Source organism: Rhinolophus ferrumequinum, chromosome 2 (genome assembly GCF_004115265.2).
Source record: "Rhinolophus ferrumequinum isolate MPI-CBG mRhiFer1 chromosome 2, mRhiFer1_v1.p, whole genome shotgun sequence".
NCBI classification, from domain to species: Eukaryota; Metazoa; Chordata; class Mammalia; order Chiroptera; family Rhinolophidae; genus Rhinolophus; species Rhinolophus ferrumequinum.
In genome coordinates, this window is record NC_046285.1 from 97,402,701 (window position 1) to 97,474,789 (window position 72,089).

The 72,089-nt window shown below is 38.4% G+C and overlaps 1 protein-coding gene across 1 annotated transcript; it reads right to left on the reverse strand.

Moving 5' to 3' along the window:
• Positions 1-25,918: 25,918 nt before the first annotated feature.
• Positions 25,919-26,443, reverse strand: LOC117031231 (keratin-associated protein 11-1). The gene has a single exon (XM_033121687.1). It carries the CDS (start codon positions 26,441-26,443, stop codon positions 25,919-25,921), a length of 525 nt encoding a protein of 174 aa, XP_032977578.1.
• Between the last annotated feature and the right edge of the window lie 45,646 nt (positions 26,444-72,089).

A 72,089-nucleotide genomic window follows, 5' to 3' on the forward strand; every position in this document is an offset into this window, starting at 1 on the left:
TGGTAGGGTCTAGAAAGGATGTGGCATGTCCAGTGGACATGTCTTCCCTGTCCTGTGTAGCACTCAGTGGACAATGGTATGTGCCCTGCGACTTTGATTTAAAAGAAATAAAAATGGGATTTCTAGTCAAGATGGTGGGGTAGGTAAATGCTGTGCTTACCACCTCTCATGACCACATAGAAATTACAACTAAATGACAGAACAACCATCATTGAGAATCACCTGAAGTCTAGCTGAACAGATGTCCTACCACTAAGGACCTACAGAAAAAGCCACCTCAAGACTGGAGAAGGGGTGAAGATGCAGAATGGGGTGGTCCCACATCTGCATGTGACCATAAAAACCAGGAGGGATATCTCAGTTGTGGAGGTCCTCCCAGAGGAACAAGGAGTCCCAGCCACATCAAGCTCCCCAGCCCAGGCTTTCAGCAATGAGAAGTCCCCATAACTTCTGGCTATGAAAACCAGTGGAGAATTTGGCTGAGTGAGACAGAGGGCAGCTGCAATCTCAGGCACTCCTCTTAAAGGGCTCCACTTACTCGCTGAAGGATTGACTCACTCTGAGTTCCAGTGCTGGGGCAGCAGCTGGAAAGGTGCCAGGGACATATGCGAAGGAACTGAGTTGTCTGACTTCTGGAGAAGGGTGGAGGTACAGCTTTCTCCCCATCAGAGGAGCTGGCAGAAGCCATTTTATTTGTTGAGCCCTCCCCACTCCTCGCATGCAGATGCAGGCAGCCCCCATATCTGAGTCTCCATCAACCTGGCTAACACAATTCATTCACCCTGCCCTGGTGATTCTGAGACCACACACTGCTCAACCTTCAGGCATACCCAAGCAACGTCTAGTAGCTTTTCCATACAAACTGCCTGCCTTGGCGTATGCTGCAGACTTTTCTAAAGTCTCTCAAAGGTTCACAACACCCAATTTAGCAGCATCTGGCTTCCAAGTGTCCCATACCTCTGGCTGAGCAGCCCTAAGCCCGCACTAGAGACAGCCAGCCTTGGTTCCCAGCTTGGCCTTTCAAAGCACCTCCAAACAAAGCTATGGAAACATGCGGGTGGAATACATGTGCAGATTGCTTTGTGGATCATGCCAAGTGGCTCCAGGTAGAGCACAGGCTATGGCTGAACTTGGCCTGCAGCAAGTCCCCTGTCAGGAGGCCTTGAGGCTGATACACCCAGTGGCCAGCTTTAGACTGAGCCAGAGCATCACTCATCTGCCTCCAAGGACTACAAACCCAAAGGGCAGACTGGCCAGGCACGAGAACCCTGCTAAAGCAAATCCTGCTCCATAGGGTCAGCCGCTGCACCACAGCTCCTCTACTATAGTCATAGCCAGGCCTCATAACCAATTATCCTGAGGGTCAGTCCCTCCCACTGACATGCAAACAACAACCAAGGCTCAACTACAATAGGAGGGCACACACAACCCACACGGAGGACACAGCTGGAGCACCTAATTCTGGTGATCAGGGAGCGTGAGGCACTGGGCCCCACAGAATGCCTACTAGATAAGGCCACATTACTAAGACCAAGAGACATAGCAGCCCTAACTAATACATAGAAACAAATGCAGGGAGGAAGCCAAAATGGAGAAACAAAGAAACATGCCCTAAATAAAAGAACAGATCAAAGCACCAGAAAAAGAACTAAACAAAATGGAGACAAGCAATGTATCAGATGCAGCGTTCCAAACACTGGTTATAAGGATGCTCAAGGAGGTCAGGGAGAACTTCAACAAAGAGAAAGGAAACATAAAAATGGAGATAGAACAACAAAAGAATCAGTCAGAAATGAAGAATACAATAGCTGAAATAAAGAATATATTAGAGAGAATCAATAGTAGATTAGGTGAAGCAGAGGACTGAATCAGTAATTTAAAAAATAAGGTAGCAAAAAACATCCAATCAGAGCAGCAAACTGAAAAAAGAATCCAAAAAAATGAGGACAGTTTAAAGGGCTTCTGGGACAACAGCAAGCATACCAACATTCATAACATAGGGGTACCAGAGAAGAGAGAGAGCCAGGAATTGAAAACCTATTTGAAGAAATAAGGATGGAAAACTTCCCTAACCTAGTGAAGGAAATGGATAGTCAAACCCAGGAAGTGCAGAGAGAGTCCCAAACAAGATGAACCCAAAGAGGCCCACAACAAGACACATCATAATTAAAATACCAAAAGTTAAAGACAAAGAAAGAATCTTAAAAGCACAAAGAAAAAAGCAGTTAGTTACCTACAAGTGAATTCCCTAAGACTATCAGCTGATTTCTCAACAGAAATTTTACAGGCCAGAAGGGACTGGCACAAAATATTCAAAGTGATAAAAAAATAAGTACCTACAACCAAGATAACTCTGCCCAGCAAAGCAAATGACAGATAAAAAAACTTCCCAGACAAGAAAAAGCTAAAGGAATTCATTACTACCCAACCAGTATTACAAGAAATGTCAGAGGGACTTCTTTGAGACGAAAAAAAAAAAAAGATTAAAAAATATGAATAATAAAATAGCAATAGCTACACATCAACAATGTAAATGGATTAAATGCTACAATCAAAAGACATAGGGTGGCTGAATGGATAAGGAAAAAAAAGACCCTTACATATGCTATGTTGCCTACAAGAGACTCACTTCAGATCGAAAGACACACACAGACTGAAAGTAAAGAAATGAAAAGATATTTCAGGAAAGTGGAAATAAAAAATAAAAAAGGCTGGGGGTAGGAATTTTTATAGCAGACAAAATAGACTTTAAAACAAAGGCTATAACAAGAGACAAAGAAGGACCCAGTGATCCCACTTCTGGGTATTTATCTGAAGAAACCTAAAACAATACTTGAAGGGGACATGTGCATCCATATGTTCATTGCAGCATTATTTACAATAGCCATGATATGAAGGCAACCAGGGTGTCCCTGAATGGATAAATGGATAAAGAATAGGTGGTACACGTATAGAATTGAATATTACTCAGTCATAAAAAGAATGAAACCTTGCCATCTGCAAAATATGGATGGGCCTAAAGGATATTATACTAAGTGTATAAGTCAGAGAAAGACAAATGTTACATGATTTGACTTATAAGTGGAATCTGAAGAACAAAAGAAAGAAAACAGAAAAATACTAATAAATACAGAGCACATTTTGATGGTTGCCAGATACAAATTGGTAGTTATAAAATAGTCACAGGGATGTAAAGTAAAGCACAGTGAATATAGTCAATGATATGGTAATAACTATCTATAGTGCCAGGTAAATAATAGACTAGTCAGGGGGTTCACTTCTTAATTTATATAAATATCTAACCACTATGCTGTGTATCTGAAACTAATATAGAATAATATTGAATATCAATTGTAATTTAAAATTTTTAAAGGGGGGGAAGGTGAAGGGGAATAAAAGATCCAAATTTGCAGGTATAAAAGAAATAAGTCATGGGGATGTGAAGTACAGCACAGGGAATACAGTCAATAATAATGTGAGAGCGTGGTACAGTGTCAGATGGTTGTTGGACTTAGCAGGGTGGTTGGTCATTTCTTTAGGTATATAAATGTTGAATAACTATAGTGTACCTTTGAAGCTAATATAATATTGTATGTTAGCTATATTTTAATAAAAATCTTTCTTAAAGCATCAAAATAAATAAATAACATTAAAATGTTATTTTTATTTTATAAAATGAAATTCATAACATATAAAGGCAGATAGACTTATTTTTCTTTTTCTCTTCCAAGATCTTATACTTTTAGGAAGAGAAAATTTAACAGAAAGAGCTTACAACAGCATTTGGTCCAGGTTGACCAGCCCGTTGGTGAAAATGTTCAGACGACAACACTAAGAAACATGAAGGAGAATGTGTACTTCATCCTCACAATATCTTTATTTTGAAAGATGAAAGGTATTGTTTTTATTTTCAGCTTGTTTTTTTTCTTTGTGCCAATAGATTCCACGATGGCTTTATTAAAAAATTTCTCTTATGAGTCTTAATATGCTTTTCTAACTAAATCATACTTTTTAATATATTAAATGCCTACCCATATTTCTAGTATCTGAGGAATCCATGGAAAAACTGAGATAGTTTTCTGGCCTTTCTTCTTTCAGTGTTTGCTGGTATCTTTCACTAATCTTCATCTTTCCAGGGAAAAGACCCACAATGCTGTTTTCTGCCCTTCCTCAGAAGCTATTTTTTTCCAATCCGTTGGCTAATTTAGTTGCACTTTATTTTACCTCTTAAAACACAATGATATATGTCAGTAAATATCGAAAAATTAAAAATCCCAAGTTAAATGATCGCCATGTCTTATTATTGAGGTGTGTGATAAGAACTGTACACAGTAGTCCAGTTAGGAATTCAGCATGGTTTTATTATTGCTACCACAGAAGATACACCTAGTTCAAGTTCACTGAATTCTCTTCTCTAGTCACCAACTTCTCATGAGGAACAAGATAAAACATGAAATATCATTATGAGGGCCATCCACACAAATGGCCAGAAGCCATTCTTCACCTCTGCACCTCTAGTGACATCTCACTATGTTTCAGCAAAAGAAAAAGAAGTCAAAAACAGCTGTTAGTATTGGCAGAGGGAAATTCAATTACAGTAAGTAAAGCAATTAGAGTTTAGTTTTTAAAGTTGAAAGTCATATGTTCATGTACACTAGTAGAAATCTATTAGGTGAGTGAATCTGGAAGATTCTCCATCATTTTGCAAGACATAGGGAGAGAGACAGGATGAAGAAGCTGCTATGCGTTTTCATTCTGGTGAGTGAAAAATAATGTTAACTTTTGATGAAGTATAATAAAGGCAATATCCCATATTAAAGTTATCATAATAAGAAAAAAAACACATGGTTCTCTTGAGATACGTTGCCTAGCCAGCTCTACCTTAGGAAAGAGACTGAAAAAAAGTTGGGGACAGGTCTGTGAAGCAGCCAACATTGAAATCATGACTCTGGATTGTAAATATAAAGGATTGCATTCAACCACCACGTTCTAAAATTTTGGGGTACTCCATGTAAATAATCACCAATACACATTCCCCCACTTTCCACCTGGTATCATATTGCATGGAAAAACCCTGGTGAGCTTTGTAAATTGGCTTACATTATGAACAATTTAGTGGCTTGTTGCCATAATTGTACTATGTGGCATTCAATGCCACCAAAGAGGAACAAACCCAAAAGACAATGGGAACAGATGAAGGGAGAGGTTCTAGCCAACACTGCATTGTGTTTAAGCTCACAGTGGGTACAACATGACTCCCTAGTGTGCTGAGCTAATGCGGTCTTGTGTTATCCCAGCAGTTCAATGTCAAGTTGGTTTTTTATCTGCACCCAATTCAGAGATAATTTTGTGAGTGTCAGAGCATTATTTTTTTCTAATAATTAAGTTGCTAAACCATAATGCTCTAAATGGTTTTAGTCTACAATTAAATATAGCTTCCTTTCTACCAATTAATGTGTTTTAAAACAATGAGAAAACTTTTTCCTCTATATCTCTGAGACTGTTTCTGATTATTTTGCTCATTTATTCAATACACCTGAAAACTAATAAATAAATACATAAATAAATATTAATTTAATTTTTTAAAAATGAGAAAAGTCTCTTCCCAGTTTCTGAAGTTGTAAAAAAATGGTCAAATAATTCAACTTTTTGGATGGAAACTTAACAGTGGTACTCCTTTATGTGGGATGTAATTAATGTTGGCAAACAATTAAATTATAAAACCAAATGCTAAACTCTTCACAGGTGGTCCTTTCAATTTGCCCATTTAATTGGTTCATTGTCAGTGCTATTCTGTTAGCTATATTTGAGATTGCATATGCAATATAACTGTAGATGTTATGGTAGACAAACAAGTCAGATTGGAATGGCCTAGGAAGGTATAGCAGCTTAAATAGTAGCCCCAAAACATATGTCCAGGTATTAACTAACCAGTACCCACAATGTGCCTTATTTGGAAACAGGGTCTTTGTAGGGGTAATTGAGATAAGATCACACCCTTGATGTAGGGTGGACTCTAAATTCAATTACAAATATCCTTATAGAGACAGAAAAGGAGAAGATGCCGAGATGGGAGAAAGCGATGTGACGATTGAGGCAGAGACTGGAGTGATGCTGCACAAGCTAAGGACGCCTGGGGCCCCTAGAAGCTGGAAAAGGCAGGAAAGATTCTTCCCTAGAGATTTCAAGGGAGTGTGGCCCTGCTAACACCTTGATTCAGACTTCTGGCCCCAAAACTGTGAGAGAATAATTTCTGTTGTTTTAAGCACTTCCAGTATATAGTAATATGTTACACAGCAGTTCTAGGAAACTATACAGAAGGCATCATGGAATATAAGGTCTCAATGGCCACTTTGAAGGATGGAAGGATATTCAGCAGGAGAAGGACAATAAATTAGCACAGATGTTAAGTACGACAACCCAATGCATTCATAGATAACTTTCTATTTTGAATGAGTTATCCCACTCATACAAGAGAGTGGTCAATATAGACTTGGAAAGGTATTTGGGCCTGGTAAGGCATTGATTGCCAGCTAAGACAGTACTTTACATGAACATTTTGTTTCAAGGTTTACAAAAACCCTTCATATATTATTTAAATCCTATGGCAAACTTATAAATTAACCAGCAAGTGTATTATTATAGGATATATAGATGGAAATTGTTTCACCTCTAGGTGTTCACTATCTGCTCAAGGTTGAATAGCTCATGAGTCGCTCTCAAAAATGTAAACTTTCACTCCAAATCCTTGATGATTTTAATAAATGATTAGGAAGTAATGAAGTTTGATGATGGAATCATAATAGTCCAGTACATATATTCATTTGGATCAGAGGTTATAATTCAGGAACTCTATTAGCCAACTGTTATAATGGTCAGGTATGAGATAATAAGGGCCTCAGCCAAGGTAGCATCAATGCAGGTACACAAGAGCACAAAGGGAAATATTGAGAAAATCCCAGCATATTTTCTACAGTATGTGCCATGGCTGCCCAAATTTTGTCATATTTTCTTAAATCTTTTCCATTTTGGATTTTATTTAAACATTAATTACCTTTGTGTCTACTTGAACTATAGTGTGGCTTCTTCCTTCTGATTCCATTTAATATAATTTTGTAGTCAATTTAATATACCTTTTTTCCCCAAAAGGACTGGCAACAATTCCTCATCAGATAGTATTTAGCTTACGTGAAATCTAACAAAAAGATCCTAGGATTTAAATTGGTTACACACACACACACACACACACACACACACACACACACACACACACATATGCCAGTCACCTAAATCTATTATACTTATATGAGCTCAGATAAAATACCATGATGACACATACCTTGATGAAAGAGACTATAAGAAACTGTTATTGATCTGGCAGAATGAGGGAGAGGGTATTGAACCCAGAAATTTGAAAAACCTACTTTCTTATATGATAAATATTTAAAATACTGGATACACCTTTAAAACTCAAAAAATTAGATAGCTAAGATAGAAAGCCACATTTTAATGAGAATGATGTTTGTCTAATTGGATATACGCGTATATGTCCTAACGCATGGCTTTAGAGAATGTGCTCAATGGGACACTGGTCCTTCAAGATATTTAAGGGAGACAAAGATTTGGGATACACCCCAACTTATATTCCATACTTAAAGAGCAACAGTGTATATTAGCATATTAAAAGCTTAGATAAAATCTACAGTAAAGAAACCAGCTTAACTTTCATTCACCCAGTATTTTTCAAATTTATTTCACTTGGATGTTTTAGCTGTTTGTTTGTTCTGTTTTGCTCTGTTCTGTTTTTAAGGGAGAAGAAGAAAGGAGATTTATTACTTTTTGGTGATCCTTAGAACAAGAGCTCCATATAATACTGTTCTAACATGTTGAGTCAATATGCCCTATGTGAAATAATTATTTTGAGCTAGCTTTAAAAAAATAATAATAAGAGTTTTGTTTTTTTTTTAAAGCAAGTGGCAGTGATTAGGTACATTATATGAAACAATTCAGGTACATGACAAGATGTGCCAGCCATGTCAACTGACCTGGAGTCAATACTTTTATCACAAAATAAAAATATGCGGAGAAACTATGACAGCAAAAAAGATAAAAATGCTGATTTTTTTTTTTTAATATTTGGGAAATCGTTTTATCTTTCAATATTATACAGACTATGTTCTGGGTAAATATCATCTAGTTCTTGGCACTGAAGCACAAAGATACATGAAACAATATTATAGAAATCTACACTTCAAGGTATAAGCAAAAAAGATTGTGAAGATTCAGGATCTATTTGCAAACTGTTCAGTAGCCATTGATTTTAGAAGTAAGTGCCACAGCCAGTAGATAAAATCATTGTCATGGTTTCTGATCCATAATTTCCAGAACCAAAGCCACAGACCTCAGAAGTTGAGATTCCAACCTCAAACCCAATGAAAAACACTAACCCCACATTTTCTCCTACAGTAGAACTCCAAGGCCCAGGTTCCTTATAGGTTGGTTATAGGTCCCTTAAGACTCCGAGAACAAGTTCCCAGAGAAGGAGTTGTAGCTCTCTGTGTCAAGAGAGAAAAATAAGAGGTGAAGGGAAGAACAAGTTCCTGGGGTTTGATGCCACCTTCTGCGTAGGAACATCAACATCCTGTCCCTTATTAAAAAGTGTGACCTCACCTAAGGACCTTCCTTCTCAACATGCATACTAAGTGTTTGGAAAATCCTCTTTCCTAATCTTAATATTTTCTGGCTTATTAAGAAACTTACTTGCTTTGCAGAGAAATTCAACAAATAACATAAAATATATACTATATTTTCCAAGTCAGCAGTAGCTATTAAACCCATACACCTTTAATATTTCTCAAGGAACTACTCTTTGTTTATATGACTTAATTAGTTTGTTCCTTGTGTGTGCATCACTGCCAAGCCATTGTCAACCTAATACTTTATATTATCCAGAGTACTCAAAGCATACCAATGATTTGTGAGAAAAATCATGTAAATTTCTTTCTAGATACAGCAAGTGATCAATAAATATATATATATAACTTGGTCATGAGACAGTCTCCACATTAATCTCAATTGTCACATTGCAGCCTAGCTGACTGTCCCCCCGTGTCTTTCCTTGAGGAAAGAAGGGTCTGGGAGACTGCCTTTCTGGGACTTTGTTTTATCTTGATGTTTTACACCTCATGTCTCTCTATCTGGTCCCCAAAAGATGGTTTGCAGCCAATGATGAGTAAGATTCCCCATGGGGGTGGGGGGGAACAACTCAAGCCAGGCCGAACCGTGAGGGGATCCCCAATAAGCTGCCTTGGATGATCTGGGAAGGGGCCTTGCCTCCCCTTCCCCCTGCCTGGGAAAAGCCACTGCTGACTCCGGCTTTCCCCTCTCACCTGATTGTGAGAGAAGTTATGAGAGCAATAATATCAGCTCTCCCCTCTAACCCTACAATTAAGTTTCAGCATGAGAGACCTGCCCTAAGGAGGCACATACCACCATTGTTAAGACATCATGGGACTTTCTGTTTCGGCTGTTTACAGGCAAGGGTGCTTGGTTTGAATCATTTTTCTGGTACGATGTATGAGATTCACAGACCATGGAAAAGACAATGCTACTTCCTTGTATGATAATCAATAAAAGCCACCGGTCGGCTCAATTCTGGGCTCCAGTCTCTTGTCAGGCTGTGAGACCCCCTGGCCTTCTGAGATTTAACTACATTAAGTCTCCGTTTCTTTCGTTCTTAAAAACTTAACCTAACGCCACCCCTTCTCGCTCCCTTACTGCCCGTGTTGCGCTGGACACTACACTCAATGAGTTTAATTAAACCTATCCCTCACCCACAAAAAAATCCGTGTTGGAATAGCACAGCCTATACCTGAAGACCTAATTGTACATGATCTTACCCACCTGGATGTTTTGCACATATCTCAAATGCAATATTCTCTAAATGAAAAACTGTTATCTATAGGCCACCTCATTTATCCTTTACTATACTCCCTTTCCTGGGTAAGGACATCACTATCCACCCAATCTTCCAGAATAGAAACTTCAAAGTCATCTTTGAGTACCAATTATTTTGGAGCTCACCTCAAACAGCCATCATCAATGGTTCCCTCTGGTTATCAGGTAAAGAGAATTCTTACAATTCTTGCATGATTCTGAATTACTTATACTAAAAGCCTAAACTCATCACATGACATTGAAGATACTCAAAACAAAAGATTCTTGATTTATACATTCACCTATCATAAGCATTTATACTTTCACCTATAATAAGTTCCACACTGGAACTCTCTGTTTCCTGAACTCATTGTAAACTTTCATGCCTCCACCATTTGGGCTTTACTATTTAATCCATGGGAAGCTACCCTCCTCTTTTTCCCTTCATTCTACCCTACTGAACCCCACCACTTCTCCTTTAATTGGGCCTTTTGAACTCATCAATTCTTTAAGACCCACTTGAAATTATTTTCCTCTGAAAATCCTCTCCTTTGTCTCCACCCCACAGCAAAATTGATCCTACTAACCCTATAGATCACAGCACTTTATATGTTTCCCTATAATGGAACTTATTTCATGTTATGTGGGTTTTTCTATATCTGCTTCCCTACCACAGTAGAATGATCATGAGAGATAAAGAGACTGTCCAATTACTATCAGGTGTTCAATAAGTACTAGCAGGATGAATGAATGATTAACTGAATAATTGGTTTTAACTATGAAATCATTCCAGTGTCCCCTGATTTTAAACGTGTAAATGACACTTCAGAGTTACTGGAAATTCCCATTTCAATGTTTCCTGAGACCAACTTATATCTCAGGGATGATGTATTCAAAGTTAGGAGATAAAATGAGAAAATAAAACCATCAAGTAAGAAATAGAAAAAGGAAAGGCCTAGGAAGATAATCTAATCATAATTCCAAACCACCAATTTTTCCCCCATGACTTGGAAGAGACCAGTCAGCAGCTTTGAAAAATCACTCACTTGATAGGTCTGCACATAAATAACTTCTCTGGAAAAAAGAATCAGAAAAACTATGCTAAATGCCACAGGTTTTTTGTTGCTTTGCATGGGTTTATATGGCTTTTGAACATCATATCTCCTTTGAAAGGCCCCAACTATTGATCAAAATATTACACAGCTCAGGAGATCCAGGATGGTGTAGTAGATGAACACTGTGCTAGCTTCTTCAATGAACACATTAAAATTACAAAACTACCAACCCAGAAACCATCTGAAGTTTGGCAGAACAGAAGTTTTATAGCCAAAGATATAAAGAAGACACCACAGAGAGACTCATAGGAGGGGCAAAGGTGTGAAACAAACTGTGGTGCTATGTGGCAGCTGAGAATGAGGAGGGATATCTCAGCCATGGAGGTTCCTGCTGGAGAAGTGAGAGACCCCAGCCCCACACCAGCTTCCCCAGCCCAGAGTGCTGGTACCAGGCAGTAGAACCCTCACAAAATCTGGCTGTGAAAAACAGGGGGATTTCAACTGTGTGGTTGGAACAGAAGGCTGGCAGAAACCCAGACATCCTCTTAAAGGGCCCAAGCACAGACTCACTCACCCACAAGCACTCACCCTGGTCTCCAGCAAATGGATGGTGACTCGGGAGTCATTCGAGGCATACAGGGGGCAGACTGAGGCACGTTACTTTGGAGCAAAGCCTGGAAGACAGCTGCCATTTTCCCTGCAAGGAGGCCTCCTCCCGTGTAGCCAGCAGACAGACGCCATCTTGCCTGTGTTGAGCCCGCCCCTTATGCTTAAGGCCAAATCTGAATCTGATTGGTCTGGTGAGCTCTGAAGCTCCACCCTGCTGACTCACTGGGACCCTGCCCCACCCAACTCCCCTAACACTAGAGGTACTTTCTCAAAAGCAGCCAGCCCCATCCACATTACACTCTTTCTTGGAAAACTGTCAGAGTCTGCCAGCCCCGGGAAGGTGGTGACTAATATGGGTGTTCTCTGAGACTTTTGCTGAGTAAGCTCCAGGCTCAGCACTGGCACCAAACTGAAATCTACATTAAGCTGATGAACACAACTCTTCCCATTCTAGTGACTCCCTGAGACTCTGTCTTACCCAATTTGTGTACTGCATGAGGTTCTATCAGGGTCTGTACCTTAAGGGAGCCAACAGGTGGCAGCAGGCCTTAGGGTATCCTGGATTTTTGCAGAACTACCCCAGGCCGGGTACCGGTGGTAGACATCCTCAGTTCACAGAGTGGCCTCTCCCATGTATCTCCACAGTTAGCATGGGCAGCAAAACAAACTCAGATTGCTTTGTAGCTCTTACCAGGTAGTCCCTGGTAGGTCACAGGCAGTGGGTGACATGGGCCTGCCTGTGACCCACCATGATACAGCCCCTCCCAAGAGACCCCCAAACCAACACACTTGGAGGTTGGCTTCAGACCACAGCAGAGCACCACCCAGTTATCCCCACAAGTGATGAACCCTAAGAGCAGTCTCAACAGACACCAGATCCCACTGTGGCAAATCCCACTCAGTGCGGTAAGCCCTGCACAGCAGCCTGTAAACTGTGGACATGGCCCAACCACAAAGCCAATCAGGCTGAGGGTCAGTCCCACCCACTGATATGCCAATAGCAATCAAGGCTCAACTATAAGAGGAGGGCACACACAACCCACACAAGGGACACTCCTGGAGCACCCAGAGCAGGTGACCAAGGAGACTGTGCCAGGGCTCCACAGGGCACCTACTACATAAGGCTACCTGGCCAAGACACAAATCTACCTAATACATAGAAACAAACAGAGAGGCAGCCAAAAGGAGGAAACAAAGAAATACGTCCAAATAAAAGAACAGGAAAAAACTCCACAAACAGAGTAAAACAAAATGAAGGCAAGCAACCTACTAAATGCAGAGTTCAAACCACTGGTTATAAAGATGCTCAAAGAACTTAAGAGATAAGAAGCATTAAAAGGGACATAGAAATCATTAAAAAGAACAAGTCAGAAGTGAAGAATACAATAACTGAAATGGAGAATGCAGTAGAAGGGATCACCAGTAGACTAGATGAAACAGAAAATCGAATCAAGGATTTGGAAGACAAGGTATTAAAAAAACATCCAATCAGAAACAGCAAAAAGAACAAAGAATCCAAAAAAAAAAACCCAAAAACCAAAAAAAACAGGATAGTTTAAGAGATGTCTGGGACAACATTAAGTGTACCAACATTGGCATCACAGGAGTACAAGAAGCAGAAAAGAGAAATCAAGGGATTGAGAATCTATTTGAAGAAATAATGACTTTCTTACCTGGTGAAGGAATTAGACATACACTTCTAGAAAGTGCAGAGTCCCAGCAAGATGAACCAAAACAGGCCCACACCAACACACGTTATAATTAGAATGGCATAGGTTAAAGACAAAGAGAGAATTGTAAAGGCAGCAAGAGAAAGGCAATTAGTAACTTACAAGGGAGTTCTCATAAGACTGATTTCTCAACCGAAACTGCAGGCCAGAGGCGTTTGGCACAAAATATCAACGTGATGAAAAGCAAGGACCTATAACCAAGATTACTCTACCCAGCAAAGCTATCATTTAGAATCAAAGGACAGATAAAAAGTTTCCCAGACAAGAAAAAGCTAAAAGAATTCATCACCACCAAACCAGTATTACAAGGAACGTTAGAGGGACTTCTTTAAGATGGGGGAAAAAAATATATCAACATTCTGAATAATAAAATGGCAATAGCTACATATCTATTAACAATTACTTTCAATGTAAATGGATTAAATGCTCCATGCAAAAGACATAGGGTGGCTGAATAGATAAGAAAACAAAACTCTTACATATGCTGCCTGCAAGAGATTTACTTCAGATTGAAAGACACACACAGATGGAAAGTAAAGGGATGGAAAAAGATATTTCATGAAAATGGAAACAAACTAACGAACGAACCAAAAAAAAGTTGGGGTAGCAATATTTATACCAGACAAAATAAACTTTAAAACAAAGGCTATAGCAAGAGACAAAGAAGGACCCAGAAATCCCACTTCCTGGTGTTTATCTGAAGAAACCCAAAATGCTACTTCAAGGGAACATGTGCATCTACATGTTCATTGCAATATTGTTTAGAATGGCCAAGATGTGGAGAGAGCCTGAGTGTCTGTTGATGGAACACTGGATAAAGAGGAGGTGGTACATATATACAATGGAATGTTGCTCAACCATGGAAGGGAGTGTGTTCTTGCCATCTGTGGTGGCATGGATGGACCTGGAGGGTACAGTACTGAATGGAATGTGAGACACAGAAAGACTGATGCAATGTGATTTTGCTTCTATATGGAATCTAAAGAATAAAATAAAGAAACAAAACAGAAACAAACTCATAGATACAGAGCACACATTGATTATTGCCAGATGGCAGGGGGCTTGGGGATAAGTGAAAAAGGGCAAGGGATTGAGAAGTACAAATTGGCTGTTACACAGTAATCATGGGGATGTAGGGTACAGCATAAGGAATATAGTCAATAGTATTGTGATAAGTATGTATAGTGTCAGATGGGTACTAGATTTGTTGGGGTGATTGATGGGAGGGCCTTGGGGGGCAAAGTGAAAAAGGGAAGGATTAAGAAGTACAAACTGGTAGTTACAAAACAGTCATGAGGATGTAAAGTAAAGCATGGGGAATACGGTCAATGATATGGTAATAACTATGTATAGTGCCAGGTGGGTACTAGACTAGTCAGGGGATCATTTCTTTGTTGTTGTTACAAAAATTTCTTCTTTTTTTTAATTTAAAGTTTATTGGGGTAACAATTGTTAAAGTTACATTGGTTCCACGTGCACAATTCTGTAATACATCATCTATATATCAAATTGTGTGTTCGCCACCCAGAGTCAGTTCTCCTTCCATCACCATATATTTGATCCCCTTTACCCTCGTCTACAACCCTCCTCCCCCCCCGCTCCACCCTCTGGTAACCACTAAACTATTGTCTGGGTCTGAGTTTTTGTTTCTTTCATTTGTCTGTCCTGTTCCTGTGTTGTTCAGTTTATATACCACGTATTAGTGAAATCATGTGGTTCTAGACTTTTTCTGTCTGACTTATTTTGGTTAGCATTATAATCTCAAGATCCATTCAAGACATGGAAACAACCAAAGCATCCTTTGATAGATGATTGGATAAAGAATTTGTGGTATATATACACAATGGAATATTATTCTGCCATAAGAAAAGATCATTTCTTAAATTATAAAAATGTCTAAGCACTATGCTGTACACCTAAAATTAATATAAAATAATATTGAATATCAACTGTAATTTAAAAATTTTTAAAGGTAGGGGAAAGATGAAGGGGAATAGACATCCAAATTGCCAGGTATAAAACAGATAAGTCATGGGGATGTAATATACAGCATAGGGAATATTTTCAATAATACTGTGATAGTGTGGTGTGGTGTCAGATGGTTGCTGGACTTATAATGGCGATCACTTTTTTAGGTATATAAATGTTGAATAACTATGGTATATACCTGAAACTAATATAATATTGTGTGTTGGCTGTATTTTAATTAAAATAAATTGGGGGGAAAGCATCACACAGCTCAATCAGCACTATTTGCTCATAAATGTAGTCTGCTTTTTCAATTACCTTTGCACCAGAGATATGTGAAGTTTTGAATAATTTTATTGTAAGCCACTCATATAAAACATGGCTTAGCCATATTAATTTAACAATACACATGGAACATTGGAGGTTGGCAGCCTTATCTTTGAATCAGAGAAGAATTTGATCAGCCAGCCTGCCTGACCCTCATGTTACAGAATGTAGAAGATGGAACAATTTAATGATTCATCAAACTTATGTTGCACTTGCTCCTGTGTAAGTCATATGGATATTTCTACTTTTCTTCTTAAGATTGATGTTACTGTCTTGGTCTTCTTACCCTGTTCTTACATTAGAGAAAGAGTGGAGTTCATCTTGCAGGCTTGTTTCTCTGAGTCACTCAGCACTGCTTTCTATCAGTGTTTCCTAAAATACTTTTCATAAAATGATAGCCCGACTAGAGGCTTTGAGATAAAAAATGTTTCATGGTTAAAAAAAAATAGATAGATATACATAGATAGATAGATAGATAGATAGATAGATAGATAGATAGATAGATAGATAGATAGATTGATTGATAGATAGATAGATAGATAGATAGATAGATAGATAGATAGATAGATAGATAGATAGACAGACAGACAGATGAACATCTGGATTGTATGACTCTCTAGCAGAAATTCACAATACATACTAGAAATATTAAATACCTGAGAAGAGTGAGGAAACAAATCATATTAAATTGATTGGATATGAACTTCTCAAACATTTGCCCTACAGAAATCTTTTTTTCATTCCAAAATTGATATCACCTCAAATAAGACCTGCATAATTTTAAAGATAAAATACAGGACACCAGTTACATTTGAATTACAGATGAACAACAAAATTTTAGTATAATTATATCCCAAATACTTGTCCCCAATGGTACATATTTATACGAAAACAAATTATTTAAAGAGACCAAAGCTAGCAGTAGTAAGAATTAGAGACACAGCAGACAGCCACTCCCCTTTATCCGCAGTTTTGCTTTCCATGGTTTCAGTTACCAAAAATATTAAGTGGAAAATTCCAGAAATAAACAATTCATAAGTTTTAAATTGTGCGCTGTTCTAAGTAGTGTAATGAAACCTCACGCCATCTCACTCCATCCTGCCTAAAATGTGAATCACCTGTGTCCAGTGTATCACACTGCAGACACTTCCCACCTGTGAGTCACTTAGTAGCTGCCTCAGTTTTATCAGATCTATTGTCTCAGTATTGCAGTGCTTGTGTTCAAATAACCCTTATTTTATTGTTATAATTGTTCTATTTTAATATTAGCTATTGTTGTTAATCTCTCACTGGGCCTAATTAAACTTTACCGTAAGTATGTGTGGATAGGAACAAGAATAGTTTATATAAGGCTCGGTACTATCCACAGTTTCAGACACCCACTGGAGAGTCTTGGAATGAATGTATTCCCCAAGGATAAGGGGGAATGACTGTAGTGAAGATGTCCTGAGGTGATAAAGACAAGAGACTGATTGTGAAAGAGAAGGTGGTAGAATCTTCACCTAGAACAGCCCACGAGCTTGCAGGTAGTCAGTAACATGCCAGCTTTGCCTCACTGTACCATTGTATGCTCCTGAGGACTGCTGGGGATCATGTCAAACAGGACCGGACAGACATCAGGAGGAGCTGGTCAAGCCTCTGTGATTAGATAGCCAGTGAAGTCTTCTAGAGTAAAGAGACATTTCCTAAGTGTATCCTTCATAACGTTGCCAGACTTAGCAAATAAAAATATATGACTCTCAGTTAGATTTGAATTTAATAAAAATTACAAATCATTTTTTTGTTAAACAAAAAGTGTATGAGGCCCCTTTGTCAAAGAATGTAGAATCTAACAGTGGCAATATAACATATGATACCCTACAACCATCTACTGGCAAAATAATTCAAGAAATGAGAATGAATAAGGGATTACAAAATCTGAATGATGTTGCCTGCATGGTTATATAAAAATCATTCAATTAGAAGCCATTAGTGGGTCCATCAGTAACTACATTTATTGGAAAAGTGGCTTCCTTTCTATTTATTCATCTGTTAAATAAGGGAGTTGTATAATTAATCCCTAAAGTCTCTTCCAGAACCACTATCTTACAAAAGATATAGTCACACAAACAAAATAGGGGCCAGAATGGAGGACTAGATTATTTAAAATGATATTATGTGACTTATGCTTACTAGAGGGAAACGCAACAATTGTGTGCCTCCATTCTATTTATGGAGCTGTTGCCTGGTCAATTTCTGTTTAATTTCAAATTAGAGATATCTGAAGTGTTCCTATTCATGTTATCCATTACCAGAATTAGCTCCTTTTAAATGAGTACTAATTATTTACATCTCAATTTTTAAGAATTATTTTCCTTGAGTTTAAAAAAAACATACACCTCCTAGAAAGATATATCGTTAAATGTTGTCAGCAACCTCTGAATACATTAGATTAGTGCCCAAATGGATCCCTTCCCATATGTTCTGTTTCCTAAAACAGGGCTCCTTTGATGGACAGATGGAAATGGAAATCGAATTCAGATTCATCCATCCATAGAGTGTCTACTATGAGTCAGACTTTTACATTATGCTCTTCCATTCTTACAACATTTTCTCCAAATCCATTTGCTCTTCCTCCTTCACCCACATTATCAGAGCAGAAGTGGGGTGGCCACTTCCAAGCCCGGCTCATAATAATTTCCCACATGTGATCTCCCACACTCTTCACCTCTCTGCGGCCATATTGGAAGCCATGTGTTGAAGCTAGAATCACAGCAAGACAGAAGGTGACTGTGTCCCCAAATCACCTCATGCAAAAGACCTCCCCACCCTTGAGAACGCCCATTCAAGATTGGATATGAGCAAGAAATAAACTCCTATTGTGTTTTAAACTGCTGAGACTCCGTGGCTTATCTTTCATAGCTAAATGATCATCACTTTAGTTAACACTTGAAGTCAGCATGATCTTACCCATTTTACACATAAGAGAAGAGGGTCTGAGAGATCAGGTAACTTCACTTCCTGTCAATGTGGTAAAACCGAATTCAATACCAGACCCAACTCCATGACCTGTGACCTTTCCAGAACAAGGCTGCCTCTCCTCCAAAACTTCTGATTTCCAGAAAAACAATATATATGCTTTTCAGGCCATTTTCAAGCTTTTCTTTACAAAGAAACATTTTCCAAATTCCAGAATTACATGCCAAGATAAGGGAATAGTCAATGAATTAATATCTTGGTAAGAGCTTCCAGAGACATGGAGTTCTTTTGCATTTTAATCAAATCAATTTGAAAATGAGCACAGCCTTAAATCCAGGATTTGTAACTAGCTTTTGGGTAAGGGATAAGTTTTAAGGTAAAGTCCCTATACTTTCTAGTGAGCTTTATTTCCATATTTCATCATTTAACCTAGGAGAGAAAGGATGCACATATATTTTTTTCAAATTAGTGTTTTCAGATTCCTCAGGGTCAAATATATGGTAACAGAAGGAAACTAGACTTTCGGTGGTGAGCATGAAATAGAATATACAGATATCAAATTATAATATTGTATACCTGAAATTTATATAATGTTATTAACCAATATTATCTCAATACAGTTTTTAAAAAGGATGCACAGACATTGAACATGTGACTTCTGTTCTCTCAGAAATTTTTTACCTTTTTTTTTTAATTAAAGTTTATTGGGGTGACAATTGTTAGTAAAGTTATATAGTGTAGTTGCCTGAATTTGATCAGTAAAAAAATACAGAAACATCGAACATGACAACGCCTGAGTTCACCAAGACTGCTTTCTTAAACAGAGGAATTATGGGAACACACAGGAATAAACAGCTGTTCTTGCAATTAACCAAGTTAAGCTCCCCCAAATCCATAAAAGATAATATGTTTCAATACCTACCTCAACAGAAAGCTCAAAACAGTTTGGTTACATTTTTTCTATGAGAAAATCACTACAACATTTTCTTTAAAAATTATTTTTTTCTTTCGGATTTATACGCACTTTTTTTTTCCCCAATAGATTTTAAGGTGTATGTGATGGTTAATTTTATGTGTCAACTTGGCTAGGGCATGGTTCCCAGATATTTGATTAAACATTATTTTGGATGCTTCTGTGAAGGTGTTTTGGATGACATTAACATTTAAATTAGTGGACTTTAAATAAAGCAAATTGCTCTCCATAATATAAATGGGCCTCATCCAATTACTTGAAGGCCTGAATAGAATAAAAAATTGATCTCACCCAAGCAAGAGGAAATTCTATAAGCAGATTTTGGACTTGCCAGCCTCCATAACCACGAGTCAACTCTTTAAAATCAATCTCTCTCTCTCTCTCTCTCTCTCTCTCTCTCTCTCTCTCTCTCTCTCTCGCTCTCTCTCTCTATCTATCTATCTCTATCTCTCACTCTCTTTTTACATACACACACACACACACACACACACACACACATGTACACACACAATCTATTGGTTCTGTTTTCTGGAGAATGCTGACTAATACCGTACATCAATTATTAATTGGACTTTCAATTATAGAAATAAATAAGAACCTAAAAACTCAAAAATTATACTCTTCTTATATTTATTGAACATTCATTAAGTACTCTGCTGAGAATTATGGTTGCCAGGCTAGTAAATCTAAACAGAATTCATCAGGCAATAATCATGTTTTGACATTTTTGAGTAGAAGAGTGACATTATAAGATTTGTGCTTTAAGATCGTGATATGTGTTGGGTTGTGCCTCCCCAAAATTCATATGTTGAAGTTCTAATCTCAGTACATCAGAATGTGACCTTGTTTGGAAATAAGGTCATTGCAGATGTAATTAGTTTAACATGAGGTAATACTTGAATAGGGTAGGCCCCTAGTTCAGTATGACTGGTGTTTTTATAAAAAGTGTAAATTTGGATACACACACACACACACACACACACACACACACGGGCAAAATGTCTCGTAAACATGAAAGCAGATATCAGGGTGATGCTTCTACAAGCCAAGGAATGCCAAAGATTGCCAGCTGACCACCAGAAGCTTTGGGTGGGGCATGGGAGAGATTCTTCCTCACATTCCTCAGAAGGAATGAAACTTGCTGACCCCTTGATTTCAGACTGCCGGCCGGCCGTTAGAACCATGAGACTTTAAAGTTCTGTTGGTTAAGCCAACCAGTTTGTGATGCTTTGGTATGGCAGCCCTGGCAGACTAATTCAAATAGATGAGATAATGTTGTGCAGAAAGGAAAGAAAAATACTAAGATAGTTTAGGAGCTCAGTGCAATACTCTATAAGGCAACAATTCCCCATATTATGTAGGGATAGAGGAAGTGCTAAGAAAAAGACAGAAAGAATTGTTACATTACAAAGGAATTGTATGTGTGAAGTTAGGGGAAAGAGGAGTCCAAAATGAGGACCAAATTTCAATCCTAGGTGACTTGGAAGATGGCAGCAGCATGAACCAAGAGATAAAAAATCAGTATGATGAGACGTTTTAGCAAAAGAATATTTCATTTTAGTGAAAGTCTTCTCTGCCATTATGCAATTGATGTTCCTAAGAAAACTTGCATTTAAATATTTAGTGGAGGGGAAAAGTGGTTCAGGGAACTCAACTTTCAGGCCCAAAATGATAAAGTCACTTTTATGAAGGAATTTCACTATTTTACTACTATTTTATGGTAGTAAGTTTATGGCTATGAAACCTGCACAGTTCTCAGCAAGCCCTGCCCTTAACCACACCCAGTTCTTGCTCAACAGTAATTACCTGTCTACTCTCATTACACTATATTGTCACTTTTATCGTTCATTTTCATAATAAATCACAGAACAACTTAACAAAGCAATTGCATTTGCTTATAATAGCTTTTTGCCTGTGCTAATAGGAGCTGGTTTCCTGTCATAATTGGTTTATAATCTGAAGTGTACCATACAAATTATTCCCTCTTTAACAAATGCCATTATCACCAATTTGAGTTTTGAATTTTTTTTGAATTTTATTATAAGACGTCTTTCTAAAAATGCCCATCAGGCAGTTAAATATAGGAAAGTGGGGTATATGAAAGTTGGAGCTAGAGATGCTAATTAATAAAGACCTTAGATTCATAAAACCTAACGCAAAGCCCTTCAGACATGGAGGCATTTATAAATTTCTAAGTGCAAGTTGTAGTTTCCTAAAAATCTAAAGAGACTAAGGAGATATATGCCAAGGCTAAGGTCAAGTTACAAAGGCCACTGTCTCTGAAGGCACAGTACAGTTTCAGGCATCACTGGTCTGGGTCTGTACACCACTATGTCAACCATTCATTCTTCCAACTGATTATCAGTACACTCCCTTGAGTCTTACAAATGTTATGTCTCCTGGACTCCCAGAGGTTGGTTACAATCTCAGCTTTTTTCATAGTTGTATTATATATAAGCACCATATAAGAAAATGGGTAGAAAAATCTACCATTTTCAGAGAACTTATGTGACAGAGCACCTTGGTAAGCACTTACATGGATTTGTAGGGGAAAGGCAAGCATGTGGAATCCATAAGGGGAAAACAGAGAAGAAAACATAAAAGGAGAAATTGCTCCACATAACTGAGTTATGAGCTTCATGAGGAAAGAAATCATAATGACTTTGTTTATCACCACATAACCAGCACCTAGGTAAAAGCTGGAACATTAGAAATACTCTAGCATTTGAGGAATGAATGATGGAAGGAAGGAAGGAAGGAAAAGGAAGGAGGGAGGGAGGCAGAGAGAAAAGGAAGAAATTAAAATTCAATTTTAAGTTATTTTCATCACTAGAGTATAAAGGCCATCTATGTCCTCAAAGTTTCTACAGAGTCTGTTAGACACATAAATGCCTTGTGCAAGTGGATTTTGTGCAAATCAAGGGAAGGAAGTGGTGCTAAAATGTCTGAGTCATTACAATCTGAAAAAAAAAAATAGACTATAGAATAGGAAGACGATCCATGAAATGACCTAATTCTTCTAAAGTAGAAGTTCAGAGCCAAAAAAGATTAGGAAAGAAAACCGTAAGTCATCTTCCTTCAACCTCTCCACTCTCAAATTCCTCAGAGATGCTGGGAATAGCCAGGACTCCCACCAAACAGGGAAAGGAACTAGAGAAAGCCAATTCCACTTTGCTATCAAATGACAGGATGCCTTAGCTCATACCTGAGATACACACATATTATCTCAGTTTATTTCTGAAAACAGAGGCATAAGATGCTCTCATGACCTCCATTGTAGAGATGAGCTACGATTTAGGGAGCTTAACACACCTGCAGTCAAGTGGCAGAACCAGGATTTAAACCAAAGGTCCTCATACTGCATCTCCACGGATATAGGATATTACACACAAGATGCATTTCTAGGCCCTAGACGAAGAAGAGGAAGAAATCATCATTGCCCTATGTTTTAAAGGACCATCCTCAAGACACACTTTGAAACCTTATTATTTATTATGATATCAAATAAAGAATGAAGAAAACTTGCATAGTTCAAGTACAAATAGAAGAACTCTGAAAAAGGAACCCTCACACACTATTGGTGATAATGTAAATTGGTACAGCCACTATATAAAACAGCATGGAGGTTCCACTAAAAAGTAAGAATAGAATTACCATATGACGCAGCAATCCTTTTCCCAGATATCAACCAAAAAAATCTGAAAACATTTACCCGTAAATATATATGTACTCCGATGTTCATTGCAGCATTATTCATAGTGGACAAGACATGGAAACAACTACAGTGCTCTTCCATAGATGATTGGATAAAGAAGATGGTATATAAACACAATGGAATATTACTCGGCCATAAGAAAAGATGACGTACTGCTATTTACAACAGCATAGATGGATATTGAGATTATTATGCTAAGCAAAATAAGTCACGCAGAAAAAGTCAAAAAACCATATGACTTCACTCATATGTGGAATATAAAACTGAAAGCAACTAAGGAACAAGACAAACAAACAAAGAAATAAAAACTCATAGACACAGATAACAGTTTAGTGGTTACCAGAGGGCAAGGAGGGGAGGGGAATGATAAAAGAGAGAAAAGGGGACCAAATATATGGTGATGAAAGGAGAACTGACTCTGGGTGGTGAACACACAATGAGATATATAGACGACTATTACAGAAATGTACACTTGAAACCTATATAATTTTACTAACCAATGTCACCCAATAAATTTAATTTAAAAAAGAAAAGAGCTCTAATAGCAAAATAGATGTTTCCCCAAACAGAAATCAAGGCAAGGAAATACCTTGGCAGTGGAGCCACGACAGCATCAGAAGCAGAAGTTTATTCATACCCGCCCATGAAACCTATGTTACTATATTGCTAATATAAAATATTATGTATGAGTATTAGATGATTAGCTACCTACATTAAAAGAGAGAAGAAATCTCTGTCCTTATGATTTTTTATTGAAACCCAGAAAGCTAAAGAATAAAAGAAAAACAAAATAAAATTTTTAAATAAGTTGGCAACCTCTGAAAAACTTTGAATTTTCCAAATCCTATGTGAAATGACTAAAATAAAGAACAAGCGAGAGTCATATAAACAACAGCTTTGGAGGGGCCATCTAGGGCTCCTCTAGTGATCTGCATTTTAGAATAAACCAGAGCAGTTCTGAAAGCCAGTGTATTACTCCTAAAAAAAGGGGGCATGGAACAAATGTATATTAAAATCCATGTCTTGCTTTAATGAGACATTAATGTGAGTTATACATTTCTTTGATTAGAGAGATCCTTTATTCTAAGAGTAGACTCAGCAATAGGAAAACTTGAAATTATTCCATCTGTCCGAAATTCATCGATACATTCTGCCTCTCTGAAAAGCCATTAGTGAAATAAGAAAACTTTTTTGTGCTGACTGAACAGACACAGGTGATCAGATTCTCCACAAGGCTCTAAGCGCCTCTATTATGAGAACAGGCACCATTGCCCATGACATACACACCTCCTATGTCTCCATTTCCTGTAAAAATATTCCTCTTCTGTTTCTCCTTGAACAACTCTGAAAACGAAATATAGAGATGTGTTTCTGGATACGAGAGAAGGATAAGGACAAAAGCAAACCAATTGGTGGCCAGTTCTCACTTTCTAAAAAGGGCAAAAGGAGTTAGCATGACAACTACCAGTTGAGATGGCTTCTTTTATCAGTATGTGGGGTCCAGTGGGGAACAAACACAAAATAAGACTCTAAGCATTAAAATAAAGCAACATGTTTTGCTGACTTGTTTTTTGTTGTCATTTTATTAGTTTCAGGTGTACAAAACAATGTAATAGTTAGATATTTATACCCCGCACAAAGTGATAACCCCCCTCCCCCAATCTACTACCCCTCTGACATCTGGAGACTTGTTTTTAAGTCTCTCCTGTCCAGATTGACAAAAACACAGAGCTCTAATTTACTCAGAGCATGCTGTAGCAAGAAGAACATAAAGCTGGAGCCATCCTTTTGATGCCATGAGTCTCAGGGCATGGAAACTGACTTACCTGTCCTTCCTCTTCTCCCTTCATTCTATCTGATCATGGAGGGATCTCCTGAAAAACTTTCTACTGCATTCCTCTAAGGAAGTAAGTCTCTGAACCTCTAAATGACTCCACGGCTCCCTTCACTGTGCAATTCCCCAAACTGCCTGGTTTCCCAGGTAACTTTTCTTTTTCCTACATGGAAATGGTTCTGTGAGCCCATGTGAATTGGAAAAATATAAGGATGAGTCACTCTACCTCACTACATGCCCAAAGACTCTCTATCAAAGACGAATATAAGATCCTCCCTTGCTTCTCCTGATACATAATGACTGAACCCAGATACTATTCTCGGAAAAGAAAACCAGGCCTTGATCAGCAAAGGATGATTGATAGACAATAAAAACCCTCACAAATAAAGAACTCTATTGAGACACGTGTTTGCCATGCCAAGTAATGCAGGTTTATTGAAAAGTACAGAGTGAGACAAGTTCCCTTTTCCAGAGGTCCCCCCCACCAAAAAAAAAATCAGAAGCCAGGAGACACAGCAGCAAGGTCAAAACAGGTCAAAACCACCAGAGACTATGGCGTGGGTGGTAAAGTTTCTGGAAATATCCAGAGGCATATATGCCACCAGTGATCAACACTTAAAATAAGCTTGGTGTTGGCCAGAAAAATCACAGATTGCCAAAGGCAGCTTATTCAGGGCTAGTAGCCAGCAATCAGGCAGTTGGAATAGGGGTCAGCGATAAAGAGTTATTCAAGGACAGGCAGCGCACTGGAAGATCCTGGAAACACAGCTGGCAGGTCATGAAGTCTTGATTCGCTCACTGGCTCCTACACACTTAGCAAGTTCTTCGGCAGCTGGATATGCCAGGCCGCTGGTAGGTCCTGGAGACACCACAGGTGGGCTGGCAGATGGTGGAGACACCTCCCACTGGTTGGCACACAGTGGAGACTCCTCCCACTGGTTGGCACACAGTGGAGACTCCTCCCACTGGTTGGCACACAGTAGAGATGCCGCCCAGGGGCTGAGAGCCACTGGAGACAAAGGTGAGTGGCCGGCTGCAGGGAGTTGAGCAGGGATTGGAGACACAGGTGGTCTGTCGCGAGTAAGTCATCGGTCCAGGACCAGAGATACAAGAAGTTTGCGGGTAGCAGGTTGGCTGGCACACAGAAGGCTCATAGCAGGTCTCCTGACCACAGTGTTCCAGGAGCCAGGAGCCAGTTTGGAAGGAACTAGGCAAACAGATGCCACTCAAGCAGTCGACTTCCTGAGTAGAAGCTGTGGCAGCTGGAGCCACGGGAATGGTGCAGGGTCCTCCAATAGGCCTGGCCGAGAAGTTCCTTGTGGAGCAGTTGTAGGGCATGATGCCAGGCAGAGAGCTGCAGGGAGTTTGCTAAAGCTGGCTCCTGAACTGTGACTGTCACTTCAGGCTCCTGAGATTTTATATATCCTTGCTGGTGGGTGGGGCTCCCACTCCGGTGTGTTTGGCTTCTTTGGCTCAGGCCAGCCTGCCTCAGAACACCTTGTGAATCTCCAAGTTAATTGTCTCTTGAGAAGCCTTCATCCTCATAAAGAAAGTTTAGTAGTTTGGCAGTTAAATCATAAGGCTTCTGTACTGTGCTTAGTCCCAGGATGAAGGTTGGTGGACAGCTTCAAAGCTATTGGTCATCGCAGCCCACACTTTGACCCTTATTCATCTTGCGTGGATACAATGAGTGTTGACCTGACAGTAACACCAAAAATACCAGCACCTTACCATCACACACTCTCCCTTCTGAGCAAACCACACTCTGTTTGGTTTGTTGTTGGCACTTAATATGTTTTAAGTATAACTTAATCAGTCATTCTTCCACAGTTAACGGGGCTTCTAATGGACAAGGAACCTCCCTGAATATGCTCCAAGAAGACAATGACAACAGCTGTCAGGAAAAAGGCACAAAGACTTATACACAGAGTAAGAGCTGGCCCAGAAAATTAATCAAGTGACCAAAGCATGATGCCAGCAGGAAGGTTAGAGGGCAGTGGGCCTCACCCTTCTGTTCAAGCACCAAAGCAAATTAGAAGCTAATTAAGTTGGACTACATGTGCAGCCAAGTCTCTTTCTAAGTAAACTGGACAAGCTTTAGTCCTAAAAGTTTTAATCTAATGACAATCGATAAGTGACTCATAAGACTCAATATGCCAGAGGAACAGGTTTAGCAAATTTTAAAATTATTATAATGTTAATTTAAAAGGTTACAGTGTCTTTCTCCCAAGATGCCCAATATATTCAAAGGATATTTGTTTTCACACAAATACCTATAGATAGGATGCATTTTAATCATGGACAAATCAAACGCTCTTGAAGGTCATTGTCTCCATCAGGGGATCAAGGCAGAATGGAGTGAACAGAGTGCTGTAATATTTAATAATTGTTTTTGTTCTTGGGGAAAACAGATAAGGATATCATTCTCCTTTATTCCATCTCACCACAATATAGTCAATTCTGAACATCAAAATGACTGATCCTTTTTGTCCACCTGTACACGATAATTTCAACTCTGGCAAAATGAGTCACTTCAACATCACTTAAGTGGCCAGTGATATTTCTACATCAAAATCACTGTAAGATCTGACTCATTTCGTCAACTGCCTTAGGTGGGGTAGAAGAGACAGACAATAACAAACTTCCATCCATTTGAGGACTGTAGGTAGACCACATTCTAAATATCCACAAAGCAAACAGGTTTTACTTCAGAATTCATCAGAAGTCCCTTTGCAAAATGCTTCATTCATCTCTATTTGTTCCACTGACGTCACATTGGGAGCTCCCTGAGTCTCTAATTGGAAGCTAATAACACACCCAAACAAGATGATGCTATGCTGTGAGCTGTATTAGAGTTCCCAGAGATCAGACTGTCTCTCCCGTGGTGACTCGTGGCGTGTTCGCAGGTAGAGGGAAAAATTAACAAGCTGACTACTTTCCACAATGTTGTAACTATGCTCTTCCCACCATGAGAAACATTGGTGCTTAAAGGTCAGATTCCCCTGCTACAGGGGTGGCTTGCTTGTTTTAAAGTGGAGGTGTAGTTTACAGGCTTCTGTCGGCCATGCACTCATAGACTGCTATGGAAAACTAGTTAATCTTGCAGATTAATCAAGTGACCAAAGTGACAAAATGAAGTCAGTACTATAGTCATACAGTAGTTTTCAGTACCCATTGCCACATTTCTGGAATGGTGGAGATTTTTATAAATCAGTACTCTGTCTCGATTCCTCTTTTCCACCAGATGTCAAAAATTACAAATGAAAGGAACTTAGCAAACCTCTTCCATCAGCTTCAGGAGAAAAGGAAATGAACATTTTTTTTGAGCACGTGATTCTCTTCTAGGCACTAAGTTAGAGGCTTACATACACCATTGCACTGAATGCTTCCAGCAACTCAATGGGGTAGGTTATCATGTCACAAGAAGCAGCTGTAGTTCGAGGAGGTTGAAAGGCTTACCACAGTCACGGTAGTCTGTATTTGACCAAGCTGAAATTCAAATAAAGCCATGAGCTGTCAAGCTGCCTTGGGGATATTTATACCTGAGGAGATGCCTTCTTTAAAGTTAGAGCAAAAAATTATTTTAAAAAAAAATCAATCAATTGATATGCCATTGATGATACTAAAAAGGATGTATTCTTTATTTCTCTCCTTGTTTCATCAATCGATTAACAGCAAAAAAAAAAAAATTATATTTTAAAATAGTAAGTTACAAGTACTGCTGTCCTTACACTTCATATGTTTTTTCATTCTATAGACGTTGGAAAATTGTTACTTCATTAGAATAAAATGCAAAGCAGGAAAAGAAAGAAAGCCTTCAACAGCTTGAAGCTACAATTTGAAATTGCAATTATTTCTCATGATAATGCATACAACTAATTGTTAGAGAACAGCAGAGAAGTGAACTGATTTTTCAGGTCTAGGTGGCGAGTCCTTTTCAAAAACCAAGATCACAAATTCTGAGATCACATTAAGATGATATTTCATAAATAGTGCTCTTCTAGTCATAAAGGAAGCAAAACAAATAGATTTCTTTACATAATTAGATCTACTCAACAGGTGGCTTTCTATTTAACACCTGCAAAATGGCAGGCTCTCTGGAAAACACATGAAACTAGTGTCTTACACTATTTATCGCAGAGTTAGGAAAGCTACTTAATATTCTGGTGCATTCAATTTTCAGACGCAAGCATTAGACTGCATTTGGATTCACTAAGTGACAAAAGTGAAGAAACTTGCAGTGACAACTACATGAAGCTTGAAGAATCTCTACACAGTTCTAATTCTACAATGTTGTTAAATGAAATCAATAAATCATCCTTTCATTGGAATGTAAGAAAAAATTACATGGCCAGCAGCTATCATTACGTAGTTCAATGGAACATGAAACTCCAGCTAAGCGAAAGGCTTTTAAAGATTATTCTCATGTCTGCAGAGTGTGAAGTTAGGGGAGGGTGTGATGAGAGCCGAGGAGGAGAGATTAAAGAACTACTGCCCATTATCTTCTTCACTGATGGATAATTTGCTCTCGTTTGCATAGAACAATCTACGCCTTATACAATAATTATCACAGACTGGAAATGAGCAATTCTTTCACTCAAAACTAAATCACAGCTCTTATAGACCACACATTTGAGAATAAAATGAATTCAGCATGTGTGGGGGGCTGAAGGTTTGGCATGCAGGAAGGATATTTTTCATCAGAGTTGGTAGTAATGTTGACCAAAGCCATTTCAAAAAAAAAAAAAAAAAAAAAAAAAAAAAAGCTTGGTCCCATCAAATGGAAGAATAGTGGATTTGCTGAAAAATTAATAAGTGTAAAATGAGATTTTGTCATTCTGCACTTTTTCAAGATGCTCATACCCTCGAATTGAAGCTACTCGTTATCTCTTAAGATATACAGAAGGGAATTCAAAAATGTAAGGACAGAACATAATGGTTGTTTTAAAAATTAAATACATTTGGCTGAGTTATTCTGCTTCTTTTCCAACTTCACACAGACCTCTGGGTTGAATCTCCAGAATCCTTATTAACCAAGACATTATAAACCCCCAAAGGCTGAGTGATTTGCACCACAAAACTGAACAGAAATTCATTTTCCAACCTCTTTTCAAAAAGCATCAATCATAAAACGGTTTGAATCTTTGGGGCTGGAGGGAGCTATGGCGCAGAAAGCAGAAGGTGAAAGAAGCAAGCAAAAACCAGCAAAATAGTTGCTGATTTCTGAACTTGAAAATAGCAATCACCAGCTACATGACTTGTATAAAAATAAATCCTCAGAGGATAGCGTCAAGGTTGAGAAATCCTAAATTGAACCACCATTCTCTTTCTCTTGATGCCTATTTTCAAATTCATGTAACTTTTCATGTGTACCTTCACTGGGGATCAAAATCAGGCTACTTTCAACAAAGGTGAGTGCAAGCCCAAGTTTTTTGATTGCAAACAACTCTCATGCAGGAAAGCCCACGTGTAGCTGGCATGTGCTCCAGGCCCAGGCTTTCAGGTAAGAAGAGGTGAACCCACTTGTGACCAGATATGAGCAATGTTTATGTATAATGCCTGAGAGTGAAGGCTCCATGTCACTCAAGATGTATTATCCTTCCCTGATCCAGAATTGTTCAGGGTTTACAAGGTACCCAGATAGGTGAAGGTACTAGGAGCAATGTAAGAGACAGGAGAAGAGTAAGGTTGGTCTTGTTTTACCATCACCTAGCTGACCTGGGCTTATGCCCTTCCGACACAACCTTTCCTGCTCTGATCTGCTGATCCAGAAGGTTGGGAGTGTAGCATTAGACCAGCAGCATCTCAGACGATCAGAATTGGATCCTACAGTCCTCTAGTCCAATTCGCTCATCTGACTGATGAGAAACTAAGTCCCAGAGAAAGAGGGTCTTTGCCAGGTGTGTCAGACATTCTTATACACTGATTCAAAATTGTCTCACCCCATTTCTTACTGCATTCACTTTGCACAGGCTGAACCAGCGTCATGTTGGTGCATCCAGACACTGCTCCCTTCACTTTGGGACCACTCACCTACTTCTTGTTTCCTGTCCAAGATCTGATCTCATACCTTGGCAAGGGAAGTCTATGCTAATGTACTCTACACTCATGTGTGTACCACCCAGAAGTGGGGCCATATGAGGAATGAAAACCAATAGACAAGTGGTTCCAACTTTCGTCCTCTAGGTCCTGCAGAATTGTGCACAAGTTGCTTGCAATGGTGGCCAACTTGATAACACTTTCTTGTGGTGGCTTTCCCACCTCCTCTTTTTCACACCTCCTGCACTACATTGCCTGGAATAAAATTCCCAAAAGAACTGTCTCAAACTCTGCTTTTAGGGGAACTCAGATTAAGACACTGGGTTTCACTATGGAGATTCCTCAAAAAATTAAAAACAGAACTACTACATACGACCCAACAATTCCACTTCTGGATATTTACCCGAAGAAATCTAAAACACTAATCTGAAAAGACATATGCACTCCGATGTTTACTGCAGCAATATTCACAATAGCCGATATATGGAAATAACCGAAATGCTCATCGATAGATCATTGGATAAAGAAGAGGTGGTGCATATATTCAATGGAATATTACGCTGCTATAAAAAAGAATGAACTCTTGCCATTTGTAACAACATGGATGGACCTAGAGGGTATTATGCTAAGTGAAATTAGTCAGACAGAGAAAGACAAATACCATATGATCTCATATATGAAATCTGAAGAACAAAATACACAAACAAAACAGAAACAGATTCAGATACAGACAACAAACTGATGGTCGCCAGAAGGGAGGAGGGCTGGGAGACGGGTTAAAAAGGTGAAGGGATTAAGAAGTACAAATTGGCAGTTACGAAGTAGTCAAGGCAATGTATAGTACGTAGCACAGGGAACACAGTCAATAGTATTATAATAACTGTGTATAGTGCCCGAGGGGCACTAGACTAATCGGGGGGTGGGGGAACACTTAGTACATTACATAAATATCTAACCACTCTGCTGTACACCTGAATCTAATAAAAAATATTGAATGTTAACTGTAATTGAAAATGAATGAATGAATGAATGAAGTATAAAAAATAAAGAAAGACACTGAGTTTCAAACACTTTCTATTTGCGTTAAGAAAAATAGCCAGTCCTTCTAATTCCTAGTGCAGAGCTCCTAAAGGAACAGATATGCCTCTGTTCATGAAGTCCTAGGAACAATTCTGTTCACAAACTGAACATCAAAGAAGTAATAGTTGAACTTTTAGCGCCATTTCTGAAATGGCCAAATAAGAAACTGCGAAAGTCTTTAACCACGGCTGGATTGCAGGCAGGTTTTTCCATTTCTTCCAAGTTATGTCAAGCCCACTGTTTCCTTGCCATACTTGTAGGCTAGTCCCTAAGTGTTGACACACCAAACACTAAAGGGTTGGAAGACTTTTATTGTCTGTGGTCAGTTTGATGTCATAGTTGTTTTCCAAAATGAAGGACACTTTTTTGTAAGGTGAGATGTGCACTAAACTATGGAATGCGGCACAATTTCAGGTAGGAAATGGACAAAGACTTTTTAGTTTTAATTGTCATGTATTTATTTTTCGATGTATTTGAGAAACATGGCTAGAGTATCCAAACCACACTTTCATAGATATCATGACATAGAATGAGGACTTTTTGTTTAGAGAGTTACTATAAATAAAAATATGAGATGAATAATAATGAGCTCAATATGAAAACATGGCAAAAATTGACAGTAAAAATCATGGTCCTGGATTAACAAATATTTAAAAGGTTTAATAAGATGCTTTCATAGATACTTAAATAAAAATATTTTAAGTGGTTTAATGAATTTATTTTTTAATTTAACTCATGTTAGTTCAGAGAATGTGACCACTTAACAATATCTACTCACACATATAAATACACTCCCCAAACCAGATCCCCTCTTCTGCTTACCAATTATTTTGTAAGAAATTACCCCAAAACTTCGTGGTTAAGACCACCATTTAGTATGCTTCCGGATTCTGTGGCTTGGGCATCTAGGCAATGCACAGCAAAGCTGGATTGTCTTGGTAGGAAGCAGAAGGGCCGTGGGAAAGCTGGAGGCTGTGATTGTCTGAAAGCTCACTCTCTCGTGTATATGGCAGTTCATGCTTGCTGTGAGCGGGGATACCCACACATGGCCTCTTTGTGTGGCCAGGACTTCTCCCACACAGTGGCTGATTTCCAGAGTGGGAATCCCAAAAAAGAGATAGGCAGAAGCTATCGTGCTTTTTTCTGACCTAGGCACCAAAGCCGTGCAACATCCCTTTTGCCACACTCTATGTATCAGGCTTCACAACGGCCCACGTCTGAGGAAAGGTGAAATAGACTCCACTTGCTAGTGGGGAAGTGGCAAAATTCTGGATGAGCATACGAGACTGAAAATAATATTTGGGCCATGAAGTTAAAATTACTCGATTCCCTAAGTTTCCAGGATACTGTAACTGGAAATCCCTAAGATGGACTTAGTTTGCTCTCAGAAAATCTGAATTTTATTTTCTGTATTATTAGAAATATTCAGCATAGATAGATAGTTAATGATGCCCTGCGAAACCTCTGTGAAGGAGATTCTTACAAGAATTATTACCAATACAATCACCTCAAGCGCTCCCGGTAAGTCCCCAATTTGACAAGTCTTTGAGTTGGGATTTCAGCCACTTGCCTAGGCCTATGACCCAAATGCAATGAAACTGGCTAAAAACCATTCTCAGTATTTTCTAATAGCTTCAGCCACTCACAAGTAACCTTTGCTTCTGGTTTTATTTCTCATTAAACACTATGACATCCCAGAGTCTGTAGAGAACTTGTGTGTCCAGCGCCTCCTACAACAGATGAAGTAGGGAGGCATACAGAAGCCCCAGGAGTTATTTGAAACTGTGGGAACTCTACCAGTCTAGAAGGGTCAGCTCTTTGAAGACTATGCAGTCTCATATTTTACATGCAATGTTTTTGCAATTTGTTGTGAATTGAAAATTATGCAGGTGGAATTAATAGTGGAAGAATATCCAATGCCGGTAGAAATGCTGAGATAGTGACTTGTTCCCCACTGTTAGACTGCCTTCCATTTTCTGCACCAATTTTATATTCTAACACTTGGCTTCCTCAGGATGTCTCTTACTGTTACTGAATTCCCATTATTTAGGGTAAGGGTGAAATTGAGCACAAACATCGTTGATGTTTTAAGATAGTGTGTCTTTTCCTGCATGCAACTTAGCCACAGGTAAAGAAGGTCACAACTCAAGATAAAGGTCAGTATTCTTAGACTAATCATAAAACATTGCTCAGTCCTTGCTTTTCTGACCATAGTTATCTGTGATGTTGAACTCTGAAGTGACCCTTGAGCCAGCAGTTGCTTTTGCTAAATAACAAAAGAACTAAACGTTGATAAGATGAACCAACAGGGAAAGAATCAGCTGGGCCTGATTCAACTTCATCTTTCACTCCATCCCTTAGCTTCAGTATCCTTTTGTCCCCTCTTTATATCAACACAGCCACTAACTTTTCTCTCTTTGCCCAGAAACCCACTGTGCACTCCACAGTAAAAATGACTTTGGGCTCTGATGCTTTCAGATTTAGATATTATTCTAAGAGGCACAAAACTAGCAAATGTGTTGAAAAAGTTGGGTGCAAGAGAAAAAAACACAACTATAACTAGAAGGAGATAAAAGGAATGATTAATTTGCAATATGGGGGATTAAATTATGTATTATATGTTACATAATTTAAGAATAAGAGGAGTTATAAATTTAATGTCGTCCCAGAAATGGGAATTATTAGGTTGGTGCAAAAGTAATTGCAGTTTAAAATGTTAAAAATAATTGCAAAAACCGCAATTGCTTTTGCACCCACCTAATATAATTCAGAAGATGGGCATGATAGTAGAAGTTAATGAAACTCCATCTAAAATGAAAGAGATAAAATGTGTAGACATATTGAGAAATAATCAACTTTTGAAAAGATGGCTTCTAAATGGTTTTGCTTTTTTTTTTTTTCAGACTATATTGTCTTCCATAATTCAACACCCAGGAGAAATGAAAATTATCATTAGAGAACCTGCAACCCAACTAATGGAAACATGTCAAAGGTAATGTAGTCATTGCAGAAGGGTAGAGACCTGCAGGACATCTGGTCAGTCAGATAGATGTTCTCACTGTCCACTAGGCAAATACATCTTTCTCAGACATAATCAATATAACATTCAGATCACCCAACTGTTGAATGAGACTCTTGAAGTACAATTCTTTTATTAACTTGGTTTTCTGATTGGCCCAGCCTCCTAGAAATAGAATGCACTAAGATCCAACACAAATAAGCTAATCTGATTTCAATGTGAATAAATTTCCACTCTAGTTTATACATTGGTCTCTTTCAAGTGGGGCTAACTTGACTCAGTCCTTGAGAGTCTGCGAACCGTGAGGGAACTGACAGGCTTAAGGAGGCAAAACTAAGGAGCAGACTCTGGTCCTCTGGTGGCTTGAATCAAAGTGCAGACAGACACAGGCCCAGTCTACCTCCCTAGATGACAATCATTTCACCTGAAACAGACAGTGGTACGCATTTCAGTAACACACCATTTTCTAGTATTATCTAATGAAGTCCTCCTTCTCCGAGTATTTTAGCAAATAGAATTCTCTCTTAAGTACGACCCTGTAAGTGTAGCTGAGGTTAGACTGACTAAATGACCTTTATGTAAAGTGGCTTCCAGTTTTTTTAATTGATCGTTGTTGCACACCTAAATATTATGATGTATCAATTGTAATTATTTTTTTACATCTCCCACTGTAGTTTCTACATACCTGCATAGCTTAAATATCTTCCTCTTTAGTTAACTACATCACATATCAGAAGCCACCAAAAATTACCTTTCTAGGAGTCCTGCAACCTTCCATTTATATACAAATTTAAATGCTAAATTCAAAGGTCAATTTACCAAAAAAATTGTATGCCATGATGAGCTGCCACAAAAAAAAATGTACTGCAATTTCAGGTTCGTTTAAGCTAATGCACAATTTAAATAATTCATCAGAAAAATTATTGTTCATTGCAAAACAGTTCTTCAAATGGATCTCCATTTATCTCACTCAATCATTAATTCTTCACTCTTCTTACGGCATCAAATTTAGGGCTCATGTCATGAGTTCCACAAGTGCTTTCCCTGACTTTCCCGCTGACTCATTGCCTTATCTTAGGCTGCTCACTGAAACTCCCTGGGCCTGTTTCATGATCACCCGTAAAACAGCGTTAATGGGATCCACTCCCCAGGTTGCTGCAAGAACTGAGTTATGGTTTGCAGAAGGCTTTGTGATTCACACATAAAAAGCACTACAAGGAAGCAAACTGTCACTGAGTGTTATAAACAGTTTTCATCCCAACTATCTTAAAGTAAGGAGAGATGAAGTGACTAAGCTTCCAAGAGACATTAAGTTCCAGAGAATTTTCAAAACTAAAAGTGGGCAATTGCTGATTCAAGGTTGTTGTTTTTTTTCAAGGAATCAGAAATGTCATTCACAGATAAGTACAGGGAGAAGCAAAACTGAGGGGGACATAAAGTAAACGTTTGGCTCTGGGATGTCAGTAAGAGAATTTGCCACTTTCCAATAACTCACTGGAATCCAGCCCAAGAGAATTATAGATAAAGAAAAAAAATCTTGCTATAGTCTTTAGCCACCTACCGAAATCTGATGTTGGCTTTACACTTCCTAAAATTGGAGCAATGATTTTCATGTCTTAAGGGTAAGTAAATTAAGAGTTAACACTGTTAGGTTGTTCTGTTTATACAGAGGACATTAAAACTGACAAAGTAAATTCTAAATTGTACAAAGTGATGGTAAGGCATCTATCCTACACTTCAAATTTCTTACAAACGTCTTAGGAGGAGGCTATGGGAATGACAGTAGTCATAGCATAACCAGTTACAATGTTTGACACCAACTAATAATTCCATTTAGCTGTATTGTACTTATTTTCGCCTTTAAATTATAACTGCACAAGGAAGGAGTAAATTTTTCCTATTATCGTTTGGTGGATTTCCATCTTAAAAAGCCTTCTGAGCACTCTTGGCACTGAAGATATCATAATAACAGTTAAAATGATTAACATTCACCCTCTTCCAATTAACAGAGTGCCTTAACTTCAGTGATCCGTCTAGCGGTGAAAGTCAATGTCATGGCTATAACTGTCACAATGGGACTAGAAGTTAGCGACAAGATTTTAAAGAAAGAAAAATGTCTTTTCAAAAGCAACCACTATAATTACCAAAAAAGAAGCAGAAATTCAAAACATTTAAAGCGAGCGTGGCCGAGACTCAGGATGACCAAGGGACTTCTGGAGAAAGACTGAAAATTCCCGTTTCTCTACAGCCTTACCAGATTTCCATCATAGAAAACCCAATTACCCAGGTAATTTGTATAATTTAAATTAAGCAAGTCAAAACCATTATCTCATAGTTTATAAATTATCTCATAGTTTTCTGGGAAGATTATGTTTGAAAATTAGGCTGTATGACTTGAACAAAGCATTACCCTCCCTAAGCCTCTTTCCTTATCTGTGACTGGAAATGATAACAGGACTACTATCTAGAGTTTGCGTGAGGGTTAAATAATATAATACCTGGGATGTGTAGGTACTCAATAAATAATTGTTCCCTACCTCCTTTTCTCTTTAAGTCAAGATTTTGTAGAGGTCTGATCTTTCCCAAATAAATATTTTAACTTATTTAAATTTACAGTCGATTTTTAATGGCAAAGAACTTTTTAGCTATATGTATATAGCGTGCAATTAATGAAATATAGAACCCAACTAACTTGAAATACTTAAGAGTTACAGTTTTGTACTTTTAGATCAGGCAGAGAGCTCAAGATTCCAACACAAATTCTCAAATTCTGTACTAGCTATGATTAAAGTGCATTCGATTTCTTGATAATTTTTATAGCTGTGACCAAGAACAGGTCACTTGGTTGTCAGTAGTCACCATGATGACAAGGGTAACTTACAATTCTAAAAGAGGATTACTGAAGTGGTAAATAATACTTGACTTGGAGATTTTCAAACTTGTCTGAAGTAATTCTAATGACAGTGCAGAACAAACAAATGTCCCTAGGAAATATTGGTAGGGAGCATTAGGGGGTAGTCTAAAGCAGCCCACAGCCAAAGCAAACCCCTTTTTTAAAGTCTCCTGTTTGGTCTTAATATAGAGGCAAAACCATTATTGTCCTACTAGCCAGCCCCCTGTTCTTAAAGAACTACCTTGTTTAGGAAACCGCTTTGGTAAGCTCCTGGGGGGAGAAGATGAGATGCTCAGAGCACCACTGTCAGCAGAAGCCAAGGCAACAGACTGCTAAACTACTCTGCCACCAGCACAAGAGAAATGGCTGGGACCAAAGGGAGAAAGTATGGAGAAAAAGGACAGAGAGGTCCCAGATAGCGCAGATGGGAAAGAAAGAAATGAGCCAATCCAGTATTGGAAGGCTGAGGCATTTCACTGAAAAAGGTCACAAAAATTCCTCCAAAGGTGGTGATGTGAAGGATATGTCAAGGAGTATCTGTTTTCCAATTTGAAATTGTCCAAGTTGTTGCTATATAAAGTCCTCCTCTACTCACTTCCTCCTCCCCCTTGATATCCATCAATGCTTCACAATGTGTGTGTGTGTGTGTGTGTGTGTGTGTGTGTGTGTGTGGAGAAGAACCTGATTTTCACATTTGGTCAACTCAATGTTGACAAAATTCGCGTGCATCTGATAGATTCCCAAAACAATTCCTGGAAATAGGAACCCAGAGTCAGGGTTGATGTAAGTTTATAAGCCTAATAAATATAGTACGATCTTCTAAATAACTTTGGACTTCCACATGGTTAAAATGAACTGATCATAGCTTGATACCAAGCAGCTGTTTGAATTTCTAATGATTCAATCACCAAAGAAGCTAAGTTGTTTGTTTGTGCATTTGTGTGTTTGTAATGTTCATCAATTTGTTTGGTGAATTGTCTGCTTGCAAATATGCCTAATTTTCTATTAAGGCATTTATTTATTTTTATTTACTTGTTAAACATATGAGCACTTTGACAGAGGTTCGCAAATTTTTTTCCCTCTTTGGCTCTTATATTTTAACTTGAATCATTGTATTATTGACATACATTTATGAATTATTTTTCTACCTTTGTTATTATGTTTAAACAGATCTTCCTCACTCCAAAATGTTCATCCATTTGTTTTTTACTAGTTTTGTAATAAGTTTATTTTTACATGTAACTCTGTAATTTTTTGGAATTTAATTTGCCAGAAATTTATTAGAATGTTGAGGTTTTTGAAAATGAGGGTTTTTTGGCTTTTTTTTTTTTTTTTGGACTTTCATAATCTAATTTGGTTAATACTAGTTTGTAAGATAATGTCAGCTATTTGTGTGCCACCAGAGAGTTCAGCGGGCAACAACACACCGATCTTTGTCGTTTTCTGTCCCTAACAGAGTAACAGAACTTACCAACTCAGTGTTCTGGGCCCGAAACATTTTCAGAAAGTAGTTTTTGACAAATATTTTCAATATCTACCTTGATTATTTGTTCATAAGCTCAGACTTTTCATTTTTTCTTCTTATTAAATCCCTTTTTATAATGTATATTCCCTTCTAGTCATTCATTTTTTTTTGAGATTTTAAAATTATTTAGGGTAGTTATAAATAATATTTACTTATAATTTTTAATCTCTCAGTATTTGTCATTCCCTTTTTATTTAGGCATTAATTATTTTATTTTTGTGTTTTCTAGCTTCATTAATTTTTACAATCTCCATAATTTTTCTGTTCTCCTTTGTAAGTTATATTTTGTTATTCTTTAACTTTTAATTATATACTCTTTGTTAGAGGAAAAGTAGCTCAATATATATCTCATAAATCATCTGAGTTTATTATATTATTCAGATATGTCTTTGGTGTTTGTTTCCTACTTTGTATGTCAAATACTGAGAAAAGCATATTAACGTCTTCCACTTGTATTATATTTTAAAATTGTTCTTGAATTTCTAGCAGTTTGTTTTTTTATACAGTTTGGCATTGGCATATTTTTAGTTTGGGGAATAAAATTTTATTACACTTCAAAAAAGAACTATAGACTTTCTTTGTTATATTTACTATTTCATAGTAAATCCTAATTGTTTAATAGTATGACTATATAACTCCAGTTGTTTTGTCTGTTTTTATTTACGTAGATTTCCATACCTTTCTACTCTTAACCCTTCTGAATTGTTTCATTTTATGCCCATGATAAGAGTTTCAAACTCAGATATTGTTTCTGACCCAATCAAAGTATTTACCTTTTAATGAAGGTTAAGGTGTCATATATTTTCCATGTATTTGGATTTACTCTGTCTCCTAGCTAGCTCCCTTTTAAACCTCAGGCTCCTGTTTTATTATCTCATGCTTCTGCTTCTGCTCTATGTTTTCTAGAGTTTTATTGAAAGCAGAAAGAGCTTATCATAAATTTGTTCTCTTTCCTATGGAAATCATTTATTTTAGGAAAAGAACTTCTGTATTTTCTCCTTTCAGGCCACGAAACACTCTCTTTAGTACCACACTAAGCTGTTCTGTTGCAGTGCATCCTTATTTAATGAGAATGGCTTATGCTATTTGGATCCCTGTCGCTGACTTTTATATTTTTCTTAATTTTTTCTTTGCAGATCTTAAGCAGCAAGGTTAGTTTCTATAAATTACTCATGTAGCTGGCTGTTTCAGAAGCTGAGGAAATGGAGAAGAAGGAACTCTTTCTGGTGATCCACTCTGCTAAGGATCAGTTTTTGGCCTTTTCTTCTTTTGGGTTCATCCATAAAGCCAGGGTCATGGAAACCGTTGCCCAATCTTATTTCCCAAGCTGCTGCTTACCGCATCAAATAGAAAAGTAAATGCATCTAGGAAAAAACATCTCACCTCACTGGTAGCTTTTTGCTTGATGTGTCTTGCATGAACTCTAAAGTCTCCTAATACTGTGATTTCATCTGCTACAGATCCATGTCCACAAACAAGGCATCAAGTGGACATATGTGACTTTCTCTGAGATCCGCCATTGCCTCTAGGGCTCACACTCCAAATTAGTCACTAGTGGAACATTTCTGAAAGCACCAGTCAGCCCCTATCCTCTTTGCCTTGCTTCATGGTGGAAAAATATGCATTGATTATAAAAGAAGTTATTCAGTGCTCCCAACTTTTAGCATCTCCTTTCCATTATTTCCAGTGGTGATGTCTGCTTTCTGACATTTTTATATTTCTTCAGTTATTTCTAAGAGGATTCAAGATAGCAGTGGTGTGTTGTACAAAGTATCACAGTCACCGTTATCTGAAGGTCATAATATAAATAGTTTTAAACCAACTAATGAGCTAGAAATTTCAAAATTGTTCAAGTGGGTCAGCTTTGAAGAAAGAAAAGCAGTGAGAGAGAGGTAGAGAGAACACCTTGAACCGTTTCACTCTGGTCCAGTCTCAAATACCACATCTCTCATTTTGGTGAGCCATCTTATTCAGTCTGCTTTTGGCTCAGTTTTTGGGTAAGTCACCTCAAAACCAGCTGCAAAATGGCCCAGCTGCAGCAGAGAATGATGAAACTTTCCAGAACTTGCAAAATAAGATGATTTGTGAGCATAATCACCCAAACAATATTTCTCAATTTTATTTGCAGTTTTTGCTTTTCCTTTTTCCCTGATAACTTTAACTTAGATAAGTACATAGAGCTTTAGAGTGCTAAAACAGAAAAAAAATAAGATAGGTATTACTAGTAAATAAGAATCCACTTACAGAAACGCATTTGCACTGTGTCCCATATTGCACTGTAAAAACATCAAGATAGAAATAAAGTCAGAAATCTTAAAATGTAGTATGTAGTACATGGTTCCCCATAATCTGCTAAACCAGTTCAAATGATTATTTAGCAACTAGAAAGACATGATGGACACATTTCAAATGCTCCCTAGGGTGATAAATATTTCCTGATGGTTCTCTTTTCCCATTAAGCAAAGATGTATCTGACCAGCCAATGAATAGAGCATGTGGAACACAAAGGAAGAATGGCCACTTTGAACTTTTATGTACCCCTGGGCTGGTGAGGGAATCTACAACAGAACAGAAGGAACTGCTACCACCAAGCAACATCTTTTTTGAGGAGTCCTCACTCACCTGACTCTACACCCACTGTCCCCAAACCCAGGACTAAGCTACAGTTGAAAGGAGCAATGCAAACTCATCTGCTTTACATTTCCTGTACTTATAAGTGCTTAAGTTTCAAATGTGTTGAAGGTCCCTAATCACCAGCTCTAACCTGGAAGAAGCAAAACAAACAAGTATGGGAAGTGCTACATCAATTTACCCAAAAATCTAGATGTTGACATTACCACCTTCTATCAGTTATCTATAATAATGGTATGTAAGAAACACCCCCAAACCCAGTGGCTTACAATAATAAGCATCCATTTTGCTTGGGAGTTTGCATGTTGTTGATTCAGGCTGGCCTCAACTGCGCTTACTCTTGGGATAGATGTCTGTTTGCTGACCTAGGGTGGCCTCAGCTGGGATGTCGGGAACAGCTTGGCTCTCTTCCATATGTCTCATCCTACAGCAGGCCAGCCATGAGTCTTCTCACAGCAATCACAGAGAAATGAGAGAATGAGAAAAAATACCTCAACACTTGTTCAGACCTCTGCTTGGGGGTCTGCTAGAATGCCATTGTCCAAGGCAAGTCACATGGTGACCCCAGAGTCAAGCGGTGGGTTAGAATATGCACCCCAGAGGGCACTGCAGAGTTACAAGGCAAAGGGGGTGGGACAGGGAGGAATATAGAATGGGGTACATTAATGTGATCAATCTATTCTATATCTTTAATGCCAGTTTTTCCACTGCTTAAGCCACGGTGATCCTGAGTAGGCTGGTTACTGGCCTGCAAATCTGTCTTATGGCCTGCAAATCTAGAATCACTCACTCAAATGAGAGTATCTAGTCAACAAACCCCAAAACTGTTGAAATTGAGTCAATGAATAATTATGATTATAAGTACATGAAAGTTAATCACTAATAGGTCAACAAAATTAGCTGATATCCCAATAACACATGAGACTATGTGGCAAATCCATCTTTGTTCCAATCTGATACAATGCGAGGTTATCCTCTAACAAAACAGCAGGTCCTGGAGAATGGTTGGAGTAAAATCGTGATTGTGCTTTAAGGCAGACATAAGCAAGTCATACACAGGAAATAAAACAAGTTTCCCTGAAATGACAATGTAAAAGCAATCCTTAGAAATGCAGCACAAAGGTCATCTGTATCCTAAATAATGACATGCGAAAATGAATTGGAAATCAAATATATATTTCCTCAAAATAATGATTAGAACTATGTCACCTATTCATTTCAGGCTAAGTGGAGTAAGGATTTTCATGGTTAGATCTGCACAGAGTGCTTTGAAACAAATTCTGTCCCTACCTTCAAAATGCTTGATGTTTGAAGCAAACGTTTAATCTGTAAGTGCTTAGTTGTTGCATGGATTTGTTTGGGATCAAGCTTTGTCTCTATAAATTTGAATATGACTCTAATTTCTCAGGTTAAATAAATTTTTGAGTTACAATTTAGAGTAAATTTTCCACTTCCATCTGCTGAGATAGAAATCCCCAATTTCTTGGGATGGTATCAATGTTTCCTTACTAGGAAATAATGGAATAAATCATTCTTATGCTAATTTTCTTGTAATAAATTCAGTGATAACCTTTCTTGATTATTGGAACAATTCATTATCTAATCAGCTGATTTGGACGTTTGGTCAAATGAAATTCTAGCTGGTAGGGCCACAACACATAGAGATAGTTAAATGAAAATTTTGCATATATTCTAACAGTTCCTGACTATGATAAAAACAGCAAACTCATGGTAATGGTAGCTACTTCCTTTATTCAAAAGGACTTTGACTAAAACAATTCTTCTATCAAGGCAGAAAAATTACACCCCATTCCTGGCCAATTCTTTTCTGGCTGGTTATCTGTGAAGTTTCTCCTTTCTTTCTTGATTCCACTTTGTTTTTATCTCAAAGCCAGAATAGAAATCTTTCTCTAAGAAACTGCTGCACTACCAATTCTAACTCTCATTTTACTTTTTTATTTATTTATTTTTTTGAGACTGAAATATGGAAGCAGATCACACAGAACAATGTGATAAGATCCCAAACAGCAGCAGGCACCCTTTTATCCAATTACCCTTGTTATCAGCACATCTATTGTTTTAGACAGCTGGTTGGGCTGAGTGAGGTGCTTTCAGGGACCACAGGATACAGCAAAATCTCCTAAAGAGAATCCTACACAACACTAGGAACATAAAGTCTGCATGAATCCTCAAAGGGAAAATGGAAAAATTCAACTAAGTATCTTTCTTTTGTACAGCTGAGCCATCCTCTGCCTTCCCTCAATTTCAAGTCCTAGGTGTCATACAGAATGAGCAAAATTATGAAAGTAGCTCTTTATAAGAGAAGGTCTAGTTTTTCCAAAATCTAATATTATGCAATTTGAATAGGCATTCAAATAAAACAGAAAGAATCAACACCATTAGAATTTTATGAAAAACTCTCAGGAAATGGAAGGGCAGATTTATGCCTTCCTACTCTTGAACAACAACAAAAAAAGATTGAACTAGTAGTAAAATGTACCACCATAATGAAAATAACAGATTTTATTTTCTGTCTTATGCTTCCACTGCCAAACACCAGTGAAAGTGATCTGCTAACCATTGTTTCTACATCCTGCCCAGTCTTGCACTACATTAACCTGTCTCGGGAACATTGCTGAAATTATTCTCTTGAAGATCACCAATGACTGCTTTAGATTTTTTCCTTAATTTTTTGTAAAGTATAACACACAAACAGAAAATCACATAAAACAGAAACAATAATTTCTCACAAACAAAACACCTGTGCACCACCTTCCAGGCGGAGAAACAGAACATGGTCCCAAAAGCATCCCTCGTGTCGCCTCTCAACCACGAAGCACTCCCTCCTCCCCAAAGATGACCTATGTTCTTATGCCTATCACTGGTGTTTAGTTTTCCCTGTTTTTCAACTTTCTATGAATGGAATCATATGTCTGCCTTATTATGAAATTGTGCCTGGCTTATTTCACTAAGCATTCTTATGGTGAGATTCACCCGTGCCAATGCATGTAGCAGCAGTTCATTCATTTTCTTCTGGGTGCAGGTATTTGCATTCTAGGACTATCCCACAATTTTGTTTACCCATATTACTACTGATGGATGTTTAGGTAGTTTCCAGTTTTGACTGGAAATAATGTTGCCATGAACATCTCTTAATGCACCTGTGCACACATACCTGTTGTATAACTAAGAGTAAAATTCCAAGACCATAGAGTATACATATATTAACACTAATGGAAAATGAACAATTGTATGAAGTTTTACTTTCATCAACCTTATGTGAAAGTTCCTGTTGCTCCAGGAACTCTCCAACATTTGGTACTCTCAGTCATTAGAGCTTTAGCCATTTTGGGGGGCACCTTGTGCCTCACTGAGGCTTCCATTTGTAATTTCCTGGTAAATAATAAAGCAAAGCACTTTTCTGTTGTTCATTGGCCATTAGATATCTTCTTTTGTAAAACACCTGTTCAACCTTCTTGACTATTTTTCTATTGAGTTATCTTTTTCTTATGGATCTGTGGTGATACTTTATGTAATATAATCTGGATACACGCTTTTTGTCAGTTACTTGTTATGCAAATGTCTTGTGCCACTAGATGGTGTTTTGTTTTTGTTAATGGAATATCTTAATTTTGAAGTTGTCTTATCAACATTTCCTTTATGTTTAGGGCATTTGGGGTCATGTTTATGAAATCTTTCTTTATCTGGAGTTTATAAAGATATTCTCCTATATTATCTTCTATATGTTTTATGGTTCTGCCTTTCAGATTGATAGAGGATCCAACTGGAATTGATTTTTTTGTTTGTTATGTGAAGTAGAGGTAAAGGATAATCCTTTCTCTCCCTGGATTATCATAAAAGTGTCCTCAGACCATTTATTGGAAAGATTCTTCTTTGTCCTCTGTCCCACAGTGCCACCTTAGACAGAAATAAATTGTTCTGTTCTTCAAACAAAACAGAAGTAGGCTCATACAAGATATAGAGAATAAACTGATGGTTGCCAGAGGAGAGGGGGGTGGGGAGTTGGTTGAAAAATGTGAAGTGATTAAGAAACACAAAATGGTAGCTACAAAATAATCATGAGGATGTAAAGTACGACATAGAGAATATAGCCAATAATGTTGCAAAAACTAAGAATAGTGCCAGTTGGGTACTAGACCAATTGGGTAATCACTGCATAAATTATGTAAATGTCCAACCACTATGCTGTCTACCTGAAACTAATATAAAATACTACTGAAGGTCAACTGTAACTGAAAAAAAAATAATTAAAATTAAATTAAAATACAAAAGAACAACAATTTTTCTGTTCTTAGAATATCTGTTCAATTCCTTGGTCTCATTTTCTTTATGGCCGTATTACATATTCTTAATTTGTATAGCTTTATAGTAGGTCTTGATAGATGATAGCACAAATCCTCTCAACTTCTTTTACTTCTTCAAAGAGTGCTGGCTATTCTTGGCCCTTTGTATTTATATAAACATCCATTTGTGGGAAAATGAACATATTCACAATATTGAGTCATCCAATCCATTAGGATGGTATAGACATTCATTAATTTTTTTTTTATGTCTCAGTAATATTTTATAGTTTTTGTGTAGAGGTATTACACATCTTTCACTAGATTTGTTTAAGTGTTTTACGTTTTATATTAATGTACATAGCATTTTTTAATGTTCTGTTTGTTGCTGGCTTACAGAAATACATTTGATTTTATATATAGACCTTGTACTCAGCAAATTTTTCAATTTCACTTGTTAGTTCTAAGAATTTATTTGTGGATTTTTTTTAAAAATTTCCTCAGTACACAATCACATCATCTTTGATATGATAGCCTATTTCTTTTGTCCAGTTCCAAAGGCTTTTATTTCTTATTCTTCCTTTTTACAGACAGAAACTCCAATAAAATAATAATAAGTGGTGATAGCAGGCATCATTATTTCAAACATTAATCTCTCAAAATTTCATTATTAAATATAATGTTTGCTGAAGATTTATTAAAGAGATTATTACCTGGTTAATAAAGTTCACTTATATTTCTCTATGCTGTGTGTTTTAATATATTATGGTATTAAAAATGGATGTTAAGTTTTACATATTTTTGCAGTATCTATTCAGAGGACCAAACAGTTTTTTTCCTTTAATTTTTTATGCTGGATTTATTTTCAAATGTTTCACCAGCCTTGCATTTCTGCAATCATTTTTTCTTTTTTATTGAATTATAATTTATGTGAAATAAAATTCATCCACTTTGAGCAGACAATTTGCTAATTGCATAGTGTCGTGTAACAACCTCCACAATCAAGAATAGCTTCATCACTTTATAAAGTTCCCTCGTGCCCTTTTGCAGTCAATCACCTCTTCTGACCACAGGCTTCTGGGAGCTACTACTCTGTTTTCTATCACTATAGTCTTGCTTTTCCTAGAGTTTCAAGTAAATGCAATAATAGATTAAGTAGTCTTTTGCATTTGACATTTTTCACTTCGCATAATATTTTTGAGATCCATCCGTGTTGTGGCATGCATTGTTTTATTACTTTTTATTTCTGAGTAGTATTCCATAGTGTAGAAATACCACACTGTTTATTTGTTCACTACTTAATGACATCTATGAATAATACTGCTATTAACGTTTTTGTACATACTCTGTGCACATATGTTCTATTTCTCTTAGATAAATACTGGCAATTATTAATCCAATAATTGGATTTCTGGGTCATATGTCAAGTTTATATTATATAATAATTGTATAATTATATATGGCTATATAATATATTGCCATACTATTTTTCAATGTAGTTGCACTAGTTTTGCATCCTCACTAACAACATTGTTCCACATCCTCACCAACACTTGGTATTGTCCGTCTTTATAACTTCAGTCATTCTAATGTGTGATAATCTCATTTGGATTTTATTTTGCATTGCCCTGATAATTAATGATGTTAAACATCTTTTCATATGCTTGTGGGTCACTCTCATGTGTAAAGTGCCTGTTCAAACCTTTTGCATATTTTTAAATTAAGGTTTCTTTTTATCATTGGGGTATAAGAGTTCACTGTATATTCAAGATATAAACCCCTTGTCAAATATATGTTTTGGAAATATTTACTTATGTCATTGACTTTTAAACCTTCTTTTTATCTAATATGTGTATTTAAGACTCTAAGTTTTAAATACAGCTTTAATTGTATCCACAAATTTTGGTAAGTGGCATTTTTACTATCATTTATTTCAAAATATTTACTATTATCCCTTTTAATGCCTTCTTTGACCCATATGTCATTTGGAATGTATTCATTTCTAAATGTGGGGATTTTCTGGTTAATTTTTTGTTACTAATTTATAGTTTAATTACTCTGCAGTTCGTGAAATTTTCCATGTGATTTCAATCCTTTGATATTTGTACAAACTTGCTTTATGGTCTTGCATGTGATCAATTTATGCAAATGTTTCATGTGTGCTTGAAAATAATGCATATTTTGTACTTGCTGGTTATAGTTTCTATATCTCTAGTTAGGTAATAGTCAGATGTTTCAGATCTATTTTCTTTCTTTTTGTCTGCTTGCTCAATCATTTTTGGAGAGAGTCGTTTAAAAATTCTCCACTATGATGAGAAATTTTTCCACTTCTGCTAATTTTTGCCTTATATGTCTATGTTATTAGGTATACACAAAAATAGAATTTTTATCTCGTTTTAGTGAAATGAATATTTTATTATTTTGAACACTATCTTTATTTATGTTCTGCCTTAAAGTGTGTATTTCCTGGCTCGTAAATATATATACAAGCTTTCTTTTAGTTAGAGTTTGCATGGTATATCTCCTCTCATCTGTTCATCTGGGGTTTTCCTGGTTTTATTTTATTTTGTTTCTTTTACTTTTAATTTTATATTTTGATGCATCTCTACCCAATCTGAGGAATTTTACTGTATCCCAACAAAAGGTCCTGGACTTTAATTTTCTTGTCCCTAGGAACAAATGGTTTTCAACATTTCTACCCGGTATTTTGACTTCTCAATTATCTCTTCTTTAGCAGAGGCCTCTAAATAAAAAAAAAACAGCCCTCAATGCTAGACTCACCTTTCTGAATGAGCCAACCCAGTTGCTTCTCTAATGACTTTAAACAGATAAACCATTTTTAAAAGCATTTTGTCCAGATTTTCTACTTGTTCTTAGTGCCATAATTAATCCAAAGGACTTTGTTCATCACTGGAGAACAGTAACTTATTTGTTTTAAAATCCAATATTCTTTCTTGAATAATTCTTCTCTAATTCAACTCTGTTGCTTAATTTCTTACTTGATGTTTTCTTTTCACTTTCTTCAAACAATGTTTTTCTAATTTATTTTTCACTGTCTTATGATTCCGCGTAATCCTTATATCCCTACACATATCCTCTATTTCTTCCTCACTTATCTTCCAGGACTTTGCTTGCCTTTTCTATACATTCTTTTGTATGGGTGCCTATGAGGACAAACACCACTTTATACACAGCCCTCAATAAAGATACCTACTCCTGCAGCTGCAGCTATGTGGATGATTTCACATCTTCATCTCCACTCCTAAAATATCATTTATGCTTACATCCCATATTGTGAACTACCTAGAGAACATCTCCATTTTGATATCCAGTCATCACCTCTTACTAAACATGTCAGGCACCTCCCTCCAAAACAAACTTCTCATCAGAACTAAATTATCGTGAAGTGGTCGGGGACAGTGGGAAGGCATACAAAAGCATCAAGAGATATACATGCCAAGGCACAACATTAAACTCTTCGGTGACTTCATGTATTTGGAAAATAAATATTAGAGTAGAAGGAAAGATGGTTCCAAGTTTTCTTGCCTGGAAGATGTAAAAATACCTCCATTGGATATAAATTAGTTGACTGAAAAGATAGCTGTTTTGAGGAAATAAATGCCATTTCCTCAAATTTCAGGGATACCTCGACTCTCCCCAGGCCTAAAGTGAAGGCGGAAAATTAAAAAGAATGAATGTTATATGAGAACAAAATACAGAACACCAGATTCATTTTGCATATCTTGAAATTAAAGTAAACAGCAAAGGAAACGTATCATTTAATTTATCAGCATTAATAAAACTATGGAGTTTAAAAACAATAGTGTGAAGAAAAGTGGATCATCATGTTATTTGTACACAGAAAGCCAAATATTTACTTCCCTGGTTCTCAGTCTTTTAACCTTCCGACCTGGTAGTGGATACATAATGCCCTAAAATTTGCTTTGGGTGTTGCTAAAGAATATCTACTGTGGAAAACTGTAAACACTGCTGCTTGTTTTGACATTTAAGGAACAGGTGACCTGTCTGATTTGAAATGCCCTAGCATCCTAAAACCTCGAAGCTTGGTTCCATACCTGAACAAAAGAAAGAAAGAGTGGATTAAATTATCTGACTTCTAAAGGTTTCCAAAGGGCAAACTTAATTAACTACGGCCCAGTTGGTGACTGGAGTATGGGAAGGAAGAAGAACTGACATGTCCTATGGAGGATTAAGGAGATGGTTCTACTATGACCAAAAGCAGGATGAAGAGTAATTGCTTTAGAGAGTTCGGTGGTTGCATCAATGCTGCCAGAACTTGACTGAGAAATAACACTTCAACCATCTTAGCATTAAGCACTGAAATTTGCCAGAAGACTTTTCTCTTTCAGGAGAATCCAGGTTACATAAACAAAGCAGTTCATTTGATTAATGCAATAGACCTCTTTTCTAATGTTCTTTTCCATTTAAAAACTTGAGGTGCAAACCCTGAGGACATTGTTGTACTTGACAGGACTGTATATTTCTATAGAGCAAATGACCATTCTTCCCAGGGCCAATGCTCATATGTCATTGTCCCTTGCAACTTAATAGGTAATATTTGTTAGCTTATTATGTGCCAAGCACTGTTTTGACAAATTTAAGCCTCAGAATAACAAAATAAGGTGTGGGTACTATAGTTATTATCACTTAACAGATAAGAAATCAAAGGTACACAGATATACCTCGCTCGTGATTGGCAGAAATGGATTCAGACCCCATCAATCTAGTTTTATCCTCCGCACACCTAAACCACTAATAATATACTGTTTTCCTAGTGACAATTCAATCTTTCTCGAAGCTGGTCACAAACACACTCAGCTTCAGAAGATGGTGCAAAATTGTCCTCACTTTTCTCAACTGGTTGTCTTTCAGTCACAGCCAAGTTCACCTTGGATGGACACCAGGAAGCCCTTGTCCTTGGTCAAATCTTCTTCTTTTGCTATTCCATTGCTCCCCTGGTACCATCCTCCCCCTGCCGTTGGTGGCTGAGGCTCAGGACTCTTGTATCTCTTTCCAAGTCCAGGGGTACTTTTTCAAGTCCCCAACCTGGGAGCAGAGAGGGGAGCCTCACCTTCCTCAGAGTGGAGCATCCACAAGACAAATAGATCTCTATCACAATTTTGAAGTGTTATCCTGTGAAGGCACACTTCCCACCAGATACTAATGAAAAGAAAGAAAAGGGAGCTAAAGAAATAAAGAACCTGTATTAGTCAGGGTTCTCCAGAGAAAGACAACCAATGGGATACATAGAGATATAAAAGAAAAGATTTATTATGAGGAATTAGCTCACACAATTACGGAGGCTGAGAATCCCAAAATCTACTTTTGTTCTATTCAGACCCTCAGTGGATTGGATGATGTTGAGCTGCATTGATGAGGCCTGATCCTTACTCAGTCTGCACATTCAAATATCCATCTCTTCTGGAGACTCTCTCACAGACACAGAAATAATGTTTTACCAGCTTATTTTGACTGAGCACACTTTAACCCAGTCAAGTCACATAAAATTAACCATGCAGAACCCAAAACTGCAAAACATACAAAACCGTCCATATAATTTCAGCAGGCTCATACATTCCTGTCTACAGCAGGGTCTGAAACCCTGGCTCTAGCGCAGTACTGAGTTGAAATACTCTAGTGGCAATACTCTGGTTGCAATACTCTAGTCGCAATACTCTGGGGCAATGCCTTCATTTTTTTACTAAAAGAATACATTTGTTTATTATTGAGAAGAAATCACCTGTTTAGTGACAGCTGAGGGAAGAGCAGGACATTAACTTTTTCAACTGCATTTCAGATGCGCCCCCCGCCACCCCATGAGAAGACATGTGGATCTGGGACCTGTCAAGGAGACATTGAATATGTCCTCCTACATGGACCTTAGCGTATAAAGAAGTCAAATAGATTCCTTAAGAAGTCACTTGGCTGTCTGCATGGCCTGAATCAGCTCAGAGTGGGAGAGAAACCTTTGGTCTAAGTGTCTAAACATAGCTACTAGCTCCTTGTCTTTTTTACAGTATGTAGCTCTTGTATCTTGATTAGTCAGTTGCCTTCTGTAGGTCTGTTTTCGCCTCTGTGAATGAGGGGTTCAACTCAATGGTCTTTAAGCTATATGATAATTTACTGAAGAGATGACCTTACAAGACTCCTTGGGATTGATCCTTAGACCAGATAACCCTTAGACTAGAGCTCACCCTGCAGGGAATACAAACCCAAACCAACAGAAAACTCAACAAAAACAATCACCACGTTTTGTTTGCATTCCCGTAAATGTACCAGGCAAGATGGCAAGAGTGCTGCTAGGACAAAGCACAAAGAAAGGGTGAGGGACTATCCCCACCTGTCCCCAAACCCTCACTTAACCTGACCACAGTCAACAAGCAGGCTGAGTTTTGTTTGGCCTTGTTCTAAAAAGAACCAGGAATCAAGAACACGGCAGGCCCAGGCATCACACTGAAGGGCTCAGCTCCCAGGGACATAGTGTCCCTGCCATCTTCCCAGACTCAACCAGATCTGTGCAACACTGCCTTCCTCATTTGCAAAAATAAATAAGCAGCCCTGAAAGTGGAAGCCTCCTTAAATTCTATGTCCCTAATGCTCTGAATCACACAAATGCAGTCAGCACTTGCACAGACTGGCCTCCTTAAATTTTGGACCCTCGTCACCTGCTTGTCTCATCCTGGCCCAGGCACTGGCACTATGTGATGTGAACTAGTCCATCTCTAAGAAAACCAAGACTTGCTTATCTTTGCAGATAAGGAAGGAGACATTGAGTATGTCTAGTGTAGGAGGCTGCCAGGGACACCGTGTTCCTGGGAGCTGAGCCCCTCAGTGTTGTGCCAGGGCCTGGCATCTGCTTGATTCCTGGTTCTTCTTGGTCCTGAAGGCCAAGAAAACTCACCTAGGCCCAGCCCTGCATTTTGCCCTTACTCAATAGGGATGTGTGGACTTGAATTTCCTTCCCCTTTACCTGAGCTTCCTCTCCATCATTTGATTCCTTTTAATGATCATTTTAATCAGCTGTCCAAGTGAATTTAAAACACAAATGGGTTCAACTCAACTTCAAGTTTTCCAAAAACTAAAATGGCAATTCTTCAATTTTAGTGTGCATAAATATCACTTGTAGAACATCTTAAGAATGCATATTCCGCCATCAGCTAGGATTGCCATAACAGTTTCACAGACTGAGTGATTTAAACAATAGAGATATATTTTTCTCACAGTTCTGGAAGCTAGAAGTGCAAGACCGAGGTGTGGGCAGATTTGGTTTCTCCTGAGGCCGCTGGTAGATGGCCGCCTTCTCACTGTGTCCTCACATCGTCTCTTCTCTATGAGTGAACATCCGTGGAATCTCTCTGTGTGTACAAATTTCCTCCTCTTACAAGGACACCGGTCAGATTGGATGAGGGCTCACTCTAACGGTCTCATTTTGATTTAATGATCTCGTTAAAGACTCATCTCCAATTAGGTCAGATTCTGAGGTCCTAGGGGTCAGGGCTTCCACATACGAATTTTAGGAGGACACAATTGAACACCACTCTACTCCAACCCCCGCATTTTTATCCAGTAAATTTGAGATATGGCCAATGATCTTTTGTGGGTTTCCTTTTTCTTTAAATAAGCATCTCTGTGATTCTGATTCCACAAAATATAGTTTGGAAGGGACACTACTTTAGGCTCGTTCTTCCTGAATTCCCTTGGAGAACTCTCCCTGCTTCTCCTCCTACTTCCTTTCATGAGTCTCCTATGCTCAGTTTCTCCATCAATCTGTAAGTTTGGGGCTTTTTGTCCTCTTCCCTATAGTTTCAATCCAATGTCTTTAACCACTCTTTCAAAGTACACAGGAGCTAATGAAACCAAATTTCATCAAGAGAACTGTGTCCTTGAGTCTGTACCTCAGTGGCTGAGAAGCAGAATCAGAGTGAGAAAAATTTAACAACCATGTTTCCCCGAAAATAAGACCTAGCCAGACCATCAGATCTAACACGTCTTTTGGAGCAAAAATTAATATAAGACCTGGTCTTATTTTACTATAATATAAGACTGAGTCTTATATAGTATAATATAATATAATACCAGGCATAATAAAATATCAGGTATAATATAATATAATATAATATAATATAATATAATATAATATAATACCGGGTCTTATATTAATTTTTGCTCCAAAAGTCGCATTAGAGTGGATGATCCAGCTATGTCTTATTTTCGGGGAAACACGGAAGAAGTTAGTCTCCAACCATCTTCAGAATCAGCTTCCCCCCTCCCAATACAGGGGGTGCTATGGGTCCTTTAAAGAAAAGTTACCGAAGTTACCAGCAAGGTACCTAAGAGAACAGGAGTCAGTGTGGGATTAAGCAGAGTCGCTGCCTGAGAGGCCGCCAGGCGATGCCAATGCCAACCCCTCAGGGGTCTCACGTGAACACCTAAGCACATAAAAGTACATACTACTTGGCTCCGGGCTAACAGGACAGTGCCAGCAATGAAACATAAACCAGTTCCAGCCAGATGGACCTGTCCCTCTCAGCTTCAATGCACATTGACAACTGGGGATTTCAAGAGAACACTTTCTAGTTTGGCTGAAACCTGCTAGAGTGGCATTTTCTCCAGCTGGCAGTCACCCAAACTAGAAACGAAACACCCAACCCAAAGACACACTTCCCCCTTGAAATTCTGAACAGAAGTCTATGAATTAATCAGAATCTTAAAGACACAGTTCAATCTGTCTTTTAACAAAATCATGGAGTAAACAGACCTTATATTTCCTTCCATCTCAATCAGACTTATGTCAGCCCACAGCATTCGCCTACAACACAGTTTTCTCCAATGGAAGCATTTTATATGAAATTCCAAAAGTATAAAAATAGGAATCATTTATAATTTCAGACGTAGTCTGTTTTGATCAGATTAAAGAAGAGTATTTATCATGTTTTGATAAGAAAATTCAGAAGCAAAATCAAAAACAAGTCAAAAACTATTTCTTATTAAAAAACCATGAGATATTAAGATGTGGAATATGATAAAATTTAGTATATGTATCAAGAGGTTTTTTCAAAGAGGTTTTACTTTCCAAATTCAATCAATCTTTGTTCAAGATAAGGACAGAAACATTTCAAGGATGTTCTCAAGGCTACATTAAAAAGATCCAAAAACTTCAACATAAGGGAAACCACTGACAAGGTCAGCTCAACAGAAGTCATCTCCTTCGAGGATGTCAATAATTTATAAATCCTAAACAATAGCGGAGACATGACTATGGCTTCCGTAGAAGCAACGTGACCACTAATAACCCAGAGTCACCCTTTCTACCAAGGAAAATTGTGTCCCATGTATGATAATTTGCCAGTCCCCAAATGGTCTCATCAGTCATCTCCGGTTACACACGAACCCAGGAAACTAATCTGAAAACTATTCATGGCCTTTTCCCTTTTCCCTTGCCCCTCTTCCTACCTTTGAAGGCTATGAAGCAGCAGCTGTGTTATAACCAACAGGAAATGCATGAAATGAGAAGCTACCACATGAAGCCTGATAGACTCACAGGACAGGAAGAAGCTGGGTCCCTGATGTATTGCTGAGCAGATAAGCCAACTCTGAGAATCACTTGTCTCCAGATTTGTTGTTAAGTTGACAATGATTGTCTTGTGATTCAAGCCAGTAGCTCTGAAAGCCAGGTACCTAGACAAGCATCAGCATCACCCATACCGGTTAGAAATGCAAATCCTTGGCCACCACCTGAGACCCACTGAATGAGAGACTCTGAGGATGGGGTCCAGCATCTGTGCTTTATCACATCCTACACACAATTCTGATGCAAGCAAAGTTTGAAACTACTGAGTTCAGCCATTGTTAGTTGTGTTTTCTGTTATTTTCTGCCTTTGAAAGCATTTCTTATTAATACAAGCAATTGTGTCAAAGCTCAGTAAGAAACGTTACTTACCTCCCATTTATTACCCCGAATTTTTCTTTTAACAATACCAATCACACGTTACCAGATCACAAGTTACTCACTCAGTACATAAGACTTTAGAGAAGTTTTTTGCTGAATGCTCTATATTCCTTCCCAGCCCCTATGCTGCTAAGTGGTGTTGTATGTGTGTGTGCACAGATCAAAATAACCAATCAACATTTTGCTCTTTTCTGGTTGAAATAGTCTCTTTTTACTTTGGTCTGTTCAAGAGCGAATCCCTATCAAAGCTGGTTTAAATAGCGTCTTTTGGATTTCTCAGCCTCTTTAGCTATAGTGCTTAGTCTCTCAGTATTCCTCTCCCGAAGGTAGATGGCTTGTGTGACTTTGCAGCAATGGGGAGAAGGAATCTTTTGGCTCTTATTGTCTCTGGGTCAATGTTCCTCATCTACTTGGTCATGCTCCTCCTGATGGTATTTGGGACTGGATTTGGAGCAGATGTGGCCTAAGGCCCTGTTCCTCTCGCTTTGACCAGTGCCTTGTAGGACTTTGGGATTTCCCGACTCCCTGAGACCTGGGATTCTCTGCCACACGCTCCATTCAGTGTCTGGCCTCTGCATGAGGCTGCCCCACTCCACCTGCCTGCCTGGCTGGCTCTGTGTTCCCTGCGGGGGACATATAAGAGATTCTGAGTCCTGTCCAGGCCATGAATGGTTCAGGAAAGCTAACTTCCATCTGCATCTTGTTCTGAGCCATGGAATTCACTTTACGAATCTATTCTTGGGTTGGTAAAGAGGAAACCTTTGAGGTAATCTCGTTTTGGAGTTTTTAAAACCCTTCACTTACCTAATAGGCCAAAGACCCTACATCAGTGGCTCCTAACCTACCGTGATTTTGTTTCCCAGAGGACATTTGGCAATGTCTGGCAGCATTTTTGGTTGTCACAGCTTGGGGAGGGAGAAGGATTGCTACTGACATCGAGGAGGTAGATGAGAAAGAAGGATGCGGCTCAACTCTATAATATTGTGCTTGGCAGCACCCCAGATCCCCACCTGCCCTGCGCAATCCCTTCCCCTTGAGTATGGAGACGCCTGTGAACAGGATGGGATATTGCCCCTGTGACTGTGCTACATTATATGGCAAGAGGGATTTTGCAGCTGTAATTAAGAACTCTTACCAACTGACTTTGAATTAAGCAAGAGAGAGAATATCTTCCATGGGCCTCACCTAATCGGGGGAGCCTTAAAAGAGACAAAAAGCAGCAGTAGACATGCTCTTACTGGCTGTGAAGGAGCAAACAGCCATGTTAAGAATTGCTATGGAGGGGTCCATGTGGCAGGAACTACAAGTGGTCTCTAGGAGCTGAGAGCAACCCCCATCCAATAGCCACAAAGAAAACGGGAGTCCTACAACCGTTAAAAAGAGGACCTTGGACTCAGCTGCAAATTGTCCCAAACAACACCTTGACTTAAGCTGTGAGACTGAATAGAGAACCCAGCTGTGCCGCACGCAGGCTTCTGATCCACGGAACTGTGATATAATAAACGCATGTGGTTTTTAAACCACTAAGTTGGTGGTAATTTGTTATGCAGCAATAGAAAACTAATACAAATTCACAGGAGAGCCCCCACAAAACAAAGACTTATCCAGTCCAAAATGTGAACAGTACCACTGTTGAGAAACCACACCCTACAGGAAAAAGGTATTCTTCATGTTTCTCTTTCCCAAAAAATTTCTGTGGAATAGAAGGAGAAAACTTCCAGGCATTTTATTTTCTTGGGTTGTATCCCACATTTCATTTTATTTCAGCCCATTAAACCATGTCACGATGTTTGTGGTATATGGGAAAGGGAGCAGGTAGCAGACACCCAGGAGGCTTTGGAAAAGACTGGAATCTCCTGGAGGATGTTCAAAGTGATGAGGCAGCAGTGAGATTTGGAAGAGGACAGGAAGGTCCAATGGGAGTTAATAGTAAGCTTTGCATGTGGGCTTCAATGAAAGTACGTCTTCTTGACCCCTGTGATGTTGTCAGCAAAAATCCCTCCTCTGCTAATGCTGTGTGACTTTCAATTTGCTCTTAGGTGTGCTACAAAGTACTGAAAATGGCAGGGTCCTGCATTGTGGTGAGAATGAGGATGAGAACAGAGACTTGCCTGGCCACATCTCATGGGAATCTCTAAAAATCTGCCAAAGTAGGCATTATTAGGCCAATTATTTTCATTTTATGGATGCAGAAATTGAGGTTAACAGATGTTGGGCGATTTCCCAAAGTAACTCAGCTGATAATCAGCTGAATAAGGATTTAGATTCCAGGATGCTTATCACTGTCCCTTCCTATATTTTAGAGATCTCAGGATCCTCAACACTCTACTACCATGTCTTCATTATGTCCATAAAGTCCCCTTTCTGGAGGGACACTCAACCCCTGGTTACGTTAGGGTGACCCAGGGAGCTTTAATAAAAAGCCAACACCCGTTCCTCCTCCTGCATGTCTACCCCTGACTCCAAAAATCCAATTTCACTGGGATGTGGCCCAGGACTGGCATTTTCTGAGAGCTCCTACAGGATTCCAACATGCACCCAGCGTTAAGAACTATTGCTCAAACACATAATTCTCATCCTCGGTGTGATTAGAACATGTGCAATCCCATTTGCTCCTTTGGAAATTTTTCAAATGGTTTCTCTTTTTAACTGACATATCAGTGATTTCTTATCCATAATTATTATTCTAAGGGTCAACTTGCTTGTTTGTTTTTTTTACACAAGAAAAACATACAGCAGCGAAGTAGCTAGCAAAGACTGAGAAGAGCTGCACCAGTGGGAAGAGAAGCACTACAGCACTTCATGGCCAACTATCTCCAGATTCCACCATTGGAATTTGCTGACTCTTAAGCTATTTGATTTTGGTCCCAAGGTCATGAATCAAGAACAATGAAAAGCAAGTCTTCAAAACCCCAGTTGCGTCTGGAATATATTGAGACTGCTTTATCTCACGTCTCTTACATATCTAAATATAAGAACCATCGGAAGGATTTATTACTTTTTTAAATTATAGTTGGCATATATTAATAACATGTTTCAGGTGTACAACGTAGGGATTCGATATGAATATGCCTTACGATGTGATCACCACACAAGTCTAGTAACCATTTGTCACCATACAAAATTACCACACAATTATTGACTATATTCCCCTTCACCTTTTTTACCCATCCTCCCACCTATCACCCCTCTGGCAACCATCACTTTGTTCTCCATTTATAGAGTTTGCTTTTGTTTTGTCTTGTTTGTTTGTTTCATTTTGTCTTGTTTTTGGACTCCACATATAAGCGCAACCATGTGGTATTTGTCTTTCTCTGTGTGAGTTATTTCACTTAGCACGATACCCTCTAGATTCGTCCATATTATCACAGATGGTGGGATTTCATTATAAGGATTTATTCTTAACAACATGTTTACTATCCTTTTCCTATCAGGAACTTTATTTTATTTGTTTCTTTATTTGAAGGAAACTGGGGAGAGGATTGATGAAGATAAAAATGCTCAGATAAAATTTAAATCAGCTAATCCTCAATCATGCTTATAGAGAGTGTGAGATGCCTAGATTTTTCTATTCATCGTAATTATCTAATTTACCACATGAACAAATTACAGCATCCTTTGTAATCTCACAGATCAAAAGCAAAGCAAATATATGTTTTTCCCCAAAAAAAACCAGAGACATTATTTTTCATGGAATAATACTTACAAAGGTGAGCACACTGGCTGTCCCCAGGAAAATGTCCAAACCTATAGACCACACCTCAATAAACCTGGGATCTGATGCTGCCTCTGCCAGAGTGCAGTGTGTGGGCACCACAGACCCGTGGAAGACTCTGCCATCCCAGACATGGCTCAGAGGGAAGGCATCCCAGACTTTAGAATGAAAAAGCATAACCGACTACCCCTACATGATTCCACACATCCCCCAACTTGTATTTCTCACTTGTGGATAAGATTGTATGTGGTATGATATGCATCTGGAATTTTTATGAGAAATAAGGAGGCAAGGCAGGTAAGCATGATAATAACAAATGGTAATAGCCAATGTTCATGGAACCCTAACAGTGTGCTAATCTCTGCACTTGGCACTTCATGCATCTGTCATTTAATCTTTGCCAACAAACAGCTCTGTGAAGTGCGTGAGGGAGGAACTGAGATCAGGAGAAGATAGTAGCATTCCTCAGGCGACATAGTTTGTAACTAGCAGAGCTGGGCTTTCAGTTCAGATTATCTGGTTCTCAACCCCTTATGTCATATTCCTTTCCACGGGTGAAAGAAGACTGCATGCATAAAGTATAAAAACTTACACCAGCTCAATCAATACTTCTTATAAGCTTATTTCAGGCAAATTAGATCTAACTTCAGATTATATCTTGGAAAAATATGCCCATGAAAAAGTTTTTCATTAATAAAAAAGAGGGGAGATTGGGCAAATTGATGGATACACATGCTCTGTGCAGATCTAATAAGGATTAATACTTGTGTTGGACCATAGGAGAGCAGTGATTGCCCTCTACGTGGCTTTCTGGGCCTGCCAAACTAGCCCCATTCTTTCTCATTTCTCATTGCCTCCTATATTTCCACACCTACCCTGCCCACCACCTCCCACTAATCTACTCCTCACCTTGTGCTGGGGTCATCTTTTCCATATACAAATCTGATCATCACCCTCTTTAGGATATGTCTATGGCTTCCCACCACCCTTAGCACAGGCTCTCAAATTTATCAGCTCACAGTGACTTTGTGTCACTTTTTCCAAGTGCCCGAGACTAAAAAAGAATAGAGTAGTCCCCCCTTCTTATCCACAGACGATATATTCCAAGATCCCCCGTAGGTGCCTTGAAACCAGATAGTACTGAACCTTATATGCACTATGTTTTTTCCTGTACCTACATTCCGATGAGAAAGTTTAACGTATAAATTAGGCAGTTGTACAAGTAGAAGATTTGTTCTTACTGTAGATCTTAGCAACCTCAGCATATGATATTTTTTCTTTCCTCATTAAGTCAGGAACTTTACAGCTTCTCTTTGACATATCCCAATTGCCAGCATCAGTATCCTTGCATGTTAGGGCCACTATTAAGTAAAATAAGAGTCACTTGAACACAAGCACTATAATACTGTGACAGTCGATCTGATAACTGAGATGGCTACTTAGCGACTAACGGGCAGGGAGTGTATATAGAGAGGATACGCTGGACAAAGGAATGATTCATGTCCCGGGCAGCATGGAAGGGGAAAGCGTGAAATTTCATCACGCTATTCAGAATGACATGAAATTTAAAACTTATGAATTATTTATTTCTGGTATTTTTCATTTAATGTTTTCTGACCACGGTTGATCGCGGGCAACAAACCACAGATAAGGGGGGAAACTGTACCTAGCTGTTCCATTTATTAAGTAATTAGGTGCAAATAACTTAATGGTAACCGTTCCTATGATATCTAACAGATGTTGCTGTTTCCCTCAAATTTGAAACACCTGGTGACACCCCTGTGGGTTCACCTTGGTACCCAGGGCACCGCAGCACAGAAATTGGGAAACTCAGCCCCTTAGGATTCACACTCCAGAACTTAAAGTAGCTGTCTATGTCCTGCAAATTCTCCCACTCTCCTGCTTGGCCACATCCTTAGCGGCTCCCGCTCACCTCAGTTTCAGCCACGTCTTTAGGCTCTGCCTACACACCACTTTCTACTCAAAAGACTTGCCCCATCTCACCTACCAAACGTTTTTGAATAAATGGCGCTAGCTTAACCCCAAGTTCTCAGCTCCACCAGCAATTTCCTGGAGGACATCTCTCTGACCTCTCTGATCAGGTCAATCACTCCCACCACATGCTTTCCTGGCACCTTAAAATGTGTGTGTGTGTGTGTGTGTGTGTGTGTGTGTGTGTGTGTTTCTTTAATGACTCTGACTCATGTCTGTCTGTAAGTTCTGGAAGGTCAGAGAACCCCCATCCCAACCATTATCAACTAAGCATCGAGGCAGTAAGTCTGACACTTAGTAGATATGAAAAACATGCTTGCTAAATAAATGAATGAATGAATAAACAAATGAATCTTCATTTTCCAGCACTGCTAGCCTCCTAAAATGCCTTGATAATCATTACTTCTTCTGAATTTTCACTCACATGTGTCAACAATAAGGCCATCCGTCTTTTTTTGAACACCTATCAAAATTATACTCAACTTTACAGGCTCAGTTTAAATCCTAATCCATCTGTGTAGCCCCCCTCACAAAATGACATAGTCCACACTGATTTTGCCCTTCTCAGAACACTCACTGTCTATATTCTCTACCCTGATCACATGCAGCCTAATCTTACACAGCCTCCTGTCTGGGGGAAAAAAAATTATCAACTTGCTCAAACAACGGGTGACCACTTCAAAGCCTCGCACCTAGTAGGGGTGCAGCTAATGACTGTGGGTCCACTTCTCCAGTCATTTTTCTTGGGGAAGAAGATGGAGAAATGTGAAATAATGTGTCTTCACTTTACTATGTGAGTGAAAATACTGACCATACTTCGTTCTTAGCTTTTCTCCACTCCCTTCAGCAATCTCCACTGGAAACCAGAGCTTCAATAACCAAAGATTCCTCACTGAAAGCTGACTAAGCTCCTTAACATCAGCAGTCAAGGCTTTTAACAAAACTCTGAACTTCCCTAAGCAGGTATTATCATTTCAATTTTACAAGAAGTAATATGCATTCAAAAAGATAAAAGGAGGAGCCTGAAGGTAGTGATTTTTGTGGTAAATTAGATTATTGTTCAGAAAGATTTACCCCCTCCTCCATTCCACTTTATTTCCTGACTCTTGGCTTTAGGTCAAGCCTTGTGACCTTCTTTGACCAAGACAGAAGTTTTAGGCTCTGTTAGTCCCAAGTGTTAAAAGGCAGTATATCTTTTCACTTGCTCTCTTGTCCCTCTACCATCTACATGAGAAAAACATGTCCTGATCTGTCCACTGGGCCAGTAAATATGCATATTACAAACAAAATATGCATATTACAGAACCTTATTAGCTGGACCCAACATGCATGGCCAACCCTGAGCCAACCCACAGATAGGTGGGCAAACCCAGCAGGAATCAACAGAGTCATCCAGCTGATCCCAGCTTCAATCAGTCAACATAGATATGTAAGCCAAATAAATGCTCTTTTGTTATCTACCACTGAGATGTTTTTTGTTGTTATGCAGCATTAGCTAGCCAACATATACTTTTTAAAAGAGTGAATGGTTAAATGAACGAATGCGTTGACTAAGATCAGATGGCTAGTCACTCACACATGGAAGGTTTTCTGAGGCCTTGTCTCTTGCTTGTTCTACTCCTCATGTTTCTCTCCAGCTGGTGAAGAATGAGAAGGCTTGAAAGAGAATAGTGAAGAATTTAAAAGTTAGAAAATAGAGGTGATGGGCAAAATGTATAGTAAAAGAAATAAAACTAGTTATCTAGGCAAAAGAAATAATGAAGTGCGCCAGGCTCCAATATGTAAATGTGCCTGAATATCATCAGTCGTTCTTCATTCCCCAAAACAAAATGGATTTAACCTGAAGAGAAAGGACTTGGCTTAAATTGAAAGAGAATTTCCAAACTATAGGAGTTGCTAAGTTTGAAATCATGTCACCAAAGTTATCTGGGAAATCTATAACACTGTTTCCTACAGATTTTTCAAAATAATATATATACTCATCTTCCCAGGACGTTTTCGGCTGGTGGCTCCCAAATATAGACATGTAGGCGGGGGCTAGGCTAGCTCTCCCACTCATAAAAAAATAATACAGATTTCTAGACTGAGTCATTCAAGAGTCAATGTCAGTAGATAGAGATAAGTTCCAGGAATCTATATTTTTAAATGCTCCCCTAGGGTTCCACTATGCAGCCAGGTTTGGGAACCTCTGATGTACAGGGTAGGGACTTGACCTAGCAATACCTTCCGTGTAGTTTCCTATATCTCTCAAGGTATCATGTGAATACTAGCTTCTATTAATCAGCTTTTGGTGAATAGAAGGAAGATTTCATAGGAAGAAAACAATGAAACAATTTTGTTCAAATATGTTTTACAAATTTGAAATGTAAACTCAGTTATGATTTTCCCAGACATCCCATGCATTTCTTAATTGTCCTTACTTTCTCAAAGTTTGTGTATGCTTTGCAAGGTCTGGGTTGTTCAGTTTGCCTCAGATTAGATTTAGTTAACAGGATGCATTTTATCTCAGCTATGGGGTTTCTATCCTTGTGTTTTACTTTTGGGTAAATTTTTATTTTTATTGTTACCATTAGGTTACATTCCCCCCCCAATTAATAAATATGAGTCATTGGCTCAAAGGACGGTCCTTGAAGTATAAAAGTAGATATTTTAAAAGTAATATGAATGTTAGAAATCAGAATAATGTAAATATAAATGATGTATAAGACCTTAATGTAAATATGGATTGTAAATTTCTGTATACTAAGATAAATAAATCTGTTAATGTGATTATTTTACAAAACAAAAAAGAAAAGGATGATGAATATAAGGTCAATATAATTATCTGATCATTTGATTTTGTTAGACCAGCAATCTATTACCATGGTGAGTAGTCTACTATGAAATGTTGTCAGATAATATAGTCTGGAAAAATCACAGCTTATACATAATTTTTAAAGCAAGTTTAGTAACATATTTTGTTACAACAACTTCACTTACACCTGGTCAATATACAGCTTCTAATCCATTATGAACTAAACTGTTACAGATTATGCATTCCAATTTACATCACAGATATGACACAGAAAAGTTAAATGACTTAAGACCAAACAAAGAACCAATGATTGTATAGCTAACACTAAAACTCAAATCTCCTGGTTTAGTGGTGTGTGTCTGTGTGTGTGTGTGTGTGTGTGTGTGTGTGTGTGTGTGTGTGTGTGTGTGTGTCATGTAGTAAAATCTTCCCAAGTCCATCTTCTCATATTACATAACATTTTTTCATCATTTCCACACATTGATTGGCAAACACAAGGCCTGTTGAGGATAAGAGACAGCCTCCATAGGAACTCTCTGGCTACCCCAGCCTACCTTCCATCCCTCTTCTAAAAAGTTATGTCCTGCTTTCTCATAGGAAAGCTTTCTGTGTGTCGTTAGCCATTTGAGAACCCTCCTCGCATCCTATCTTCAAATGTACATTTGGCAATTATATGCCCTGTATTCAGCCAAACCTACTTCACAAGCACCACCTCGGGTTTTTGGCAAGCAAGTTCAAGGTCATGCATAATAGTTTGTATATTTGTACTTTCCCTTGTGAATGACTGGGATAATCATATAGGAACTGAAAGCTAGCTCATAAGCTTTGGTACTCAGCAGTTAGCATTAACAGCCATGGTTGATAATATATTACATTCTAAACAGGTCAGGTAGAGGTTCGTGTGTCATGGAACAGATGTCATGAAGCCCTAGATAAACTGACTTTTCAACAACATGTTAAATCAGGCAGCAGTTTATATTGCCTAGGGAGTGAGTTGTGCCAGAGTGCAACAAAATAGATCATTTCATCTCCTCAAATTCATAAATCCTAATGCTTCCCTTCTTCCTACACTCTTCATGCTACCTCACTTAGTCATAAAAATAAGGCATTTCCCCTTACTCACAAATCTCACTGGACTCTTTTTGTTACCTGGGGCACATCTCCACTGAAACACTCTCTTATTATTTTTGGATTTATTTTTAAATTTAGTAAAGTAACAAGAACTTCTTCTGAGACACTTAAATTTTAGTTTAAAAAATTATCTGACCTGGATGAATAATTCTGTTTAATAAAACTTGGGTACCTGTCTCCTACAAGGTACTTACTCTATACCTACTTCTCTTTATTTGTAAGTATATATCACAGTTGCTCCGTTTCCTATTTTACAGATGATTAGAAGCATGAAAAAATGGAGTTAAGGAAGGGTAAAAGTTGAACAAAGAGGGCACACTTGTAGCAATTAGCAATTTGACATCAAGGGAAAAGAGAAAAATATTAAAACAAGAGATTATGAGAATCAAAAGCATAACTCACTGTACCTTTAAGTGTACTGACAAGTAACCCAATATTCTTCAGTGGCCCTGAAGGCACCAGATTTTATATAACACCAAATAATTTATATGCTCAATAATAGTTTGTATAAAGGTGCTCATCAGAGCAGCATTCATAAAAAGAAAAAAAAAATGTTGAAATAGCTTCATCATCCAGCAACGGAAAAATCGTTAAGTAATTATAAATTTCCATGTAATTGAGTATTCTACATTCTTTTCAATGGTGTGAACTAAGAAGTTTTAAAAAGATCATCATAAAAGCATTCAATAAAAGGTAAAACTATGTCCTGTAGACTGAGAAGTGTAATAGGTTTCAGAAAGATACTGATCAAGATGATTAAAATAAAAAGGTACAATATTTAAAGAAATAACATTTGATTCTTGAGAAAATTCAGTTATGTGGAGCAGTTCAGTTTTTCAAGATGCAAGATAAGTAACGCTGTCCTAGGAAGTGGACCAATCACAAAGTGCTTTGGGATTATCTTCTTAGCTTTCTTAAATTCATTGTAATATAATCACTATCTTAGTCCTAAATAAAATACTAAGATATAACATCATCAATCACAGCAAAGATGACTTTTCCTTTGGAAAGCTGAAGAAATATTGAAAACAAAACAGAAAGGCTAATAGATTTATCAACTACAGGTAAGAACCAGAAGCACATTGCTTCACATAGTATGGAAATATTTGGAAATCATGAACTGGCATTTATAACCACAACCATATATTGTTCTCCGGATGTGAAGGGGTTGTATGACCTCAAGTGTCCCCTTCAACTCTTGTACTCTCTGATTCTAAGTGTCCTACGCCAGAGCAACCCTCTTTGGGGCAGCTCATCAACATATAAAACATGGATGAACTCTGCTACCTGTATTACATTTACTCTGTACTAATTTACCATTTTACATTTATTTCTTTGAAGTTCTAGAAGATTCAATTTTATAGTTTATTTTCCCCTTTAACAAGAATATTCTAAATGTTCTTTATTGCCCCAGTTTCTAGCTATAGCTTTTCCCACATACAATTATTAATGGCCAGATGTTTCATTTTGTCCAGTAGAGAATTTATATTTTGTCCCTCATATCACTTATTTTAGAAATAAGAATTCTGCTATACTTCTGGTGTTCTAATTACCCTACATTTATTTCTGCTATTTACTCAGGAGTTATATTCAAAACATTTAAAATTAGTACACCTCAGACACCAACTATCAGAATGGAAGTAAAATCAATTCCAGTGGATATAGATTGTGAACAACTGGTATGCATGTACCAGTGCATGACAGCTGAGTGTGAACCCTATTTTAATCCCCAAATATTCTGAAATATGAGATGATCATGTAGTTTCTGTCCTTTCTTCTATTAGTATAATACATTACATAGATTGAGTTTTGCATGCTGAATCAACCTTGCATTCCAGGGATAAATCTCACTTCACTATAATATATAACCCTATATACCAAAAAAGTTACACTTCCTTTCTATCTCTTTTGACAAATTAATTAATTATAACTAAGGATATAAAGAAGTAGCCAAGGTAAGACTGGTAGGAGGAATGGAGATGTAAAACAGACTGGCCCCAAACCTCCATGTAGCAGCTGAGAATCAGAAGGGATATCTCAGCCATGGAGGTTCCTCCTGGAGGAGTGAGAGACCCCAGCCTCACACCTGTCTCCTCAGCCCAAAATACTGGTGCTGGCAAGAGGATCCTCTACAACATCTGGCTGTGAAAAAAGCAGTGCAGATTCCGACCATTCTGGTGAGATGGAAGGCTGCAGGAAAACCCAGACATCCTCTTAAAGGGTCCGTGTACTGACTCACTCATTAGCAGGCACTCACCCTAGGCTCCAGAGGAGGGATGGTGACTTGGGGGCATTGGAGACATATGTAGGCAGACTGAGGTGTGTATCTTCAAAATGAGGTCTGGAGAACCGTGCCCATTTTCCCTGTGTGGGGACCTCCTTCCATGTAGATGGCAGGTGAGCACCTTCTTTCCTGTGTTTAACCCTCCTCCACAGGCCAAATCTAAATCTGATTGGCCTCGTGAGCTCCTCTGTTCCACACTGCTGGCTCACCAGGACCCCATCCCACCCAACTCTCCCAATGCAAGAGGTACTTTCTCAGCAAGAAGCCAACCCTGCCTGCATTGCACTCTTTCTTGGAAAACTATCGGGGCTTGTGAGCCCCAGGTGGACCCAAACTAGCATTGGTGTGTGCTAAGAGTTTGGCTGAGTTGCTCCAGGCTCAGCACTACCCTAGTGAGCACAACTCTTCATACTCCAGTGACTCCCTGAGACTCCACCTCACCCAACTTGCATTCCACACAGGCTTTATCAGTGGCTGAACTGTCAGGGAGCTGGCAGGTGGCAGCAGGCCTTGGGGTGTCCTGGATTTTTGCAGAGTTACCCCAGGCCCAGTACTGGTGGTAGCCATCCTTGGTTCACAGCGTGACCTCTCCCACATGCCTCCAGGTTTAGCACAGGGAGTGGACAACCACAGATCACTTTGTAGCTTCTACCAGATAGCCCTGGCTGGTCAAAGACAATGGGTGATCTGGGCCTGCACTGTAGCCCCTCCCAAGAGGCCCCAGAAACAACATACTTGGAGGTTGGCTTCAGACCACAGCAGTGCACCACCCAATTAGCTCCAGAAGCAGCACACACAAGAGGCAGTCTCAACAGGCACCAGAGCTCACTGGGGCAAATCCAAGTCAGTGAGGCAAGCCCTCTGCACTACAGCCTGTAAGCTGTGGACGTGGCCAAACCCAACATTCAATCAGCCTAAGGGTCAATCCCACCCACTGATGTATCAATAGCAATCAAGGCTCAACTATCACAGGAGGGTACACACAGTCCACACAAGGGACACTCCTGGAGCACCCTAAGCAAGCAACCAGGGAGACTGTGTGTGCCAGGGCCTCACAGAGCAACTACTGCCTAAGGCCACCCAGCCAAGACTGGGAGACTAAGCAGATCTACCCTATAAATAGAAACAAGCACAGAGAGGCAGCCAAAATGAGGAAACAAGAAATGTGTCCCAAATGAAAGAACAGGAGAAAACTCCAGAAAAAAACTAAACAGAATGGAAGCAAGCAACTCTGTAACATCAGGATACAGAGTTCAAAACAGAGGTAATAAGAATACTCAAGAAAGTTAGTGAAAGCTTCAACAGAGAAACAGCAAGCAAAACAAAAAAGAAAAAAAAGACATAGAAACTATTAAAACTAACAGTCAGAAGTGAAGAATACAATAACTGAAATGAAGAATGCACTAGAAGGAATCTCCAGCAGACTAGAAGAAGCAGAGAATTGGATCAGCAATTTGGAATACATTGTAGCAGAAAACACCCAATTGGAACAGCAAAAAGAAAAAAGAATCCAAAAAAATAAGGATAGTTTAAGAGACTCTGGGACAACATCAAGCATAACAACATTTGCATCATAGGGGTACCAGAAGGAGAAAAGAGAAAGCACAGGTTTGAGAACATATTTGAAGAAATAATAACTGAAAACTTTCCTAACCTAGCAAAGGAAATAGACATACAAGTCCAGGAAGCACAGAGACTCTCAAACAATATGAACCCAAACACGCCTACACTGAGACACATTATAATTAAAATGGCAAAGGTTAAAGACACAGAGAATCCTAAAAGCAGCAAGAGAAAGGCAACTAGTAACTTATAAGGGAGTTCCCCTTAGATTGTCAGCTGATTTTTCAACAGAAACTTTGCAGGTCAGAAGGGATTGGCACAAAATATTCAATGTGATGAAAAGTAAGGAATTACAACCAAGATTACTCTACCCAGCAAGGCTATTATTTAAATCAAAGGACAGATAAAGAGCTTCCCAGGGGAGAAAAAGCTAAAGGAGTTCATTATCACCAAACCAGTATTACAAGGAATGTTACAGGGACTTCTTTAAGATGTTAAAAAAAATAAAAATAAAATTAATGAATAATAAAATGGCAATAGCTACATAGCAACTATTCCTTTCGATGTAAATGGATTAAATGCTCTAATCAAAACACATAGGACTGAATGGATAAAAAACAGGACCCTTACATAACTTGCCTACAAGAGACTCACTTCAGATTGAAAGACACACAGACTGAAAGTAAAGGGATGGAAAAAGATATTCCATGAAAATGGAAATTAAAAAAAAAAAATGAGGTAGCAATACTGATACCAGACAAAATAGACTTTAAAACCAAGCCTATAACACAAGACAAAGAAGGACCCAGTTATCCCACTTCACGGTATTTATCTGAAGAAACCCAAACACTACTTCGAGGGGACATGTGCAGCCATATATTCATTGCAGCATTTTTTACAATGGCCAAGATGTGGAGGCAGCCTGGGTGTCCATCAATGGAAGAATGGATAAAGAGGAGATGGTTCGTACTATCTACAATGGGGTATTGCTCAGTCACGGAAGGGAACGGGTTCTTGCCATCCCATTGGTGGCATGGATGGACCTGGAGGGCATTGTGCTGAGGGGAGTGTAAGACAGAGAAAGGCAGATGTCATGTGATTTTGCTTACATGTGGGATCTAAAGGATAAAATAAACAAACAAAACAGAAACAAACTCATATATACAGAAAACATTTTGATGGTTGTCAAATGGGTGAGGGGTTTTAGGTGTGGGTGAACAAAGGGGAAGGGATTGAGAAACACAAATTGGTTGTTACAAAGTAGTCATGGGAAATAGGGTATAGCATAAGGAATATAGTCAACAATATGGTAATAACTATGTATGGTGTCAGACGGGTACTAGACTTGTTGGAGTGATAGATGGGAGGGGTTGGAGGCAGGGTGAAAAAGCTGAAGGGATTAAGAAGTACAAATTGGTAGTTACAAAATAGTCATGGGGACGTAAAGAAAAGCACAGGGAACGTAGTCAATGATATGGTAATATATTTTTATTTGCTAAGTCTGACAACCCTACTCTGCAGTAATGCAAGGATCCTCTTTGTGTGGCCTGTGGCCCTGTGAGTTCCTGGAGTACCTTCAGAGAAGACAAAGACTGGTTTGGATAGTGGAGTCCTACTAGACTAAATTAAAATCCTAGCGCCTACAGCTTCACAGGAGCTCAGATATGACTGTATTTCGATGGACAGTTTCAACAAAGTTTTCAAGAAAGAAAAAAAAATACTTCTTTTTAGTATATTTCACAATTTTTTTCAGATTCAAGTCTCTAAATACACATCTCTGAAGGTAATAAGTGGCAGAGTAGAGTGGTTAGAACGAATAAGTTAGGTTTTCCTTAATCCAAAAACAGTTTTTCTAGGAGGTCCATTCCTAGGTTTTCCTTTTAAACTCTCAGCATCTCCTACTGAACAAAAGGATTTAGGTCCTACTGAACCTTTTGGCATGTGGATCCATCTCCGTGACTAGCTTCAGTAGAGCCGTCAGATACCCAGAATTATGAAACCTTGTATAATGCTGGAGAAATAGTGAAATATTCCAAGACGAAAGCAG

Excerpts from the sequence above, each read along its gene's own strand:
- LOC117031231 (XM_033121687.1), bottom strand. The coding sequence starts at position 26,443 with ATGCCCTACAACTGCTCCACAAGGAACTTCTCGGCCAGGCCTATTGGA.